General features: G+C 42.1%; 5 protein-coding genes across 6 annotated transcripts in view; 3 read left to right on the top strand and 2 right to left on the bottom strand.

The window, feature by feature from the left end:
* The window catches only part of LOC139660673 (diacylglycerol kinase zeta-like), a 59,725-nt gene extending 59,621 nt beyond the window's left edge, over positions 1-104 (bottom strand). The window contains exon 1 of the mRNA XM_071538881.1: positions 1-104. This exon is cut by the window's left edge and continues 853 nt beyond it. The gene's annotated coding sequence lies outside the window, so the exon portion shown is untranslated.
* A 23,835-nt stretch (positions 105-23,939) lies between these two features.
* Positions 23,940-42,230, top strand: phf21ab (PHD finger protein 21Ab). Its single transcript, XM_071538869.1, has 18 exons — positions 23,940-23,973; positions 24,668-24,719; positions 25,092-25,181; positions 26,502-26,534; positions 27,275-27,340; positions 31,609-31,761; positions 33,278-33,514; positions 34,092-34,184; positions 35,077-35,418; positions 35,763-35,876; positions 35,993-36,044; positions 36,300-36,379; positions 38,287-38,347; positions 39,531-39,637; positions 40,083-40,238; positions 40,595-40,670; positions 40,777-40,880; positions 41,094-42,230. The coding sequence occupies exons 2-18, from the start codon at positions 24,678-24,680 to the stop codon at positions 42,228-42,230; spliced, it is 2,943 nt and encodes a 980-aa protein (XP_071394970.1). The 5' UTR covers positions 23,940-23,973; positions 24,668-24,677.
* Positions 42,231-47,634: 5,404 nt separating this feature from the next.
* Positions 47,635-58,054, top strand: prdm11 (PR domain containing 11). Of its 2 annotated transcripts, none has more exons than XM_071538927.1 (7): positions 47,635-47,754; positions 48,754-48,816; positions 50,067-50,326; positions 50,529-50,596; positions 50,934-51,121; positions 52,313-52,846; positions 53,184-58,054. In XM_071538927.1, the coding sequence occupies exons 2-7, from the start codon at positions 48,792-48,794 to the stop codon at positions 55,343-55,345; spliced, it is 3,237 nt and encodes a 1,078-aa protein (XP_071395028.1). In that variant the 5' UTR covers positions 47,635-47,754; positions 48,754-48,791; the 3' UTR covers positions 55,346-58,054. The 2 variants fall into 2 exon arrangements, with proteins under 2 accessions (XP_071395028.1, XP_071395020.1); XM_071538919.1 differs by having other exon boundaries at positions 47,701-48,123.
* A 5,968-nt stretch (positions 58,055-64,022) lies between these two features.
* Positions 64,023-67,697, top strand: cd59b (CD59 molecule (CD59 blood group) b). Its single transcript, XM_071538996.1, has 3 exons — positions 64,023-64,122; positions 67,263-67,364; positions 67,498-67,697. Exons 1-3 carry the CDS (start codon positions 64,068-64,070, stop codon positions 67,695-67,697), a joined length of 357 nt encoding a protein of 118 aa, XP_071395097.1. The 5' UTR covers positions 64,023-64,067.
* Positions 67,698-69,750: 2,053 nt separating this feature from the next.
* Positions 69,751-70,896, bottom strand: part of kcnj11l (potassium inwardly rectifying channel subfamily J member 11, like) — a 5,804-nt gene continuing 4,658 nt past the window's right edge. Inside the window, exon 5 of the mRNA XM_071538909.1 lies at positions 69,751-70,175. Within this exon, the coding sequence (XP_071395010.1) occupies positions 69,751-70,175 (425 nt within the window). The remainder of the gene's footprint in view (positions 70,176-70,896) is intronic.

The raw sequence follows: 70,896 nt of genomic DNA, 5'->3' as shown, positions 1-70,896 counted from the left end.
GCTGCAGCCGTCTCTCCCTCCGCTTCCCTCTGCCCCTACCTGTTGCTTCTCGTCTTCATACTTCTCCTTTCTCGTCTCGGAGTCATCTGTCTCTCCTCTCACTCTCTTCTCTTTACTTTTATCTCCCACTCATCTGTGTAGCTCTCTCCCTCTCTTTTTCTTCGTCCCGCCCACCCTCGGCTCTGCTCGCTCTCATTGGCCGGGAGCCGGTTGTGAATGCATTGCCACCTACTGGTGCGTCACAAATTCAGCAGCTGTTGAGCAGTCTAAAAAAAGAGAAGGAAATGAACTAATTTTCTCCTCTCCAGAGCTGAAGCGGCGGCAGCTAAGGACATACCAGAGTGAAGTGAACCAAGCCGCCCGGTTTCTTCACCAAAACAACTCTGCTGAGCGTCGGTGCCAAACAAGAACCTGACAGATTTGGGAAGAGGGTCACAGGCTTTATGTCAAACACATCAACAGAATTAACTCATTCTGAACATGAGCCCATTTCTGGCTGCTGTGTTTCAGCCTGCCTCTCACTTGGATCACATTTCTAAAGCCCTACTCTGCAATGTGCTCCCCTCCCACATAGGCTTTACATAAAGATGGTGAACCAGCCCACATCAAGAGAGAGAGAGAGAGAGAGAGAGAGAGAGAGAGAGAGGAGCGTGCTGCAGTAAAAGCAGAGGTCGCACGGCCGCAGAGACCCACGCAGAGTTCTTCTCGGTGCACGTGGCGGCTTCATCCCCTGGGTTCCCGCACTGAGGTGGAGTTGAAGGATGAGCCACAGTTATTTTTGACAGCCAATTAAAAACGGAGGTGCAGCGGGCAGCGGATGGGCGCTGTGATCGAGTCCTCTCTCTCGAAAAAAGAAAAAAAAAAAAAATCAACCCCCGAGCTTCTGTAGTCGGATGGGGGATGGAAGGGGGAAGGGGGAAGGGGGAAGGGGGGGCGGGCAACGATGGGACAGGAACTCCAGAGGTGGTGACGATGACGCTGCCCCACTTCCTGTCTGATTACGTGTTGTCATGGCAGCCAAGCTGGCCCAGAGTAACAAAGGCCTCAGGCATCCAGTCAGATGGAGATGAGAGAAGATGCTGAGGTTTAAATTAGCCGAGCCTCGGCGGCCCGGCCTGCACGACCAGACAGCCACACACACACTCTCTCTGCTCCCGCTGGCTTTATCTCACCATCAATCCTCTCATTTACTAATCGGTTAGGGCCGCCGTGTCGGACACCAACCAGAAAGTTTCCATATCAACCACCTTCAGTACAAAGCTCTCTTTCTGAGGAAGCAGGACAAACAGAAAAAGCTCGGTGTTTACGGCAGGAACCCGTCTGAACCGAGGACCAGCTCTAACTCACCTGCAGCCGGCAGACAGCAGACAGAAGAGCTCGTGTCCTCCTCTCTCTTTACTCCCGTTCTCTCACGCTCACTTCTCTGTAAGCATTGGAGTGGAAGGACACTGATGCGTCTGCTCAGCCTGAAATGTTTTTAACCTTTATTTCTCCAGGGAAAAGTGTGCTGAGCTCCGGGCTTTTCCCTGCTTCACATCCACACACACTGGGTGGGAGCTGTACTGGAGCAGCTTGGGTGGGGTGGGGGGTGGGGGGGTTAGGTGGGGACTCATTTTTCATTCATTTTCACCGCTGGTCTGGAGATTTGAACTGGAAAGTTTCTGGTCACGAGTCTGCTGCTCTAGCCTCTGGGCTGCAGCCGCTCCTGCCTGCACTGAACTGAAGGAAAGATCCACCCTCAAACACTTTAATTCTGTTTAACACTCACAGAGAGAGGATATCTGACAGTGTAGGAGGATCTGAGGGTGGATGTTTCCTTTAACATAGTTAACACAGTCAAACATGGTTTAATAGTTTAATACAGTTAAACGCAGTCTAACGTAGCAGTTGGACATAGTTTAATAGAGTTAAATGTACTTGAATCTGTTCAACAAGTGGGATGGATTCCAGGAAGGACAGATATTTCCACATCCAGCCCAGACCGAAGGCTCCTGAGGGCTTTGGGCTCCATCTAGTGAAGGCTCAGCAGAATTAGATTATGAAGGAAGGCCCTGCCTCTGCACCTGCACCTCGTTTCTTTCTGCATACTCAACTTAAACTTCATATATAGACGACCGCATATACAGACGAATTCAGAACCATGGGGTGAAAAAAACGCCGTTGGACAGGAAGCGCTTGACATTTTCTGCTTGTGTGAAACAACACAGTCGCTCTCTGTTTCTATTCCAGGTGTGTGTGTGTGTGTGTGTGTGTGTGTGTGTGTCGGGGGCTTTAGAGACACATTACACCTCAGTGCTTTGTTCATCATAGACAAAGTACAGTATGTACAGTATGTGCATGTATGTGTATGGGTATGTATGCATGTATAGGTTTATATGCATGTATGTATGTATATCTGTGAGCATGTATGTAGGATGTATGTGTATATACTTTTGTAAATGTGCATGTATACTTATTGTTACTTGTGTATATTTTACTCTTTTATTTAGCTTTTATTCTGTGCTTTCTCTCTTGTACAGCACTTTGTAACTACAGTTTTGAAAGGTGCTATATGAATAAAGATTTACTTACTTACTTACAAAGTAAATGTAAGGAGGTTTTAGATGTTTCCAATACTTTTCAAGCAGAAGACTCAAACTGCCAAGATATTATACTTACTGCTACTTACTGAGTATTCATCTGTATAATACAATTAACAAGTAATTCTACTGCATCAATATTACAACAGCCGGTGCAGTTTTGCAAACAGTCAGAATTAGGAAGCTGAGAGTTATGCAAAATGATTTCTTTGTTCGAGCTGAAAAGGCCCGGTAGCATTTCTTAGCATTTCTTTGACTAATGAGTCACAGTTACCAGCCAAACCTGTCCAACTCCATTTTGAACAAACAGCTGTCAGAATCAGTACTATTAATATTCCCTCAACTGGTCAGACTCTTCAAACCTTCCCCCTTATTTCCCAGCAGTATTCCAGCTCCTCCGACCCCGCTCTGATTAAACACCGGGCGGATCGGGTTTCTGCCGGTGTGCTGGACTGGAATCCCTGGTCCGGCTGGTTGATGTGACAAAAGGCAAGAGGAAGGGGGGGGGGATCCTTTGGTGATAAAAAAGCCTGTCGGTTCACTTTACCTCTCAGCACATGGTCCAACCAACCGGGTGCCTTTTAAATCCAGCAGCTGAAGCCATGCAGCAGCAGCCCAGAAATGAAAGAGCACAAACACACACAGACACACGTTATCTTTATCACTGCTTCTATAAATAGATGTGGTTGAGTTCAATCATGTTCGTTGAGCTGAAGTGTTCACTGAAGCAGGCTTGAGGTGACAGTCATAGGAAACAAGAGGAATTAACTTAAGATGAGGGCAAAGGACCTTTGTCTTTGGCTTAGTTGTTTTTCGGGCTTTTTGCCTTCATCGTGATTGTGTACAGTAGAGCAGTGGTTCTCAACGTGGGGTCCGGGGACCACCAGGGGTCCTTGAGGGGGTTCCAGGGGGTCCCCAGCAAATTGATTAATTGTTAAACTTCAGCATTATTTCATTTACAAGAAATGAACACAATTAGAGAATGTAGAAGAAGAATGACTATTTTGATCCTAGTTTCACTGTTATCTCTCTACCGACAATACAGATAATACAGAGAATTCTGGACAAAATCATATCTGACGATAAAAATATTCTCAGATTTGGGTTTGAGAGACAAAATCTCATCAAATGCAGTCTGGGGCCCAAATGTGTTCTACATTAGGGGTCCTTGATATGAAAAAGGTTGAGAACCACTGCAGTAGAGATAGACAGAAAGGATCGGAGAGAGAGACGGGGATGACATGTGACCAAGGTCCTGGGCTGGATTCAAACCCCGGAGGTTGTATTTATGTGGTACACACCTTAGACCACTAAGCCACCAGGACGCCCCCAGTAAGGTACTTTGTGAACTCCATAGTACGCTCTGAAAAAAAAAAACCCTCAGAAGCTTCGTCTCCATTTGGAAGCTAACTGAGCAGAGAGAGGTTAAGGTAAGGGTAAGGGGTTCCCACTCACCAAATGGATTAAAGCAGTGGTGGAAAGTAACTAAGTACATTTACTCAAGTACTGTACTTAACTACAATTCTGAGATACTTGTACTTTACTTGAGTATTTCCATTTGATGCTACTTTATACTTCCACTCCACTACATTTCAGAGGGAAATATTGTACTTTCTACTCCACAACATTTATTTGACAGCTTTAGTTACTTTTCAGATGGAGATTTGACACAATGGATAATATAACAAGCTTTTAAAATTGTTAAAGATTAAACCAGTGGTTTCCAACCTTTTTGGCTTTTGACATCTTACATAAAGCAGTGTGTAGTCGGGTCACATTTCAGATGTCTATGAGTTGTTAACAGCTCCACCAAATAGTGATTTTTCCCTCTAAACCTCACATGGTTTCATTTCAATAAATGTTCAAATGATCCAATATTTCAGCAAAAATCAAAGATTAGAGAAAAAGTCAAAAAACTGAAAACAGATTTGTGTATCAGAACTTTGTTTTTTCTTCTTTCCTCTCCCATTAATCATCTCATGACCCCTCAGATTTATCTGGTGACCCTTTGGAGGGGCCCGACCCCTAGGCTGGGAACCACTGGACTAAACTAGCTAACTGTATATAAAGTAGTTCAAACTAGCTCCACCTCCAGCAGCTACAACAGTAACATGCTGCTTACACACTGATGCTTCAGTATTAATAATCTAATGATGTCATATATAATAAAATATCAGTCAGAGGGACCAAACCACTACTTTTACTTTAATACTTTAACTACATTTTGCTGCTAATACTTATGTACTTTTACTTAAGTAGGATTTTTCATGCAGGACTTTTACTTGTAATGGAGTAGGAGGAGTAGAGGAGTAGAAGGCACATCCAAGAGGTAAGCATGCAGCTAGTATTTAATGGTGACCTAATGCTGTACCAGTAGGCAGAAATAAAAACTCTCCAACCAATAAAACCATTACAGATTTTTGACCCTAACTGGTATCTGATTGGTTCACACTCCCTGCGTTACGCCCCGCCCCGATATCCTGTTTCAAGAGGAAATGTGTCCCATTAAGGAAAGGAAGCGAGATGCTTTCAAAATGTCGTTTCACTATGACTTTAAGATCCTCTAAATCCCAATCCTGCAACAAGAGGTGCAGTTTAAATCAGACGGCCCGTGCCTCACCGGTAAATTCTCCATTCAACTTCACTGTGGATTACAGAGCCATCGGATTTATTCTGACAAATTTGAAGGGGATTACCTCGAATTATAATGAGGTACATGAAGTTTTATGAATCTTTTTATTTAATTAGGGTGCATTTGTGAGAATCCTGACCTTAATTCACCCATAATCTGAGGCTTCAGAGATTCATTACTTACTACTTCTTTGGTCCTGGTGTTCTGGGATGATGTTTGGTTTAGTCAAGAGCCCAGAGGTTTCCTGATAGATTAATCGATCAGTAACTAATCAATATGATGTACAGCTTCTCCTCCAGGACAGCCTGGGTTCATTCTGCATAATCACATGAGCCTGGTTGTTTTCAGGCTGACAGCCTCTCTGGCCTGCTGCTGCTGCCTGCTGCTGCCTGTCTGCTGGTTGTTAGTGGCTTTAATAATTGGCCTGGAGCTACTCACACACACACACACACACACACACACACACACACACTCTCACACACACACACACACACACACACAGTACTGTTCTACTGCCCCTCCTGCTGCTACTTTAGACTTACTGGTTTCTCACCATGAATGAATGACTAAATCTGCATTTTTGTTTTTGTGTCTGCAGTTTTCTACTTTAGCGTCTTGCGGATCATTCAGTTTCCCTCCTGCCTGTCTGACTGCGCCTGTCAGGTGTCATGGAGAAGAACTGGACCCCCTCCTCCTCCTCCTCCTCCTCCTCCTCCTCTCTCTGCACGGCGCTCGGTCCTGTCATCACGTCCCACATCGTCTGCCCACCACCTCAAACTCAGGTACAGGACTGAGATGCTCGTTCTGTCTGGAAGATCGAGCTGCAGACTTGAAGTAGAGCTCTCCATCTCTACTGACCGGAGCACAGTGACGAGAATATCGGTGGACAACCGACTGTCATACAAAACTGCAGCCAACCTGATCCTGCAGGCTTACAATGAATTAGAGTCTTCCTCACCAGGGACTTGCACCTTGTTCAAGCTTTATTCTCCTAATCTAACTCTAACTGTATACTCTCATTTTACTGAATCCTAAAATATGGTAAGGTATGGTAAGTCCTTGCTTAATGACATTTCCTACCAAAATGTCCAAATGTGCTTATATCCAATAAACCTGGGGAATATATTATTACTTGGTCGATGTGATAAATTCATATCAATATCATTTTAGAGGGAACATTGCTGCAGAATGCTCCCTTGATGAGATTCTTAATAAATTAAAGATATATTTCTGGCAGTTTTTGCTTGCTTTGTTCTCAGTGATAAAAACTAAAAGATCAAACTTGGACTCACTAAGCTACAGTGTGGTGAGTACACAGCTGAAGCCCATGTGGTTGTATATAGTCAAGCTATTGTTCAGCTTCATGCTACATTGTAGATCACTATTTATAATGCCTACCTTTGTTCTTACTGGCTTAGTGAACCTAACGCTGTAACATTCCTCTGACTTTAACCTTCTCTAGATCTGTTGAACAACATTAACCGTTAATCACTATTGGTTTACAATCTTATCTTCATCGAACTCTCTATCCATTTTTTTCTCTAATGTTAACCTCTAGAGGCCTATTTGCCAAAATCTTAACCACTGATCTTAACCTGAAACCTAATCCTAATACAAGTTTCAGTTTCAGTTTTTGTCAGTATTTACAAGTATTTGGTAGATTTTTGCAGCTTTTCTTATCATGTTTCATAGTTTTTTCTTTGTGATATTTGTAAAATCTGTATTTTTTGGGGGGGGCTTTACATGAAGGAGGGAACAGTTTTTCAATATGACCCGTGCCCTCCTACATGCAAGGAATATTCATTCTCACACGAATATTATCAGGGTGCTATGACCTCTGACCTCACCTCCTTACTGTTGGTTGTTTGTAATGTTGGTAATCTAGGAACTGAAGCCTGTTCTACTGTTGCACCTATTGCAAGTCACCCCAGATAAGAGAGCCAGCTAAGCACCTAAACTGTACATGTTATGTAAATGAACGTAGGGAGTGTTTTCTAACTGAGGCCCTGGTGTGATGTAATGACTCCATGAGCCGGTGTGGAGAACCTCTCTGGATGTTGGTTCTGTGGATCCAGACAGGAGTGGAGCCGCAGCAGCAGCAGCAGCAGTGGGCAGCGAGAGGCTTCTCTGTGGGCCAGCCTCCACCCCCGGACCACCGCAGCCCTGCCTCCTTACATAAAGAGCGTTACAAAACTGCGCCGACATCAACCTGCTTTGATTCACAGGAGTCGAGTCGTGAGTCACTTCCACCAAGAGGTTAAAGAAGTAATGTAGTCAAGATGGGATTACGTCATGGGAGGACAGTGTTTTACATGCGGTGGTTATCGCATGGTGGAGGGGAGAGTTTGCATGTTCTGTTTTATGACGGCATGAAGGAAAGAAGAAGGTCCACACACTGTAGCTCCCTCTAGTTCTACAATTCAACAATATGTTTATTGAGTTTTCAACATTTTATAAAAGTAAAAAAAAAAAAAAAAAAAAACATTATGTATGCATACTTTCAAATATCAAATATTATATATGTATGATATATACATAGATACATACATATTAATGAACAAATAATATTAGAATGATTAAAAATTAATTAATTAATTAACTCACATTACATACATTACATAACTGGTAAAACAATAATAGTAATAATAGTAATAATAATAGTAATGACAATAATTATAAAAAAAAAAAAAAAAAAAAACACAAAGGGGGTACATTACAATAGAAGCGCTTACAATACATAAATATTCATCACTTATATTGCACTAAATTCAACTAAAACAGTTGCTTAAATCAGTGGTTCTCAAAGTGGGGTCCTTGAGGGGGTTCCAGGGGGTCCCCAGCAAAAAGGGGAATCATTTATTTTCACTATAATTCCATCCATAAGTAAGACAATGACAGAATGTAGGACTATTCTGGTCATGAGTTTCATACACTTTCTATAATAAAACATCTGAAAGCAAAAATCTTATCAGATGGGGGACCCTGGGACAAAATCTTATCAAATGGGGGTCTGTGGTCAAATTTGTGTCAGTTTAGGGGTCCTTGACGTGAAAAGGTTTGAGAACCACTGGCTTCAATGACTTCTATTGCAGAGGCTATAATTACCCTTCCCCAGACTCGTCCAACATATGAGATAAATCCTTGTCCCTAATATAATTTATAAATGGGCCCCTGAGACCCCTTTAGTTTTTTTAATTAAACATCCCAAACAACATGTGATGTTTCGAGCTGCTGCTCTTCTTCAGACATAAACACAGTATATACAAAGACACCACCTTTAAATACACAGTAGCCTCGGGTCACATGATCATCACATGATCCCGGTGAAAAAAACACATACAACACATTTGACCCACTGCTACAAATAAGTGATGGAAAATACAAATATATGTTACAAAAACAATGTTAATAAATACGTATATACATATATTATACAACAGCACATAAGAAAATTCCATCAGGCCAGTGGCATCTAAATAGAGGCACTTCTATATTTAAACAAGGATGTCCCTAAGATATAGAGACAGGAATCTACAATATCCAGGCTAGCTCAGGAGTCCTCCCATCATAAGAGACCATAACACACATTTTAGTGGACGGCACAAGAGTCAATGTTTTATGACAGCTCATGCCTGATCCCTCCACATCGTATTGACCTCTATTACAGTATATTCATTCACCGTGTAAATATTGTGTATATTGTATATAATATGCGTCTTGTTGTATAACTGTCTCTGCATACAATGTCTATTTGTAGTCTGCCAGGCATCTTTGGGACTACAATTCCCTGGGTCACATGCTGGGATGACAGGTGTTTTGCACTGCGGGGCAATTAAGTGACTCATTCTGCAACTTTCATATTGCTCTGTTCCACTTGTTGCCTGTTTATGCCTTGAAGAGTGTCTCTCTCACTGAAAGCTCGTAATAATAAAGGATTTTTGCACAGATTTTGAGTGTGCGGATGGCCTTTTTCAAATCTATATTTCTGGTTGACTTCACATCATGTGGTGGTAATGAAACGAAACGCCCAGCCAGTCCATTTCCAACCCAGAATTAAGATAGACTCAAGTATTCAAGCGCTGAATTCTAGATTTGAAGAGCCTGATTTTAATATTTCTGTATAGTTCTGTATTAGCTATTGTGTTCCTACTCTCTTTGTTTCCCTTCTATTTTGTATGCTTTGTACGCAGTGTAAATGTACTCATGTGTGTATTGTCTGTTTGTCTGAGTGTCTGTTTATCCAGTTTTCTATGTGTGATAATAAAGATTTCCTCGACCTCTTGACCTCGATCCACGGGGCAGCAGATAACCCTGACCACTTCCTGATAAAGAACCAATCAGGGGCCAAGCCACTCTCAGATCACTCTTATGATATCCGTCATGTTATTTGTCAGGTGAGGTGTCAGTCAAAGTGCTGATGGTGGGGGATAATTGTGGCTGTTTGTGGAAAAAGTTGTAATCTTAACCTCTATATGCGTAGTTGCCTACCTGATTTGGCTTTAACCTGAATACTAATCCTAATCCAATCTAGCTTTAAGATTTTTATATATTTTATTTATATATGGCTGTCATAACACACGAGTACTTACAAATATTTGGTAGATTTTTGCAGCTTTTCTTATTATGTTTTGTAATTTTTGTTTTGTGATATTTGTAAAAAAACAAACTATTTTTTTTTATTTGTGGCTCAATCTTTACTGTATATTTTTTAGATGACCTGTGTCTGCCCTCCTTCATGCAATGAATACTCATTGTCATGTTATCAGGGTGCTGTGACCTCTGACCCCTGACCCTACACAGTTTTCTGTCCTTTCTACTTCTATTTCCTAGTTGACAAAAGTCTTGTGGAATCTCTTTGTGATATCTGTCGTCTGTGTTTTTAAATCTGATATCAGCTCTGAGAGGGTTAGTGAAGAGAAGTGTGTGTTCCTCCTGTCCTGTCCTCCGTCACACACACACTGCAGGAACACACCGCTCGTTCTCATCTTCATATCTCTCAACACACTCCCAGTCTCACCGGGGAGCTCGGCTCTGTCTAAACATTATCCAGCACATCCTGAGAGTTGACCCTGTTCACAGTTCATAGTCCTTCACAGAGGATTTGCAGAGTACTGACTGGCTGCAGCTGCTTCATTACTACCAGCGGTTATTTGAGAGCGCGCCCTCTTTCCTATAAAATGGCCGGTATTGGTGTCATATAATACTTTGAAAAATACTTTAGACTGCTGTTATTGTCCAAGACCTCATCTTTTACAGTCCATAAAGTGCTTTGGATTCAGAGCTGTCAGTGGGCGCTGCTGTCTGTCTGTTAATGACAGAAAAGCACATCAGGCTTCAGCAGGGCGTAGCTCTCATTTCAGCTTTTCATTTCAGCGGTATAAATCAAAATATGAAACATGGCAGGCTAATTTGTTGGAGGAATGTCTTTTAAGGCATTAAAACTAAGGGAAGGGCTCCATTTTCTTGAGACTGAAGCCAATCACAACTCAACTGTGCTTCTACCACAGAGTGAGTAAAACTGTAGTATGTTTTTCAGGGAGAAATAGTTGGTGGGGACAATTCATCCTTCTATCTCTGAGTACTAATACTGTAATACCTCTAATACTGTCTCCCCCCAGATCTACACCTGTGGGTCTCTGAGGGCAACAAAACAAAATAGTATGATTGTGCATTAGGATTAGCCGACGATGTCTCTGGACTGTGGGAGGAAACTCCACACAGAAAGGCCCGGGAATCGAACCCACAACCCCCCTGGCTGTGAGGCCGCAGTGCTGAACCCTGAGACCCTGAAGCTGGGTGGGAAAACTCTCCTCACATTTCTGGGAATACTTTTAAAGTGAAAGGAGAAACTCAGAAGGCTGTTTAAACAGTGGCAGCTGTTCTACGTCTTTATAAAACATGGCAAACCTCAAATAAATGTCCTAAGCTTTGTAATTTTCCACTATTTCTCATCTGTACCTGTACATTTACATCTCAAATATGGCACAGGTATCAGAAAGTAACTGAAAGTAATCAGAATCCATTACTTTGGTGGGTAATCCCAATTATGTTTATTATCATTTTGATGAGGTCTCTACTGTAGCAACTGTAATGAAGTATATTTTCAAAGTGACCTATCCAACCCTGCATCTAATGAGCTTGTTGATTCACCTGCAGGACTGAAGCTGTGGAGGAGAGACGAGGGAATCAGCTCACTGGCGTATGGAGGACTTGGAGCCACAAGGGTCTAACTGGCATTTTGGGTGAAATTAGATTTATATAGCAAGTAGAAGCTCTTGAGGAGATCTGTTTGGAAATGTAAGTATCTCTGTATTTGTGTGTTTATGTGATGGCGTTATCATTATCAAATGATTTTTATTTTTTTATTAATGATTTTTATTTGATAAAAGTTGGGTCTACTTTTTGTTTTGGCTGTAAAGTTTTCAAAAACCTAATTGCGCCCTACCGGTTCCAAACCCTCAGTACGGCCTTTACTCCACACCAGGCTATGTTGTGTGTGTCTTGGTTGGTTGTGTGTGTGTGTGTGGGCGTGCGTGTGTGTGTGTGCGTGGATGTTAGTTGTGTATGTGAGTGTGTCTTGTGACAACTTAAAGGATAAGGCTGGTGTTTTTTAATGCATTGCTTATCGTCAACAAATCCTATGAAAATAACAAAATCAACAATGCCTTTGCTCTACTCCCATTACTTTCTGACTTCCCACATACCGTTTTTAGCCGTCATTGGCTAACTGTTACCACGAAAAATCAGGCTGTTGTAGTTATTACCAAATCAAATTCAAATATTTTCTGTGTTACGGAACTACTTTCCTGAGATCGACAATGTGTTTACAGCCGGCTTATTAAGTTATTTGAGGAAAAAGTCGGCCGGCCCGGTGTTTTTAATCGTTTTTTTAAGACAATGGAGTTCTATGGCTGCTGGGACATGGCTTCATTGGGCACCGGCTACATGGACGAGACTTGTTGGCAAAACAAATTCATTGCTGATTTTGATATTTTCATAGGCTTTGTTGACGGTAAGCAATGCATTAAAAAACACCAGCTTTATCCTTTAAGAGGGCAGCTAAACCAGATCTTAGCATGTATTTCTTTTCCTTTTACTTTGAAGTTTCCCCAGGTTGTCGTCTCTGCCTCTCAGCAGTCCCACCTCCAGCAGGACAAACCCCAGTCTGGACCAGGAGGATCAGACGGGTTCCTGTCAGCCTCCTCCGCCAGACACACTGCTCACGGCAACATGAAAGGCTCGCTGATTGGTTTAATGTGTTTAAATTCAGATCTGATCTGAGATCTGAGAAGAAGCTCCTGAGTTTAAAAGCCAGAGCTGCTTTTCAAAGGAGAGCAGACGCAGCTGGAAAACTAATCAACACACAGAGCTAAAGAGAGCACAGGGCCTTTAATGTCGTTACAAGGCTCTAATGAGGCCAGGAAGTTATTATGAAGCCGGGAGATGATGGATTCGCTGCTTTCTGATTGGGTTAAAAGACCAGGACACACGGCCCGCCGCGCCGCGCTGTCAGTCACAGGACGGAGCGAGCTGATTGGTCCAGCAGCAGCTCCCTCCCCCGGCACAGGTCCGCCCGGAGGAGGCCCCTTATGGAAAACAGCTTGTTCAATCTGTCATCCCAAAAAATTAAATTACATGTGAAATGACATGACTGATTGACCCCATTCTGCCAAGTTTCTACCAGCAACTTTGTCTGTTCAACAAACCAACTGTTTACCTCAAACACAAACATTTACACCAGATCAGAAATGGAAACTGAAGATGTTTTCCAGTCGCTGGTTCAGTTCACCTGGAGGAGAGCCACCACCCTACAGGTCCTTATAGGAATATCATGGGAATATTACAGTGATACCATAAGAGATAAAAGAAAAAAAAAAAAAAGAAATACCATAAAGTAGGCTACCATAAACTCATTAATGAGTACCACACATTATAATTTCCTATAGGAATATTCTAGGATTATTATAAAAATAAAAAAAATAATTCTAGGATTATTATAAAAATAATATCCTACCATAGGATATAAAGCAGTGGTTCTCAACGTGGGGTCCGGGGATCACCAGGGGTCCTTGAGGGGGTCCCCAACAAATTGATGAATTGTTAAACTTCACCGTTATTTCATTTACAAGAAGTAAACTCAATTAGAGAATGTAGCAGAGTGACTATTTTGATCACTGTTATCTCTCTACCTACAATACAGATAGTCATGGGATTCTGGACAAAATCATATCTAACAATAAAAAATATTCTCAGATTTGGGTCCGAGAGATAAAATCCCAAAGCAAATCAAATGGGGGTCTGTGGCCCTAATGTGGACTAAATTATGGCCCTTGATATGAAAAAGGTTGAGAATCACCGCCATAAAGGACAATATGGTTCCTATAAACTCACTACTGAGTACCACAGACACATTTTAAGTCCCTGTAGGAATATTATAGGATTATTATGAAACTATTGGGAGAGCGATAGAGTGATATCGTACATAAAAATACCATGAAGTACGATTTGGTCCCTATAAACATGCAATTGAGCACCACTGACACACTATAAGTCCCTATAGGAATATTATAGTGATATTATAGGGATTTGTACAGTGACAAGAGGAAGAGAAACGAAGTGAAAGTGTTGACAGAGAAGCCAGGATGAGTTTTGGAGATGATGCACTCATCTGTGCTGTAGCGCCCTCCAGTGGTTTGTTCCAGTCATTAGCTCTACCTGCAGGGCAGTAGCCAACAGACCAGGAAAACTACAGGCAGAATAGAATAGAATAGAATAGAATAGAACTTTGTGCAAAAATAAAATAATCCCATCAAATTCTGCCAACTTTAAAGCTGCAATATGCAAGTTTTTTTTACATTAAAATACCAATTAATAAATAGGATATATTAAACATTATTACATGCCTATACCCTGTTTGCCTGAAACTGGCTTTTCACAATATTCAGGATGTTTTTAGGGGGCGTGTCCTACTCACTGTGGGCGTGGCCAGCAGGGATTTTAATTTCCCACTATACAGGATTTGATATTGCAATTCTTTGTGTCATAATCCAAGGTGAGCGTTCATGCAGACGGCTGATTCAGATGTCCAAATGATGATGGACACCCACAGATGGTGACTGTAGAGGACATCAGGCTCTGCCGTCATAAATCTACAGCAGTGGTTCTCAACCTGGGGGTCGGGACCCCCCAGAGGGTCGCATCATCATGGTAATATTGGGGGGTCGCGAGATGATTTATGGGATAGGACAAGAACAGAGTTCCACTACATAAATTTAATATCATGTCTATGTTTTCTGATTTTTCTCTAATTTTTGCTTTTTCCTTGTGAGATACTGAATAGCTTTCAGCCTCTAAGCCTCCTCTGATAATCAAATGAAAAATGAAACGGGAAAATCATTGTTTGGTTGAATTGTTCACCACTCTGCATGCAGCCTGTGACGGGGGGACGGAGAGGGGTTTCTTTGTTTTAAGGGGTCATGATGAGCCAAAAAGGTTGAGAGCCACTGATCTCCAGGAGCTTCAGACGGGCGGCACCATTCACCAGACACCTGGGGCCGGATTCACAAAACCCTCTTAAGAAAATAAATCTTCTCAAGTGCCATTTTTTTCTTAACTTTAGTCTTAAGAAAAAAAATATGAACAAATTATATTCTCAGAAACAGTTCTTATATATTTTCTTAACTTTCTTCTTATATTTCTTCCTAAGAAAAAACTTACGAATAAATGGTATTCTTGAAATGAAAGTTCTCAAATTTGTTCTTGATTTTTTTCTTAACTTTAACACGGCCCTTCACCTGTCTTAAAACTCCTACAGTGAAAAGATAAGCCTCTAATATCATATATTTAAACACATTTTAGACAAGTAGGTTATAGTTCAAAGTCTTCATAGGTTCCCCTACACCTAACATTAAGATGAACATTTATTGTAAAGCTTTATTTGGTGTAGGGCCATGTAAATTTATATAGCCATAGCAAATTTTACAGTTACCAACAGTTCCCTAAATAGGTTTTTCCCCAATTGTTTTGTAGATGGAAGCACTTTGGGTTGCCTCCTAGCCTTGTCTCCTAGCCTCCTAGCCTTGTCTCCTTGCCTCAATGGCAGTAAGCCTAAAGTTTATTAACCAGAATTAATTCAGGCCCTATTTTGAGAAGTTCTTAAGTAGGAAAATTAAAGAAATTTGTAAGAAATGAGACTGTTGCACTTAAGAGCCTTCTTAAGAACTTCCTAAAATTTCCTCTTATGTCATTTCTTAAGATCTATCTTAAGAACACATTGGTGAATCCGGCCCCTGATCTGAGTGTTACAGAGTTAGGTGTGTGAATGTGGGTTTGCCACTGAGGTTATCGAGCAGAAGTGGAAGTCACAGCAGCAACAACAACAATGGAGGAAAGCAGTAAGAAACTGAAGAAGCTAAGCTAACAGTGAAGCTAAGCGAGCAGCAGACAGGAGCGTTCAGAAACACAGTGAAGGCTTTACACCGCCGCTTCCCTCAGCCTCAGTCTGGATGACAGCTTGTCAAGATGACTGACAGGTGTTGGGATGGGAACTTGACCAACTGAGGGGGAGGAGGGCGGGGCTAACATCACCACATACTGTAAATAGGAGCTGCTACTGACTGGGACAAACCGTTCATGTCAGTGATAATTACAAATAGGGCATGTGGGAATTTTTTGTCTCTGATATCGAAGTGTGAGGAGGCAAAAACGTGGCAGCGAATCCACCGATGTCGGCAGTCTAAGATAATAAAAAATCTAAATTATCAGTTACATTCACACTAAAACAATCAACTCTGTGTATGAAAACAAGCGATATCAGTTTGTTTTTGGTTGATTTTAAATTCAGAAATAAAAATTTTGGATGGGGGCGTTCCAAAGAGATAAAAAACGTGAACGTTTCCAAGCTGCTGCAACAGGATGACGTTTCTGTTCTTCTGCTTCTCCTGATGGGACTTGAACGCACCACAACTAAACTACACTCAAGGTGAAAAGTTGCTTATTTTACCTTTAAACAGGTTTGTACACAGTTTATAAAGCAAATCCTGATGTTCGAGTTGTAGGGAGCTGTGTGTGTGTGTGTGTGTGTGTGCGTGCGTGTGTGTGTGTGTGTGTGTGTGTGTGTGTGTATGTGTGTGTGTGTGGAGCAGGATGGGATGCTATACTCTTTCACTCTCTACCACAAGAATAAATCCCTTTCTATTTCTTTTTTTTTTCTGTGGGTTTTTTTTGCTTCATGAGTCCCTGGCTGGATTCAAACCCACGAAGCTGCCGTCTCCATCAGTAAACACGCATCACACTCTGAACACGCCCATCATGTGTTACAGCAGGGGCGACATTTTGGCAAAACATGTCAAGTGATTCACCATGTTACCCTTTTTTTAGATATGTTTAATAAATATTGTGAGAAAGCCTTGATTAGGATATTTTTGGTGCTGAATATTTGATAGCAGCCCGTGTCTGGTCTGTAGTATGATTTTGTAGATATCAGAGAAATTCACCAGCTGGCCATACATTCAAATGCAGTCTAGTTAGAATAGAATAGAATAGAATAGAATAGATAACATTACTTTACTGTCCATACAATGTGGAAATTTGGCCCCATTCATGATGCAAAGCAGACATGTTGACAACTTCTTCATGTCATTGCCTAAACATTTGAGAGCTAAACTGCTGATGGTTTTGGACTTTACACGTCTTACAAAGTCACCGCAAATCAGATTTTGAGGTTTCGCTGACTTAGCTACTCAATCTATTTTGCAGCAGAAATATTAAAAAACGTTGTTAGACATATCAACATTTCTTTTGTCTTGAAGATATAAAACAATCAAATGCAACTCTGAATCAAAATAAAACAAAAAAGAACAGATCAGCAAAGGAGTGTCCAAACCTCTCCTTATATAGGCTATCTGGCTAATTTGTAGGCTCCCTGCACCAAGGCAGTGAACGGCTGGTAATGTGATGTAAGTGGGATATTATCAGATTATGTTACAACATTTTCCTTTCTTTCTTTTCCTTGTTGGCTATAAAAAAAAATCCAATCAAGGTTGTTGAAACATTTCTTTATTTAGGCTAACTGAATGTTCCACAGCAGCCATGTCTGGAGCCATCATGGAGGCCAGTGAAGAACTGGCTGCACACAAATAAAGTCTAAATGTCTACCAAGCAGCTAGAAACAGAGAGCAGCTTGTTGTGGTGTGGCTGTAGATCCATTCAGTAACGTTCTCAGTAAAAGTGAATAGTGTGATAAGGTGGATTTGTTTCCAAATGTAGGTTACTGTGACACAGTAAACTGTCTTGTCTTTAGCCCTAGTCTCTACTCCAAAACACTCTGAGTTGTAGCTTGAGAAGAGTCAGCTCAGTTAACCTGAACAAACTGTTAGCTAGCTAACTAGCCAGCAAACATGTGAGCATGAGCCTGTGGCTTCTGTTCCTCAGTCATGTGGATTTGCCCTGTACAGCATCAGGAAGATCAGACCCTACCTGTCTGAACATGCAGCACAACTCCTGGTACAGGCTCTTGTAATATCACGCCTTGACTACTGCAACTCCTTACTGGCAGGGCTCCCGGCCTGTACCTTCAAACCTCTGCAGATGATCCAGAACACGGCGGCTCGTCTGGTCTTCAACCGGGCCAAAACAGCACATGTCACTCTGCTGTTCATCTCCCTCCACTGGCTCCCAGTTGCTGCCCGCATCAAGTTCAAGTCCTTGATGCTCGCCTACAAAGCGGCAACCAAAACGGCTCCGACCGACCTGAACTCCCTCATTCAGGTCTACGCTCCCTCCCGCTCACTACGCTCTGCCAAGGAGCGGCGCCTGGTGCTGCCACCACAACAAGGCCCTAAGTCTCTAGCCAGACTCTTCTTCTGTGGTTCCTCGGTGGTGGAACGAGTTAGACTACCAAACTCCATTCGATCCGCAGAGTCACTCTCAATCTTTAAGAAAAGGATAAAGACCCAGCTCTTTAGTGAACACCTGATGGACTGTGTAACCAAAAAAAAAAAAAAAAAAACCTCTTTATCTGCCTCTATGCTCTGCATCGTAGCACCTATGTCCTGTCAGACCAGAACTTAGCTTTATAGCACTTACTCACGTTCTCTTCTAGATCCTTGCTTGTGTTGTATTAAAATCTCATGTGTACGTCGCTTTGGATAAAAGCATCTGCCAAATGGTAAATTGTAATTGTAACTGTAAACACACTGATGTTAATGTTACCATGCTAATGCTAGCTGCTACTAGATATATTAGCTAGTGTGCTAATCTAATCAGATGAGTTAACAAGAAGACAGTGATGGTTAGCTGACCAGATGCTATGGTTAGCTAGCTAACAAGCTAACATTATCTAAACACTAAATCAATCAGATGGATCAGTGATGAAATGATCAGTTCAGTCGAAAACAGACAGAAATTAACTGTCTGTTCAATTCTGTTACGATGGACAAGAAACACAACCAGCTGTTCATACTGTTGTCTGAGCTGTGGACCTCCAATATGGCCGCCAGACGGTGTGTGATGTCAGCTTACTTTACATTTTTCTAGGTGTTTCTTGAAGAGACTGAACTGCTGCTAAAGGTCGTGACCTCTTCCTCCAGTCTCCAGACGATGGGTAAAAAAGAAAACACAGTATGGGCCGGAGAGTGAGTTGTGAAAGCCAGAAATCTGAGCACCTGCCCAAGTAATCACTGAGTCATTGGCATTGATCAATAACCCTATCAATCCCCACAGATATATTATGGTCTGTTTGTGCTGTGGGACAGTCAAAAACCTTACTAATGCACCTTTAAAATATGCAATCTAGAAAAGCAGAAATTAAACTATAATATTCTAGATATCACCTAATGAAGCAGAAATCATATACAAACCATAGTTTATATAATAATACAATAAAAACATAATGTAAAATAATCCAATCTAATAAAAGCTAATAAAATTGCATTTAACAAGGCCTTGTCTTGTTAGACTGGGTGCAATGGTCTAAGTGGGTCAATATTTAGTTTTTTTAGTTTATTATGATTCAGACTAGGATGCTGATCTTTCCAGTTGTTTCTACAGTTATGAACATGAATACAGTGCAGTTAGCCGGAGGTGAATCTGCTGCTGCATCCGGCTGCAGCCACACACTCAAATAAAACTTCATACTGGACAATCGCACTTTTGTGTTTTCCTTCTGAAAATCTTTCTCATGTTGTCTTTGCTTTCTGCCCGCGACTAAAGCTTCACATCATGTAGACAAAAGTTACTGAATTTCATGCATGAGGTTTCATAACATGATTTGATCAATAAACAAGGTAAAAATCCCTCTGTATTCATCCCTCTGTAAAACATATGGGTTCACTCACAATGTGCATCTAAAAGTGGGAGTATTTGTTGTGTTTGTTGTGTTCTTTTATCTTTCGATTTTACTCGATTTGATTCTTTTAATGCAATATATGAATTTTATCTTTTTCACTTTGTCTCAATGCTTTCAATGTTTTATGTAAAGCACTTTGAATTGCCTTGCTGCTGAAATGTGCTATATAAATAAACTTGCCTTGCCTTGCCTCGCCTATTATAACAACAGCATATGGACCAGGGTCGGGTCAATTCATGAATAAACTCATCAATTCCAATTCAAGTGAGGAATTGGAATTGGAAATTGAAAAAATCTGTAGGAAACAGAATTGGAATTGAATTGGAATTTCATGGGGTTTTTTTTTACCACATATCTGAGATTCCATATAGTGTTATATATTATCAATACTGAATATGATAGAATGTTAAAGGTTTCAGGTGGTATTTGATGCAGAACATGTAATGGTAATACACACATTATGATTGAATGTATTTGATTTGTTGACCTGTCTTTTATTTGATTCATAATGTTTTGATTTATAATGTTTAGCGAGTCGAGACAAACTCGTCTTAGAAGTGGAACTTCATGGAATTCAATTCTGTTTCCTGTCATTTCAATTCAGTTCACATTCTGTTTCTTTACAGCTGGGAGACTTTCACATTCACACTCATTCGCACATACAACTCTGGAATTTACCATGCATTCTCACTTTAGTTCATGAAAGGCCCGACCCTGATTCAGACAGTTTTTTTCTCATTTGCGACATTTTCTTTTTCACAAATCAGGTTGTACAGTATTTTTTTCTCAGTATAATAAATTCCACCCTGCCTTCACCCATGCAGTAATTCTGGTGGAAAACATGGAGCAGGATGAAAGGCCCTGCCACCTGTCTTCCTCCAGCATCAGAAGTAGTGTGCAACAGTCCAACAGCACACTGATCAAATGAACATGGAGTCAAAACACTGACAGACTGGACAGGCAGCAGAGAGGGAGAGGAAGGTGGAGGGAGGAGCGTTTCCACAACCATACAATAACCATAAAATAACCATAGAGGCTGCAGCAGAGACAGCAATACAAAAAAACAAAAAACAAACTGCTCCGTTCCTCTGCTGAGTTGCATGGTGTGTGTGTGTACGTGTGTGTATGTGTGTGTGTGTGTGTATGTGTGTGTGTGTGTGTGTTGACTTTCTCTCCATAGAGTTTCACTGAGTTTACATCCGGGTTTTTTCCCTAGGCAATGGGAGACGCAGCACCGCCGTTCCTTAGGCAAAGTGAAATAAATTCGCTGCACCGACACAAAAATTAGTTCGCTTTTCGAACACATTTTCTTTTCACCTTGCGACGCTAATCGATTCAATTTAACGAACTTTAACAATGACATAAAAAAATATCGAACGATTTATCGTAGAAAAATAAGCATTAGCTGGATTTGTAAGTAGTTTTTGTCCCCCTTCCTCCAGCTCCGGAGCGCAGGGATCTGTGCTGTGCTGAGGCTGAGCTGAATGAGATTGAAGAAGAGTTCTTCTTGTTTTGTAGCTTCAGTTTCTCTGTTTTTACACAAATTTATTAAAACTAAATATAAAATACAGCAACAAAATACAGTTCTGCGGGAAGGAGTCAGCTGGACTGTTTCTATGCTGTTATTCCATCGTGGATCGGCTTCTTATAGATATATATTTAATTAATCTAGAGGAGGACTGCTGCTGAGTAAGTGCACATTGGGCTTTTTAATTTCATAACTTTAATTTTCTCTGTTTTCAAACTTTACCTGTCTTCTGCTCTTTACCTTTATCCATCTGTTGTCCAGTGTTTGTTTCCAGGTGTCTGAGGCGGAAGGCTGCTTCTGGCTGTATTCTTCTGTATTTCAGTGTATTTCTATGTATTTAGCTGGTGTGTTTCTTATTCTAGGAGTTGATATTCTGGAGGACAAGGGGCCGATATAACTTAGACCCACCAACGCCTGCTTGGTGTCATAATTTTGAAAAATGGCGTCTTTTGGGACTATTCTTTCACGAATTTCTTTATTTCCATTTTCTTTTATTTTCTATTACCGCCAACGGCATTATTATTTATCTTTGATGTAAGTTATCAGTCTGGCTGATAGCGTTAGCCAGTGAAGCTAACAGGATGGTTAGCATTAGCGGCTAGCTAACATTATCCACTTGTTCTCTTTAACATTTTACAGCCTCCGACGGAGCAATGTCGGATATGTGAGGGTTGATTTTAATGATTTTACCAACAGTGAAAAACAGTTAAGACCGCGATAATCCCCCGAAACATGATATTTTACCGTGCTGTAAGTATGTAATGAGGCAGGTCCGATGAATTTATTTGGGAGAGATTGCACATCCAGACGGCCATAGTGGTTTAATAAGAAGGTTATAAAACATTTATTTCGCCACGGAAACAAAAAACACTTTTCAGTATTTGAACTCCTGCAGCAGAAGCACTTATGGCTTTCATCTTGAATCCCACCATTTTAGCTTCATTTCTTCCTTTTCCAGGCCCTGCAACGGCATGTGATGCTGATGGAAGTTTATTCAGACAACTTCATGTCCCACCCAGGGAGCAATTACTTCAATTAGCTGGCAACCTTACATGATGCTACTACTGAAATAAAAACATCACAAGGGCCTTTAGCTGAGCTATTTAAAAATGTAGATTCATATTTGACAACCAAATCAGGTCTGTGTAGAAAAAATCCATCCATTCCAGTGGATTTATCAGTGACACATGGAGTTAGTCATACAGCTCATGATATAACCTGGCTATATTTCACACGCCTTCTCACTACCTTCTCCTGGTGTGTATGGATGCCTGTACTTGTAGTTATTTCTGTATGTGTGTATTTGTATTTGTTTGTGTGTGTGTGTGTGTGTGTGTGTAGGCCCGTTAGGTCAGTCTTAAGGCGCTGGCTGTAGAAATGAGCTGAAGCTGGGAAAACTAAGATAGGTGAGGATGTTGATGAGGGGACATAGTGGTTTCTGTCTGTTTCTGTCACCTTGGCAGGTGAATTATAGCCAACTGTGGCCTCCAGCTCTTTCTGTCTCACATCCCACCTGTCTGTCTGCTTCTGATAACATATGAGGTTGAAACGCCTTGAAAAGCCAACTATTAATGAAGTGACTTGCTATGGAATTGACTGGTGTAGAGGTCTGACTGGTCTTATCTTCTCTGGCCTGGTTGTTTGGGAGCATAGAATCAGACTTAATAGAAAAAAAACTGGTTTAGTTGGTAGGTAGGGTAGAATCAGACTTTACAGAGAGAAAACTAGTTGTTTAGTTGATCGGTACAGCAGAATCCGAGTTTATAGAAAGAAAACTAGTGGTTTAGTTTATAGGTAACATAGAATCAGATTTTACAGAGAGAAAACTAGTTGTTTAGTTGATGGGTACAGCAGAATCAGAGTCTATAGAAAGAAAACTAGTGGTTTAGTTGATAGGTAACATAGAATCAGACTTTACAGAAAGAAAACTTGTGGATTTATAGAAAAGAGAGACATGCTTCAGTCGGTAGGTAGTGTAGAATCAGACTTTATAAAACAAAAGTTTAGCTGATAGGTAGCATAGAATCAGAGTTTAGAGAAAGAAAACTAGTGGTTCAGTTGATGGGTAACAGAATCAGACTTTACAGAAAGAAAACGTGGGGATTAGTTGATATGTAGTATAGAGACATGCTTCAGTTGGTAGGTAATATAGAATCAGACTTTATAAAAGAAAAACTAGGCTAGTTGTTTGGTTGGTAGGTAGTGTAGAATCAGACTTTATAGAGAGAAAATTAGTGATTTACTTGATAGGTAGTGTAGAATCAGACTTTATAGTGAGAAAACTAGTGGTTTACTTGATAGGTAGCGTAAAATCAGACTTTATAGAAAGAGAGCTAGTTGTTTAGTTGATAGATGGTGTAGAATCAGAATTTATAGAAAGAAAATGACTGCTTTAGTTGATAGGTAGCGTAAAATCAGACTTTATAGAAAGAACTAGTTGTTTAGTTGATTGGTAGTGTAGAATCAGACTTTATAGAGAGAAAACGAGTGTGTTAGTTGATAGGTAACAAAGAATTAGACTTTTTAGAAAGAAAACAAGTGGTATAGTTGATTGGTAGTGTAGAATCAGACTTTATAGAGAGAAAACTAGTGGTTTAGTTGATGGGTAGTGTAGAGTCAAACTTTATAGAAAGAAGATTAGTGGATTACTTGATAGTGTTGAATCAGACTTCATAGAAAAGACTTGCGTTAGTAGACCTTACCTTCTGGTTTGTCGTTTTGTGTTCTGTATAAAAACAAGCTTCTGGCTTCTGAAATGTGTTTCTGGGTGTTGGGATGGTTTGACTTGGTTCTCCCAGGCTGGGTTTCTAACAGGCCTGTGTGATGTGTGTTGGTTGTGTTGTGCAGGGCGGCGCAGAGGGGTGGAGTCCAGTCCTACGGCCAGGTGGTGAGTCCCGCTACTGTTGGATCGAGAGTGTGCTTTGAAAGACGAAGTAAAGTTACATACAACCTGTTTTAGTCTGACAGTGAATTTAAGTTACATACAACCTGGTTTAGTTTAGTAATAATAAAGTTACATACAACCTATAATAATAAAATACAGTTACATACAACCTGGTTTTGTTTAATAATAATGGAGCAAAGTTACTACATACAACCTGGTTTAGTCTGATAGTGAATTTAAGTTACATACAACCTGGTTTAGTTTAGTAATAATAAAGTTACATACAACCTATAATAATAAAGTAAAGTTACATACAACCTTGTTTAGTTTAATAATAATGGAGCAAAGTTACATACAACCTGTTTTATTTCAATAATACTGAAATAGTTACATAGAACCTATTTTAGTTTAGTAATAACAAAGAAAGGTTACATATAATCTGTTTTAGTTATCATATCATAATAAAGTAAGTTACATATGACCTGTTTTACTTTAATAATAATAAAGTTACATGTAGCCTGTTTTAGTATAATAATAATGAAGTAAAGTTAGTTACATATGACCTGTTTTAGATTAATAATAAAGTAAGGTTACATGTAACCTGTTTTACTTTAATAATAATGAAGTAGTTACATGTAATATAAATGCCACTGAAGTAAAGTTGCATGTGACCTGTTGTGTTTTGTTTTGCTTCCAGCGGCACTTTAATGCTTCAGTTGGATGGTTTTCCCACTGGAGACGGTGTTAAGGTAAAGTCATGGTCATATTATCTACATTATAGTATAATATTTACTGTGTCTATAATATTAAGGAGAATTGGATGTTGTGGTGAATGAGACCGAAGGTTAAGTGATAGTGTGTTTCCAGACTGTGTGGCAGTAATGATGCTTTGACCTCGTTTGACCGAGTCAGGAAGGTACTGAGGTCAGCATCACACAGGAAGTTCATATATGTCGAGATGGTTGACACAATTTGTAAACAGTGTTGCTACGACAACAGCCATGATCCCAGCCCGATACTGCTGATTACTGTTGAACTAGCTGTTTAGACCTTTCTCCTTCTCCTGTGTGTCTGTCTTTGTGTGTGTGTGTGTGTGTGTGTGTGTGTGTGTGTGTGTGCAGGCTGATCGATCGGCTGGCAGACTGACTGGATCCATGATGGAATTACAGACGTTACAGGAGGCTCTGAAAGTGGAGATCCAGATCCATCAGGTAGACTCGGTTACTAAGTTACCAGGTTAGGAGGTTAGGAGGGTTGGTTTGGTTTGGTTTGGTTTGGTTTGGTTAGGAAATAGGGCGATAATTCAACATTATCATTTATGGTCTTTCAGTGGAATCATATGGTGATGATATGGTGATTTTGGGATATCATGACACACAATTCTGCTGTCTGAACTGATGATAACAAGCACATTTTATCTAAAAACTCTGACAAAATGAGGTATGAAACATTTTAAGGAATATTATTTGAACATTTCAGTTGACATCACACCTAACATTACCATTCGGTTCAATGGGATGAACATTAAGATTTTCTAATATGTGATTTTGCATACATGAGCCATATTGTGATATATATTGATATCGAAAAAATCCTTATTGTGATATTGATATCAACGATATCGCCCGGCCCTATTAGGAAGGTTAGTTGGGTTGGGAGGTGGGAGGGTTAGTTTGGTTAAAAAGATTTGTCAGTAAGGAGGGTTAATTGGGTTACGTGAGTAAGGTTTTTTTTTTAGTTAGGAGTTTTTAGTTGGGTTAGTTTGGTTTAAAAGCTTTAGTTGGGTTACTTGAGTTAGGAGGGTTAGCTGGTTTAGTTTGGTTTAAAGGGATTAGGAGGGTTAGTCAGTTAGGAGAGTTAGTTTGGCTGCTGGTTGTAGTTTTGGTCTTCGGGCTATGGCTCTGTGCTGCCAGACAGTGTGTGTTAATCTGAGTTAACTAGTGTTTCTGAGACTTGGTAGACTGGCTCAGGTCGTTCAGCCAGCCAGCGACTCCTGGTGGACTAGCACCTCTAAAGTCCCATTAGCCAGATTTGGCACAGTGGCCAGTCATGTCCTCTCAGAGCGGTCAGCCACTCTGCTGTCACTGGCTATTGGATTGTTTTCAGATCTCTAAATGTCAAAGAATCTGTGTTTTTGGTTCTGATTGGATAGCCGAGCTACTAAACTGTCGTCTGACTTCATGGGACAGCAACTAACCAGCCAGAAGAAATGTTTAGGTTAAGACGAGATGGATCCTGCCGCTCTGATACAAGCCTGCTTTTATTCTCTTTGATCTGACTAACATATATGTATAATTCTGAATTGTTGTGTTTTCTAACTTATATAATACATTTATTAATTCTAATTTTAAATAAGTTTCTCAGTTACATATGTTTGTTATTTGAAAATGATATTGCCCATCAGAGGAATGGTGTTGTACATCCACATCCTGACTGAACAGGGTCCAGTTATCTGGCTGTAGTTCCCAGTCTTGACCACTAGGTGTCGCTGTGGACCGTGGTTTTCTGACTGTCTCCTGTCTTGTTTGTAGAAACTGGTCGCCCAGATGAAGCAGGACCCCCAGGTAAACAAACCAGATGTTTAATTTTAGTGCCGGCGCAACAGAACGGCCTTTTTTGGGATAGGGCTCCTTGTCAAAAAGTAGTCAGATCTGCATGAAAAATCCCACATAGTGAGGATGGACGGACACCACAATCTTCCCTTTTAATACATAATGCTCACTTTGTTGTGCTTTGACATTAAACTAAACCATGTTTAGACACAATGCTATTAAAGTGAGCATTTTCTGCTAAAAGGGTGGCGGTCCATTCTTGTGAGTTGTTGTCTTCTTCACTATGTGGGATTTTTCATGCAAATCAGTGTTTGGTTTGACTCAGGCTGCACTAACATTACTAATAATGGAATTAATGACTGATAGCACACTGCCTGTCTGTCTGCATGTGTGTCTGTCTGTCTGTGTGTCTACCTGTCTGTCTAGCTAGGGATCTTAGTAAATGTGTTGTTTCATCACCAGTGTGTGTTGTGTGCTTCAGAACATGAAACACCAGACTGGGTTTACACCAGTTTACAAACACCAGACTGGGTTTACACCAGTTTAACAAACCCTAGACCGGGTTTACACCAGTTTGCAAACACCACACTGGGTTTATACCAGTTTACAAACACCAGACTGGGTTTACACCAGTTTGCACCAGATAATCATTCTAGTTATCTAGAGGGAAATTCTGATCCATTAATTAGGTTCAGTTTTGAAAGTCTTACATGAACTTGGTTTGGAACCAACTAACACGATCTCATTTTCAGAACGCAGATCTGAAGAAGCAGCTCCACGAACTTCAAGCAAAGATCACAGCACTCAGCGAGAAGCAGGTACTTCGCCATCCAACACACACACACACACACACACACACATGCGGCTTGTCAGACACGGGGAGCTGGTCTTTAGAGTGGATCTTGTCAAATCGACTGTTAATGAGGAGCTCGGCAGATATGAAGTGCCGTCTGTCTGCAGGAGGGTAAAGAGTTTTCTAAGCTGAAATAGGGAATGACTGTGCAGGGTTTGAGAAGCGCTGAGCTAACCAGTTAACCAGGAGTGTGTGTTGGCATCCTGACAATCCTGCCTGACGCACTTAGACTCACCAGCATCTTTTATATCACTCCTCAAGAGTCTTTCATGTTACTGGTTTTGATTCTGCACACTTTTTAATCTTTTGTTGTTCCCCATGTTGTTTTTTTTGTGTGTTTTTTGTGTGTTTATTTTTAACCACGTTTTTTAATGAGTTTCCTATTTTTATCTCCTCCCTACATATGTTACTATTCTTGTTTTTATGCCTTCCTGTAAAGCACTTTGTAAACTCTGCTTTTAGATAAGCGCTACAGGTTCATCATTATTGTTATTATTATTATTATTAGCATTATTGTTGTTGTTCAAAGCTATTTTGATAAGACTAACAGGTCTCATAAGGTGCCATAAGGTGTCAGGTGTGTAAATGCCAGAAGTGGATGTCTCTGAACGTAGAGTAAAGATAAATTAGGGGAACTATTAGTAAAAATAGAAAGTTGGGTTTTTCTTTCTTAATGTGGACCAATTACATAATGTCCTAAAACTCCAGGTGGTTTCAGAAAATCACAGCAAAATTTTGTCTCCATGTCCAGACTTCAGCATGCAACATTCACACCAAATTACCCAGGGAGCGCTATGACTTCATTTTTGGTGATGCTAATATAAAAAATGGGATGCATGTAATCCTTCAGTTGAAGTGAAAACATGAAAATCACCAAAATCAGAGTGACAAAGCTTTCACACAACAACAGCGATGTGTTTATGGTTTTATGAGGGAAAATGCTCTAACTCCAGTGTTAGCTTTCACTTTCCTAGGAGATAGAAGCAGCACAAAATTATACGGCTACAACCCAGAATTATGGAGGGTTGACAACAAGTTCAGGGTGAAAATTCGTCTACCTTGTTAACTAAAAGTGATTTTAATGATGGTTCCTGGTTGCCTGTGTAGCCCACACAGAGACAGAGCTTTAGCAGACAGATTAAGTTCCCTTGTTGCAAAAGAATAAAGCTTTTGACACTACCAACCAGTAGTTTAATTTTGTAATCTTTAACATCTATTCTTAAGTTTCTAGAATGTGGGATGACGCATCTGAGTTAATATTACTTTTACTTTACATGGCAGTTTAACCAGCAGCCAGAAATGGCTTAGCTGTTGGCCTGTTGTTGCTGCAATCATTAGATTAGTCATAATGAAACCAAAACCAGAGTGTTGTGTTTTTGGCATCCCGTTACACTCCTGTGCACACTGACTGTACCTACACCATCAAATCCCCATTGAGTTATATTGGAGTGACTATTAGCTTTACGAGCAGGAAAGACACATCACGTTGAAAGCAAAAGCCTGTTGATAAACCCTTTGATGCAGTCTGAGCAACATCAACCAGATCAAGTGAGTGCATCTTGTTCCCATGAGCAAATACAGTTGAAGTGAAGCCCGTTGTAGCTCTGCACACTGTGCAAAAGGTCAAGAGGGCTGAATACTTTCTGAATGACTTGCACAGACCGGCTGTTTGTAATGATGTAAATGAGGCCTGGAAGGTGCTGCTCTGGTCTGTAGACAAGTTCCAACTGGCCACATACCTGCAGACTGTTTTACTGAAACAGCTCCTGTTGAGGAACATGCCTTCTTCTACTCAGCTGTTGTCAGACGACACTTTTAATTCTGTGAATGAAGACAGGATTTTCTAAGCTCTCAACTTTTAGCCCTGGACTCTGGCTTCTATGATTCTGCTCATTTCTTCAAATGAAATTGTCAAGTTGTTTAACTATTTCTTTTTGATCGGGGTCTTTTTATTGTAATTTTTCACATTATATCACAGGTCCAAACAGGTCCAACAGAAAAAGAAAAGGAAACTTAATCGAATCACCCCCAAATACCAGACATACACATATAAACACTGTACATAGCCAGACATCCATGAAAGGAAAATAAATAACACAACTAGAATGAAATGACAGAAAATTGGTTACATTATTTGTTTAACTATTTCTGAATGCAATATACTGGTGCAGTAAGTGATAGAGATACAGAGACCCTAGGGTTGTTGTTTCATTAGGTGGTAATTCAATTCTAACTGTCCGTGAGGGAAATTTGGCTTGCAGACAGGGTTTGCAGTTAGAACTCAAAATAAAGACATAACAAACCATAACAAACCGTACGGGTAAACATTAGTTGATAGGACCAGCCAGGGAGTCAACAGCCCAAGATTGAGCAATAAAAAGTCACTTATCAGTTATCAGCATGTTAAGTTCTTGTACAGCAGTAAGACATGATATGATTTCATGTGCTCAGACGGCCCTCTGAGGGGTTAACCAGGCAGACTCCAGTTGGCTGTGCTCACACCAGTAACCTTAGTGGTATTTTTCCCCAAACTCCCATACTGTTTTTCTTGGTAGGCCTCTTTAAGATGGTACTGTATGTGACTGCATTAAGTTTCTGCTTGAGAATCAACTGTTGCTAAGCAACAGATAGGCTTGATCTTTTGATTCTGAATTCATACGTCAACACCAGCTTTGTGTGTGTGTGTGTGTGTGTGTGTGTGTGTGTGTGCGTGCATTGACGTCTGCATTACTTTGTGGCCTGAATTATAGCGTACATTACTACGTTAACATGTGTATTATGTTCTGTTGGTACAGTTAGTGTTGGCAGATATTTGTAGGATGTGTTTGAGCTTTTCTCATCTCTTCTAGATTCACATAATGAGTATTTTAGCAGTGCTGCAACCATTATTCAACAGTATTGACAATATCGACAATAAAAAAATAATTGATTAGTATTTCCTGCTGTTGATTCGTTGTCAGATACTCGAGCCTGTTTCCCCCTCACTTCTCGTTGAAAATGGCTGATGCAGCAGCTGTGAGAATGACGAGTTGTCATGCAGCCTTCAAAATAAAGACTGAAGTGCAGCAAAGTATGGGAGTGTAGTAACATGATAGACTTGATGATGACAGCAGCACAACAAGCTTGCTCAACCTGTGTCAAACCAGCCAAAATAAAAAAAAAATGGATATCCAGTCTGAATTTTAAAAATAAAACAATAATGAGGAATGACGTACGTTGCAGCGATTTACAAAATGAAAATGAAGTATCGTCTAAGGAGGAATCGGTGCTAAATGAAAATGCAATTGCTAATCTCTTACTCAATCATTAAACATACCAGGCAACTTTGAGTTTATTATTGTGTAGTATAAGTATATTTTAATCTATAGCTATGGCAGAACTGTTACTAAAAGCTGTAGAATGGGAGCTCTGGTACTGTAAGTGTCTAATATTCATTTTGAAGGCAAATTAGCTTACTTCCAGTGCTATTTTGACTATCTCTGGTTGGTTTGATTGTTCTGCTTTAGCATATGAAAATAAAATATGTCTGTGTGGAAGAAGGCAGAGCATCTTCACAGTAAGTGTAAATCTGTTAGGTTACTGTAGCGTTAGTATCGGTGGTTGGGGCTTTAGAGGCAATATTTTAATTATGACAAGTTAATAAAACATACGTAATGTTTAAGCCAAAGATTTGTGCACTGCAGAGCTCTGAACAAGTACTACTGCAGTCAGCTATCTGAAGCTCATGTAGTATCAGCAGTAGTTGTAGTAGCGAGTAATAGTAATAGATATATTAACGTTACTTCAGACCCAATGGCATTGATTAATCACCATAATCATCAGAATAATCATCAGAATAAATGTTTGGTGAAGCTCTAATGTGGATGCTACTTTTCCATATCTTCTTTTGTGAGAACTCGGCCTGGTGTGGAGGCAAAAGGTCAAAGGTCAGAGTTGGCTCAGATTTGACATCTGAAAAAGAAGACGAGCGCCACACAGGACTGGAAACCAGTGATACCAGAGACATTTCACTTCCTCCTCTATGTAGACTGAAAATCTTTGTTTAAAAAAAAAAAAAAACGTTTCTGCCATTTATTCCCGGCTCTTATGTCTTTCCTAGCACTTCTCTGTCATCTGTGATCATTCTAGGGTTATAGGAATATCATCTGGGTGTTGTGACCTCTGACCCTCCTCTCGTCTCCTCTCCTCTTCCTCCTCTTCCTCCTTCTCCTCCTCTCCTCTCCTCCTCTTCAGAAAAAGGTGGTGGAGCAGCTGAGGAAGGAGCTGTTAGTGAAGCAGGAGCCAGAGGCGAAGCTGCAGCTGCAGGTCCAGACTCCTCCAGTAGGAGGCGACACCAAGCCGACCAACCTGCTGCAGAGCCAGCCCATACCTGCAGGACTGCAGCAGGTAACACACACACACACACACACACACACACACACACACACACACACGACTCATATGATCACAGAGGAAATTGCACAGTACACTCAATTAAACAGAATAGGGATTCAATTTAAAAAAACAAAACAATCTTCCTTTATTAATTGTAATGACTCAAGGGCTGCCAAGACTAAATTGAGTCTTTAATAATGTTTTATTGCATTGAACTTTGTCATATGTTACAGCTTATATAACATCTATTCCAACAAACTGTTCTGGTACATTTCATGCAGCTAATTATTTATGAGAAATAATTTTATCTTTGTAAATGTGAAACTGAATGAGGAATGCCTCAGGAACAGACGGAGCCAGCGTTGGTTTTCATTTCTCCAGCCCATTTTCAAGACTTTCTGAAAACCATGCTCTCTGCTCAGACAGCATCACTCTCTGATTGGATAAAAAGGATGTAAAGTCCTGCATCCCCATTGGCTGAATTGGTTTGATTGACTGTGTCCTCAATGCTGAGTCAGACTCCTGGGTTAACTTGCCCTTCTGCTCTGTCTCATGGGTTAAAGGAATAGTTCAACCTAAAGCATTTAAATACTGTTTAAACAACAGCTGTTGGTGGTGTACTTTGCATTCCTGGGTCCATTTAGTTGTTTGGTGTATTTTTCTACTTAATGGATAACTGGCCAATCGTAGACAAGGTGACGTCACCTCCAGATATTTCCAGCAGCTACAAGTTTGATATGGATGTAGTAGGGCTGGGCAATATATCAATATTATATCCATATCGTGATATGAGACTAGATATCGTCTTAGATTTTGGATATCGTAATATCGTGATCTGGCATAAGTGTTGTCTTTTCCTGGTGTTAAAGGCTGCATTACAGTAAAGTGATGTCATTTTCTGAACTTACCAGACTGTTCTAGCTGTTCTATTATTTGCCTTTACCCACTTAGTCATTATATCCACATTACTGATGATTATTTATCAAAAATCTCATTGTGTAAATATTTTGTGAAAGCACCAATAGTCATCCCTACAATATTGTCGCAATATCGATATCGAGGTATTTGGTCAAAAATATTGTGATATTTGATTTTGTCCATATCGCCCAGCCCTAGGATGTAGTTCGATATCAGAAAATGTTTCAGCGATCTAAAACATCAACGTAAACGTCATGTTTTGGTTTTGCACCGTCGTTCAACAATCATACAGGGAGAAATCCATCGTAGAAGTGGAGCGAGACCAATTTCTGCACCTACATGTATAACTCACACTCACAGTTGAATGCAACAAGTTCACAACCCATTCTCTTGTCGAAAGGCATTCTGGGAAACGCAGGAAATCAGTAACTGAAGTAAACGAGGCAGGTTGAGGGAAAGTGGGTTCACTAAAAAAGTTAATTACAACTCTTCATCACAAAATAACTCCTGGAATGCATTAAATATCACAGATAAATGATATATCACAGTGTAAGATCGTTCCTGTAACCCGTCCCTCTGCTCTGTCTCTGGTGTCCTCGGCCCTCAGCAGACCCTGACCGTCACGCCGGTCCTCACCACTAAGACTCTACCTCTGGTGCTGAAAGCTGCCGCCACGCCCGCCCTGCCCGCCTCAGTCCTGCCACAACGCCCACCCACTGTTGCTATGGTAACCACAGCTATCACCAAACCCGACTCGCAGAACGCTCCCATCAACCTCCAGGTGGCCAGCAAGCTGACCAATCAGAGCTCAGAGCCTGTGCGACTGGTGTCCAAGAACGCCATGGTGGTAAGACCCTCCGGTTCCTTTTTCGCTGTCCGATCATCTGCTATCGACTTTTTGCAAAATATGTCTTCACATCTATAGAGCCGAGCAGAGTTAATGAATTTAGATGATAACTTTGACAACTTTCTGCAGACCCGTCAGGTTAAAACAGTGTTTAGAGGGGTTTCTACAACGGGACGTGTCCCTGCTCTAAGTGAAGGATGTTTCTCTGTTCACATGGAAAGTGCAAGAGCAGGCTGTGGTGTGAGTGGTGGCCTTTTAGCAGCCAGACTGACAGTACCAGTAACAGTCCTCTGACCAGTAGGGCTGTCAAACCAACACCAGTAACAATCCTCTACAGTGGAGATGTTATCTAACAGCAGTGGACATATCAGTCTAACAGCAGTGGACATATCAGTCTAACAGCAGTGGACATGTCAGTCTAACAGCAGTGGACATGTCAGTCTAACAGCAGTGGACATGTCAGTCTAACAGCAGTGGACATGTCAATCTAACAGCAGTGGACATGTCAATCTAACAGCAGTGGACATGTCAATCTAACAGCAGTACAGATCCACAATCTGCTGTGGTTTTGTCTCAGGTGCAGGCCACCACCACCACCGCCCAGCCAATCAAAGTTCCTCAGTTTGTCCCTCCTCCTAGACTGACGCCTCGACCCACCTTTCAGCCACAGGTGCGTCCCTGTAAGACCCGCCTCCAAACCCTAATCCCCCACCAATCAGTGTGTGTGGCCCACATGAGGCGACTTGCTCTCTTCTGCAGCAGAGGGCAGCAGTGCACCAAAGCAAACGCTCATGCCTTGCTCCATGGCACTAAAACATTGTTTGCTCTGTGCTGCCTCTACTCATCTCTTCTCCTCTTGTTGTGCTTTTTTAATTTTCCAACTGAACTGTGAATAAGCTCTGTGTTGTTGAAGGTTTCCTGCCTGGTTTTGTGTGTGTGTGTGTGTGTGTGCGTGTGTGTGCGTGTGTGTGTATGTTTGCGTTTGTGGTGAGAGCTTGTTTTCCTGCAGCTTCTTGGTGTTTTGTGTTCCTGGCTGTTGGTGTGTTTTAACCCTGAGTGGAACAGTGTCGGTGATGTTTCCCTGTGGGGAGTAATGCCACTGGGAGCTCTGCCTGGCTGGCTAGTAGTAGTGGGATCGTAGTAGTAGTAGTAGTAGTAGTAGTGGCAGCAATAATAGCAGTAGTTGTAGTATTTTAGTAGTAGTGGTAGAAATAGTAGTAGTAGAAGTAGTAGTAGCAGTAGCACTAGTAGTAGTAGTAGTAGTAGTAGTAGCAGCTGTGGCAGTATTAGTAACAGTAAAAGCAGTAGTAATAGTCGTAGCAGTAGTAGTAGTAGTAGTAGTAGCAGCTGTGGCAGTATTAGTAATAGTCGTAGCAGTAGTAGTAGTAGTAACAGCAGTAGTAGTAGTAGTAGTAGTACTAGTATCAGTCAGCCCTATACAGTAGGAGGAGAGCAGTCAGACTCAGGCAGAGCTCCACACTGGCATTACCTAGCAGTGTCTTCAGTCTGAAGAGTCTGGTGGTTTTGGTGGTTTTCTCTGAGTGGCTGTCTGTTGTCATCAGGTCAGGCCCAAACCTGCCGCACCCACCAACGTCCCTATCGCCCCGGCCCCGCCCCCTCCCATGATGGCGGCCCCCCAGCTGCTCCAGAGGCCCGTGATGTTGGCCACCAAGCTGTCGTCCTCGTTGCCCTCGGCGGCTCCCATTCACCAGGTCCGCATCGTTAACGGACAGCCCTGCGGCAAGACCGGCTCCACCCCGCTAACGGGCATCGTCATCACCACGCCTGTCTCTGCCGCCCCCACCCGCCTCGCCAGCCCGGCCCATGCACCCAACCCCACCCCTAGCCCCGCCCCCATTCCCGCCCAGCCAATCCAGATCAGCAGCCTGACCTCTGACCCCAAGGTGAGTGTGCAGACTGAGGAGGCAAATCCTCTTTCCCAGGGCTTTAAATACTTGGTAGTTAACAGGAAACTATCAGACAGTTCAACAAACAGAAGTTTTTCTCCCCTGACTAATATCAAATAAATGCATATGGGAGATTGTTGTTGTTGTTGAAATAGTTGTTACTACACACCACACAGTGCTGAGAGGTCAATGTTAGAGTTGGACGGCCTCTTTCATTCATCAGTTTGAATCATCTAAACATACAAGTTCCTCCATAATCAGAGCTGTTGTCGTCTCCTCCCTCCCTTCCTGTCTTCCTCCTCCTCCTCCTCTTATCTCCTGCTCCCTTCTCCTCTCAGCAGACTGTTAAAGGAGGTGGGGGAGCAGAGCAGAAGGTCTTAGTCAGCCTCCCGTCCTCCTCCTCCACTCCTCCTTTGTCTCCGCCTCCCAGACCCAAGAAAGAGGAGAACCCACAGGTGATTGACAGATTGAGTGTATGGTGATTGACAGATGCCGGGGTTTGGTGAGTGTGTGGTGATTGACATAATGTGTGTGGCACATGATGATAAAACGGTTATGTTTTTCCTTCTAGAAACTGGCCTTCATGGTGTCCCTGGGACTTGTAACACATGACCATTTGGAGGGTAAGTGATTGGTTGGATGGCTAGAGGCTCCTCCCCTTATGTCCTTATGTAGTTGTCAGTCATATGGAGGCTCCTCCCCTTATGTCCTCATCTTGCTGTCAGTCACATGGAGGCTCCTCCCCTTATGTCCTCAAGCAGCTGTCAGTCATGTGTAGGCTCCTCCCCTTATGTCCTCAAGCAGCTGTCAGTCATGTATAGGCTCCTCCCCTTATGTCCTGTGTTTTCTGCATTAAAAGCCTGTTGTCTTTATTGCAGAAATCCAGAGCAAGCGGCAGGAGCGGAAGCGGAGAACAACGGCCAACCCAGTGTACAGCGGCGCTGTGTTTGAACCTGAGGTACACACACCTTCACATGTGACTCAAGTCATTTGGTCCAAGTCTCAAGCAATTCAAGCAAGTCATTTTTTCTTGGGCAAGTGAAGTCAAGTCAAGTCACAGGTTATGTCAAGTCGAGTCGAGTCCTTAGTTAAGGCAAGTCAAGTCCCAAGTCAAGTCACTTTTTTTTCCCCCCAAGATACTGCAGTCTTACCTGCAGTATCCGGTCTTTATAAAGAGAAAAGACAAGGCAATAGTACCTGTCTTATAATGATATTATTGGTTGGTTATTGATTGTATCTGGCTAACGTTAGCTAACATCAGGCCTCACAGACACTTACCGATCCGAATGAGTCTTCAACTGACAAACTAAGTTTGATGTTGTAGTCTGGCTGTCAGAAATCTTTGATGAGCAGGTCTGGCATTCAGCAGTTCACCTTTTTCCTTCACATGTGAAATTTTTGAATCCGAAAGCGACGACTCTTGGCACAGTCGCGGCCGCCATGATGACGATGATCTGATCTGATCCATAGACCGTATAAAGATCTGATCATACTGTGTGTGTGTAACCACCAGAAATACAAAATAGTCTAGAGCGGGAGGGTGTAACGACTAACGAGTGCTTCTCATTGAAAAAAACGTCAGGTAGTGAGAAGCTTGACTGACAGGGTCGTCATCCAATCAGGACAATGCCATTCCCAGTGTGCGCGGGTAACGTTACACACTACAGACACTTGTAATGTGAACATTGACAACGTTGAACATTTTAATATTTAATATTTAAAATGAAAACATAGAATAAACACAAACAAGTCATTCGAGTCTCAAGTCAAGTTAAGTCACGAGTCTTTAACTTCCAAGTCCAAGTCAAGTCTCAAGTCATTTATTTTCTGTCAAGTTGCAAGTCATCAAAACAGCGACTCGAGTCCAAGTCACAATGACTCGAGTCCACATCTCTGCCTTCAGCGTCACTGAACTACATCAGCTAGTCTCTGTTCACTCAGCAAGAAATCACCTCAGAATCTGCTCACATCAGTCCCAAGTCTGTTTGCATTTGCAGTACTTGGCAAAAAGAATATTGATGTGAGGTTTTGTCCGTACGGTGCGCTCAGGTTTTTTAGACCTTAACAAATGACCAGGCAGTTTTCTTGGATTTCCTTAAGGAACCAAACTCCCACTGGGTTCCAAACATTTTACACTGCCCTCTCTTAGCCAACAAACATACTTTAAGGAATGGGGCAAAAAGACAAATTGATCCTGCATCCATATTTTAAGCAATTTAAATGACATTTACATACATACACAAATCAGGGTTTCCCCCAGGAAAGTAGTTAGTGGAGGTGCTAAGTGTCTCAGAGGGACGGGGCGAGAAGCTGCGTAAATAATTATCACAACACAGTGGTTTTGCTAAGTCAAGCAAGGCTGGGTAATTGGTGTGATGTGCAGTTTAATATTTTATAAGCCAGTAGAGGCATCTAAAGCCACTATTGATGGTGGCTTTGCTTTGCACATGCTGCATGGAATCATTAAAACACACACACACACACACGCACACACACACACACGTATTATTGCTGACTGTTTGCTAAATTTCACTCTGGAGAGTGTATATTTAACAGTTTCCAGAAAAATAAAACAAGGCCTCAAAAGGAATTATTCATCATTGAAAATGAATGAATGGTCTTGGAAGTACATGATTTTCTTCTTAAATAAACACCCAAATAGATCAAGGCCTGAGTCTGAGGTTTTATTGGAAAAAAAAATTATATTATTTTTCTGATGTTATTGGAGGTGCTCAGGAATGCAGCAGGGCACCTCTACAAACATTTGGGGAAAAACTGTAAATGAGAGACAGACTTGGACTGATATCTTAAATCACATTAACATTTCATTAACCCGTTATTTATTTTTTCTACTTTGTGTTGCAGAGGAAAAAGAGTGCAGTGAGTTACCTGAACAGCCCTCTCCATCAGGGGACCAGGAAGAGAGGTCCGTATGAAATACTGGTCTACTGGTCAGAGACCACTGTGGACTGGTGGAGACAGACTAGAGACTGGTAGAGATACAGAACAGAGAATGGTAGAGTTACAGGGCAATAGAGACTGGTAGAGATGCAGTAGAACAGAGACCAGCAGATACGGTAGAATAGAGACTAGTATTGACAGTAGAGATACAGTAGAATAGAGACTGTTAAAGATTTTGTTGAATAGAAACTGGTAGAGATACGCTAGAACAGACTAGTGGAGATACTGGTAGAGACAGCAGGAACTTGTAGAGATACACTAGAATAGAAACTAGTGTATATATAGTAGGATAGTGACTGATGTGTTGCTCAGTAAAATGCTGTAAAACAAATCTTCCCTCCTTCCCCTGCTTGCTGAATCCTGTCGCTTCAGTGAGGTTTGATGTCTAACCAAAGACCATCGAGGTTTTATGTCTAATGTCTAACTTAATACCAGTGAGGTTTAATGTCTAACTTAATAACAACAAGGTTAAATGTCTTAACTCAATACCAGCGAGGTTTAATGTCTAACGTAATAACAGTGAGGTTTAATATCTAACTTTATACCAATGAGGTTTAATGTATTTAAGACCAGTGAGAGGTTTAATGCTAACATGTTTGAATTGTTCTCAGGAGGTTTTCAGTAGAAAGTAGAAAGTTTGAAATCAAGTGTAACTCACTGTGTCAGATTTTATCATATCATTAGCCTCATATGAAGTGGAGCAACTGGAAATTTAAGTTTGTATTTGTGTATTTTAGTGAAACATGGGCAGCAGGGAGGCAAGTTTGATCCCTAGAACAGCCTACAACAAATTGAGTGTGGATAAGTTACTGAGATATAAAATGTCATGAAAATGAGATGAGTTGTACTGAGGTATGTTAACATCTGACACACATCCATCTGCCAGCCCCTTCATAGACAGCTGCAGTAGGTTCTAGTAATGCTTGGCTTTGGCTTGCATGGAGCCATTCTCCTGCACTAACACTGCTGTCTGTGCTTCTGACTCCTCCTCCTCTTCCTCCTCTTCCTCCCTACCGCTCCCCTGTCTCATGCTAGCCAACGAAGACTCCCTTTCCAAGGTATGTCATACAGACTGTTGTTTTTTCCCCCCTCTCCATCTTTCTTTTTTCTTTGTTTTCCGTCTTTGTTGTCTGTCTCATTTCACCCAGGTCGCCCACCCAAATACAGCAGCGTCCCGGAGCTGGGCAGCCTCACCCCGACCTCCCCCTCCAGCCCCGTCCATCCCCTCCCCCTGCCCAGCCCCAGCTCTGGGGATGTAAGTAACATGGGGGAGACGGACAAATCAGAGGGTTGGAACCCCATCACACACAGTCCTATTGGCCCAGTAACTCTTTCAATCATCTTGCACCCCAAGACCTCCACAAACACATCCATTTGGTTTGTCGTCTCCATTGGATAATCATCAGTCATCAGTTGATTTTTCAGTTTGATTCAGCCTTACAAAGTGAACAGTGTCCTGTAGCCCAGAGCATCCATTAATATCTACTAGTCGGAACACATTCTAACTTCTAAATGTCAAGTGTCTTTTGAAATGGGCCAGATGGCTAATTGAATTAACACACCATAACCATTAGACTTCAAAAGATGGCCAACCTTAAACCAAACCAAACCATGGTACCTCCCCCTGCCTTGCCTCTCCACAGATGATTGGTGGGGCCCAGATGGGCAGGGAAACTGATTGGTCCAATTCTTCCTCACAGGGAGACATCCATGAGGATTTCTGCACTGTGTGCAGACGCAGTGGCCAGTTGCTCATGTGCGACACGTGTTCACGTGTTTATCATCTGGACTGCCTGGATCCACCCCTGAAAACCATTCCTAAAGGCATGTGGATCTGTCCAAAATGTCAAGATCAGGTAACCGCAGCAGCCCTACGTACGGACTGATCCTGAGACAGGGGGAAGGGGGTAGAGCAGTCCAGAGAAGGTCAGGGCCAATAGCTGTATTTGACTGTAGAATTGCTTCTTCTGATCAGCCTTCTGCCACAATGTCCTGAACTTAGGACTGTTCAATCCTTTGTAAGCGTATACATGATGCAGTATTGTTTTTTGTGCTTCTGTCCCATTCATTCTGTTAGTGAAGATTGACATCTCACATCCATCCACTCCATTGCCTGTTCTTCCTGGCCTCACCACAGGGTGGCGGCTAGATTGTCCTCCTCAGACCTTTCTATGTCCCAGCTACCATGACAACTCCAAGCTTTTCTCTCCAGATTCTGAAAAAAGAAGAAGCCATTCCATGGCCTGGTACCCTGGCTATTGTTCACTCCTACATTGCTTACAAAGAAGGTGACATTAGTATCTCTTCTTTACTCTAACTTCTAGTTGAATAAATGTGGACATTGCAATGGAGAGATTAACAGTTTACTTTGTGTTTTGTTGTGCTCTGCTGCAGCTAAAGAAGAGGAGAAACAGAAGCTGATGAAATGGAGTTCTGAACTGAAACTGGAGCGGGAGCAGCTTGAACAGAGAGTCAAACAGCTCAGTAACTCCATAACGGTAAGAATCACAGTCAAACAGCTCAGCAACACCATACCAGTAAGATACCACAGGTCTCCCAAAAAACAGAGCTGGTATCTGGTGATTACATTGAGTGCTAGTAATATTAAAAATTGGAATAAATCCAGGAGCATAGGAACTCAGATAAATTCTTTCCAAAATAACATGTAGTGTCTTGTATCAAATCCAAGCCTGCTTTCCTCCTTCCATTAGAAATGCATGGACACCAAAAACACCATCCTGGCTCGTCAGAAAGAGATGCAGCTTTCCCTGGAGAAAGTGAAACACCTGATTCGCCTCATCCAAGCCTTCAACTTCAACCAGGCTCTAGTAGAGACAGAAGGGACAGATGCTAGTGCCAGAGTGCCAGAAGGTGTGATCAGCTCTGAACCTGCACCAGAAGTTAACTCTGTGGAGAAAGTGAAGGCTGGGAGCTCCTCAGCCAGCAGCAACGCTGATGGAACCAGGAAACAGGAAGAGCATGGAGCTGCTGGGAGCAACCAGACTGGAGCAGCACCAGGAGCAGCACCAGGAGGAACACCCGGAGGAGCACCCGGAGGAGCACCCGGAGGAGCACCAGGAGGAGCACCAGGAGGAGCACCAGGAGGAGCACCAGGAGGAACACCAGGAGGAGCACCAGGAGGAGCACCAGGAGGAGCACCAGGAGGAACACCAGGAGGAGCACCAGGAGGAGACACCGATGGCCAGCCTGTCCTAGAGGACAGCGCCGTTATAGCAGCTAACAGCCCTGCTGGGGCTGGGCCTGGCGCAGGGGGTAAGACAGGGCCTGGGGTTGGGGCAGGAGCAGGGAGTAAGACAGGGCCTGGGGTTGGGGCAGGAGCAGGGAGTAAGACAGGGCCTGGGGTTGGGGCAGGAGCAGGGAGTAAGACAGGGCCTGGGGTTGGGGCAGGGGCAGGGAGTAAGACAGGGCCTGGGGTTGGGGCAGGGGCAGGGGCAGGGAGTAAGACAGGGCCTGGGGTTGGGGCAGGGGTAGGGGTTGGGGGTAAGACAGGGGCTGGTCTCCAGGCTGAGGAGGAGGCCAAGGCAGAGACTGAGGCAGCTCCGGTGGTTGACATTGCCAGTTCCTCAGTGGTTGCGACTGTTGCCACTACCAACGGCACCGCAGAGCCGGCCTGCCCTGACCGCAGCCCAGCAGGAAGCTGCACTACCAACGCTACCACCAACTCTGAGAACAAGATGGCTGCCGTTAACAGTCCAGAGACAGCGGTGGAGAAGAAACAGGAAGAGGTCACTGACAGTGACGGCAGCAACACCAACAACAGCAAAACCTCAGAACCTTCCCAGCATTCTTTGCCAGCTCTTGTCAGCAGTTTGGACAATAAAAAGTAATGCTATGTCTCTTGAGTTGCGGGAATTCAAACATATATATTAAAAAAAAGACTTTTGCTTGCACCTTACGGTGCCCTGAAGTTGCCAATCTGTATAAATGTTGTTTGTTTGCATTGTATTGTCAGACTGTGTCAATGGTAGATATACAGCCCAAGTCACATGGCCCTGGGAAGATGTAGGCTATTCCACCCACAGAGATGGGGTAAAGGGAGGCTTATGTACCAGTGTCATCATGCCAATTAGTGATAGAAGTCAGTGGTGGGAATGCTCAAAGGGAGATTTAATTCATCATCACACCAGTGTGTGCCTGTTATAGTGGCCCCCATGTTCTCTGATAGGGTGGGGAGACAGGCTCTGATGGGGTAGGGAGACGGGTTCAGTCGGGTAGGGAGACGGGTTCAGATGGGTAGGGAGACGGGTTCAGTTGGGTAGGGAGACGGGCTCTAATGGAATGGGGAGAGGTTCATTTCAACATGGAACCAAACGTCTGTCAGAGGGTTCTGGTCTAAGCGGCAACGTTGTTCATCCCCTCTCTTCTCAGCCAACATAATGTGACCAACACCCTAATATGACTAAACTCCCCTATCATCCAACAACCCTAACATTCCCATCAACCATTGTCCCCAACTTACCTTCTCAACCAACAGCCCTAACCTCCCGTATCAACCAACAGCCCTAACCTCCCCTATCAACCAACAGCCCTAACCTCCCCTATCAACCAACAGCCCTAACCTCCCCTATCAACCAACAGCCCTAACCTTCTCCATCATCCAACAACCCTAACCTCCATCATCACCCAACAAACCTAACTTCCCCTATCATCCAACAACCCTCACCTTCCCATCAACCATTATCCCAAACTTATCTTCTCAACCAACAGCCCTATCTTCCTCTATGAACCAACAGCCCTGACCCCCCTATCAACCAACAGCCCTGACCCCCCCCCTATCAACCAACAGCCCTGACCCCCCCTATCAACCAACAGCCCTGACCCCCCCCCTATCAACCAACAGCCCTGACCTCCCCTATCACTTTCCAACCTGTATCCCTGAGCTCAGGCAGAACAGACGCTGAGCACCATGTTCAGCATGGACCAGGTACCGAGGATGAGGTTGAACAGGCGTGGTAGCCTAACAGATGTTTTCAGTGGTGTCGGTCAAGTGTAGTGATTGAGTTTCATTTGTGAGTCAAGTGTGTCAACTGTGAGCACTAAATGTGAAATTGCAATATTGCAATGTCAACACACAAAACTATCTATATCTGGGCTGTGTTTCTTTTTTATAGGAAAAGATATTCAGGTCTTCCTAGTCTTCAGAATAAGTGCTTTCTGTTCCTGAACCTGTTGGACTGGCATTATTAACACAAAGGAATCCTCTTTTTGAAGTGGTGATCTTTGCATTATGTACATTTCTGTTGAATTCTGAACTGCCAAAATGCTATTGTATCCAAATTCAGCAGGGACAAGTCCACTTACTGTATTGAAAGATCAAGTCATTGGCAATCGTGAATTATAGATACTACCATTTCAGAAATTGGAACTCCCCAGATAGAGGCAGGAGAGCTTATTAAACAATAACATTAAAGGAACTTTTTTCCTTGAAATGGGAGGATTTGTTGTATGAACCTGTTCCTTCAGACGGATCTCAAAGGAAAATACCACAAATCCTGAAATTAAAGCACAAGCTTGCTGCATTACAAAGAAGTGCTGAAGAGCTTTTTGTATGTTAATATGGAACTAAACAGAGTATGCATCTCGTTGTTGTGATGTGACTTATCCCCACATTGCCAATATTTTTCTAGGAGGAAATCTAAACCTCTCTCTGACATTAAGGCTCAAGTTTAGTTCATATTTTCAGAAGGAATGCCTGGGCTTCTGTCTTAGAAACCCCTTCATCCCCTCATAAGTAGATTAGTACATCTCTTTTCTTTCTGGAGCATGTCTGGGCTGAAATGTGATGCTGTATTAGTTGGCTTGGTGGCTGTCAGTTTGGGTCTCTCTGTCAGCTGAATTGATCATGACTTCTGGCTACTTGTTGGGTTTGGGGCGTTAACAAACTCTGATCTGTTCATTAACGTGCCTCGGGTTGAGCTGGACTCTGGAATGATGTTTTCTTTGTGCTACATTGGAACATTTTGCTTAATTTCACTATACAGTCACTCAAAAAGGTATTCACCCCTGAATACCCTCGAAGGTTTTCAAGGTGTTCCAGGGCAACAACCCCGACCTTTCACATCTTTGGTTTTGATAGAAAATTATCTCAAAACACATTTATTTTGGATTACTTGTCTACTATCATAAGTGAAAAGGGAATTATGGATTTTCATGTGATAGTATAAAATTCTGAAAACAAACATCTAGTGATGCAACTTCAATGAAATGAGGAGGGTGAATACTCAAACTGGACTTTCCAGTTTAATTTTTAACGTAAATTTTTAACGTAGACTTAACGTAAATTTCTTGGCAAGGTTAGATAGAGCTACCTTGCATAGATCGCCAATGAGATTCTTTAATAGCACAACTAATGTGCAAATAGTTGAGGGGGTGAATATATTGTTGGGTGACTAAAAGAAGCAGTTATAGTTGTCTCCTTCCATATCATGTGGACTTTGTGACTATATCAACATATCATACACCACATTTAATTTTCTGACATCAGATGTACAAACTGCCTTCAGTCAGAAGCAGGGGATCCCAGAAAAAATTATTACAGAAAGTTCTGTAACATTTCTATATTTTTGGCCATAGTATGTTCCGTTGACTGATAAATGTAATCTGTTATGTCCATTATTAAGAATTTAGCCAGTTGAACATGGAAGGAAAAGACTGTTTGGCCAAGAGATGCAATTCTAATATGTTTCGCAAATCCTTGTGAATTCCATTCATTGTTGTGTATTTTGTTCTAGTAGTTTCTTGGCTTGCTCGGGTGGATGTTAACTTCTCAATGAAACACAACCTTATTTCCTTCAACATGTTTAGCCTGTGTTCACACATGGATAGAGCAGAGTAGTCGTCCAGTCTCTTCACTCAACAAGTTTCTTTGAAAGAGCCTGAACTTGTGTTCCAGACAAACTGGACGTTTCCCTCTGTACAGTAGGTACCTAGAGTGCCTTTCTTCAAACAGCAGATAATATTTGTCTCTTGACTTGCACTGTGACTTGTGAACCCTCCAGATAATCCTCCCACCCCGGTCTGTCCTACCGAGCTCTCCAAACTCCGGCTAACCTAACGGAGCACAACTCCAAACCCAGTCCCTTCACCTCAGGCTGCCAGTAGTCAATGCAAGTTGAAACTGCATTTCACATTACGCTGTTTAGATTGACCAGATAGTGTTTTGTTGTTGTTTTATATAGGAGTTGCCTTAAATGTGTTTTTTTTTTCCTTTTTAAAGTGATGAATTCAGTTTTCTACATTTAAAAATCCCTGCAGACGTTGGCTAACGTCAGAGGTTGGTTTGTGAAAATCTGCCACCCAGCGGTTGTCATGGTCACTAAAACTGCTCCAATGAGGAATTGATGAGATTTTGATTGGGATATTGATCAGGTGTGACAGCCATTTGTTTTGTGATGCACTTTTGGTTTGACCAGTATTATTGTCCGAGTGTAAAATGGGGTCCGTCAGCGACATGAATCATAATTCTGGATCAGACTCCAGATTGAGTTCTAGAGGCATTTTACTGAAGTTCAGTCCACACACAGGATGCCGCTAGCTGGAGTCCAAGCACATTTCATTTCCTTTGAATCGTTCATCATTCCCTCTGTGTTGTGATTGTTCTTCTGTTCTGTTTTGGAGGAGGGATGAGTTTGCTAAATCAGGTCATGTGAGCCGGAGCCTGTGTGCATTTGGAATGAACAAACTAACCTGCACCCTGATTGGGCAGACTTACACCCAATTAGCGACATCTGTCCACTCAGTCCAGTGGAAAGCATGCCTTCTTATGCAAATTTTTATACAAGATTTGTCAAACCTTTTTAATATGCATTTGCTTTGGGTTTCTTTTTTAAAAGTTTTTACGTGAAATTCAAGTCACCTTTTTTTTTTAACATCCTGGCATCCTGATGCCAAAAATGTGCAGTTAGAGTTAAACAGTGCAGTAGCCATCCATGTCAGTAGAACCGAAGCATTTCTTCCTAACACCATGTTCTATGGACTGAGCTGGGAACGTCTTGGCTCCATAGCGTAGATTGACTTTGACCTTGGCTAATGCACCATGCTGAATGTTGGGATCCCAGCAGAGCTGTGGGGGGGCTCGAACAGTCTTATGTCAAATTGTGTGTGCATCGTCGTATTCTAGAGAAAAGTCCTAGGTTTCTATAGTCAAGCTCTAAAACTGATATATCCAAAGAATACTGCAAATGTGCATTTCTATTTGGAAGCCTTTATGTATTTGATGCATATCATTTGGATATTAATTTCTGAGTCAGCATTGTGTGCATTCACCAAGCTGGAAAAGGACCATTTGTTGGCAGCTGAGAGCCATTCAGATTGTCTGTATTGGAAATAGAGGAAGTAAAAGTCTTTTATGCATTAAAATGTTCATCTCCAGTTCCTTCCATAGTGGATTGTTCCGGAAGCATCCTGTAAAGTAGTTCACACTGACTAGTCTTGAGTTTTTAGTTCAAATGATCCAAGTCATGATTGTGGCCTTCTAGTATTGTTGATACATGACATAATCCATTTTAATGCTCACCATCCATCCTGTCCTGATCCTACACCTAAAGCTTCTTACCTCATCCACAGCTAATTCCATTGGGGGTGTGTTGAGTGCAAAAAAAAGTCTTTTTTTATCTTCCATTTGGTGAGATGCATTGTAGCGATATGAATAAAGAAAAAGTTCACCTGGTGTGCTGAATAATGTGTAAATTGTTAATTACACAATCTGAATATTTGTATAATTGTTTGTATTTTTTCATAATGATTTTGGAAAGGAATGTGTTTATTTTTTTGACTTTTCTTCTGTTCCAGATGTGTCTTCTGTTGGCCTGACATTGTGACTGGTCTGGTGGGATTCTTACCTCTGTATTGAGCCTCTTCTGTGATGAATTCTTTGTATGCAGTGTTTAGGAAATACTGTAGGGAACATGGGGAGGAGTTGATATTAGGAGCATTTGATCAATTTGTATTTATTTATTTTATCATTTTGTTAATAAATTGTGAAAAGCAACGTGTCTCATCTGTGTGACTTTGCTTTTTATTCATTTAGAGAAAAGGGGGGAGAAGTCCTGCGCTGTCATGGCTGCTGGAAACTGTTTTATTGGTCTTATTAGAACAAGACCAGGCAGAAATTGGCACAGTAACTTTATTTTTTGTGCAATTGCTTTCTTCCGTTTTCCATGTCATTTCCTGTGATAAAAAATGGTGGTCAAAGCTCGGGGAGGCGACTGACTCGTTGCAAAAATTGACGAAAAACTTTGCATCGGCGGGCAGCCGCGGAGCCAGCCGCCGGGGGTCGGTGCTCGGTGGTCGGGGGGAGACTCGGGAAAGACCCGGGGGAGAGTCGGGGTCCCTGCTGCGTTTTTGCACAAGGTGAGTCTGTCTTAGTAGCCAATGTGGCCACTGAAAATGGCTTCCGAAAACAGTAGGCAGATTGCCAGTTGCCTGCAGACGGAAACCGATCAGAAAGCGTTGCGCAGATCACGACTAGCTGCGGTTTGTCCACAAATCCACACATTGCCGGATTTTCTAATGATATTAATGTGAAAACTTGAAGGCAACTTTTGTTTTCAGTCTTTTCTGGTCCGTCTGCCCTCTGAGCGACAGGATCCACATCCAGCCAACACTTAAGATTCCGGGCGAATGCAGAAATTTGGAGTTTTTCTCTTTGTCTGGGATCTTTTTTACCTTTGCTGCTCATCTCCAGCTGGTTTTAGATGCGGAAATGTTCAAGTCCAGGCGGTAAGGAGCGAGAATGTTCAGATGAGTAGCAAATCTGTCAGCTATAGAAGTATCATCAGTAGTATCATGTACACACAGTGCTGAGTAGCTCTCCAAACAGTTGACATGGTCAGAATCTTGCCAGTTACTGCCTGGGGGTCTGCTGATCTGGAACCAGTAGACCTGCTGGTTTTAGGGTTTCCACCTATTCTGGAACCAGTAGACCTGATGGTTTTACTGTCTCTGCGGATATGGAACCAGTAAACCTGCAGGTTTCAGGGTCTCAGCTGATCTGGAACCAGTAGACCTGCTGTTTTTTTTGTCTCTGCTGATATGGAACTAGTAGACCTGCTGGTTTTGGGGTCTCACTTGATACAGAACCGGTAGACCTGCTGGTTTTGGGGTCACTGCTGTTCTGGAACGAGAAGCTCTGCTGGTTTCAGGGTCTCAGCTGATCTGGAACCAGTGGACCTGCTGGTTTTAGGATCTCTGCTGATCTGCGACCTGCTGGTTTCAGGGTCTCTGCTCATAGTTGACATCCCGGGATACTGGACTAAAAATCTCTCAGCACTCAGAAATACTAGGCAGTTAGAAACAGATGAGGTCAGTAGAATGGTAAAAAGTGACATTTTCTGGTCTGGGCCTCCACAGAGTGTCGTGAAGTGGATTTCCGCCAACATGGTTCCACCATGAGCGAGACGCTGGACCTCTGGTGTAAGTCTCGTCTTCAATTCAACTATTTAACTTTTAGGCTTTTACATTATCCCAGTGTTCCTGTCGTTTCATCACTGTCATTTTTATTGTTTAGCTGATTGGGTTTTATACTGAACAAAAATATAAACGCAACACTTTTGGTTTTGCTCCCATTTTTCATGAGTTGAAATAAAAGATCTAAGACATTTCTATGCACACAAAAGGCTTATTTCTCTCAAATTTTGTTCACAAATTTGTTTAAATCCATGTTAGTGAGCACTTCTCCTTTGCCAAGATAATCCATCCACCTGACAGGTGTGGCATATCAAGATGCTGATTAAACAGCATGATTATTGCACAGGTGTGCCTTGGGCTGGTCACAATAAAAGGCCACTGTAAAATGTGCAGTTTTATCACACAACACAAAGCCACAGATGTCGCAAGTTTTGACTGCAGGAATGTCCACCAGAGCTCATGGTGCAGCATGATAATGCACGGTCCCATGTTGCAAGGATCTGTACACAATTCCTGGAAGCTGAAAACATCCCAGTTCTTGCATGGCCTGCATCACCAGACATGTCACCCACTGAGCATGTTTGGGATGCTCTGGATCGGCGTGTACGACAGCGTGTTCCACTTCCTGCCGATATCCAGCAGCTTCACACAGCCATTGAAGAGGAGTGGACCAACACTCCACAGCCCACAATCAACAACCTGATCAACTCTATGCGAAGGAGATGTGTCGCACTGCATGAGGAAAATGGTGGTCACACCAGATACTGACTGGTTTTCAAAAAATGCGTATCTGTAGCCCTAGTCATGTGAGATCCATAGTTCAGTGCCTAATAAATGTCTTTTTTCAAGATAAAACTGCACATTTTAGAGTGACCTTTTATTGTGACCAGCCCAAGGCACACCTGTGCAATAATCATGCTGTTTAATCAGCATCTTGATATGCCACACCTGTCAGGTGGATGGATTATCTTGGCAAAGGAGAAGTGCTCACTAACATGGATTTAAACAAATTTGAGAACAAAGCCTTTTGTGTGCATAGAAAAAGTCTTAGATTTTTTATTTCAACTCATGAAAAATTGGAGCAAAACCAAAAGTGTTGCATTTATATTTTTGTTCAGTATATATTATATTGTTATTCCTAAAGCACTTAATAAGTATGTAAGTATGGTGCTTAATCTGAAGAAATCCGAAAGTATTGAATTTTAGGTCAATACCAGTGTAAAGTATGAACGAGCAGCTGGTGTGTTTGCCTGCAGTCTGTGAGGACTGCCAGGACTATTTTCAGAAGGAGTGTCCTTCCCACGGACCCCCGCTGTTTGTCCCTGATACTCCTGTGGCCCTGGGGTCGGCCAACAGGGCGGCGCTCACGGTCCCGTCGGGCGTGGAGGTCTTCACCGAGGGAGAGGAGGTCGACGTACGCTGCGTGGATGCAAACATCCCCAGGGGGGTGCTCTTTGGTCCGTACGAGGGGGACCTGGTGTCCAAGGACAAATCCTCTGGCTTTTACTCCTGGATAGTAAGTACAACCACTTCAAGACCAGTTTAGAACCAGTCTAGAACCATTCCAGCCCAGTTTAGAACCAGTCTAGAAACATTCCAGGATCAGTCCAGGACCTATCATGGGACAGTTTGGAGCCAATCTAGAACCAGTTTTGTTTGCCTTGTCTACCTGTCTTTCTGTCTGTTTTGTTAATGTCTTTCTAATGTTACTTCTCCAGATCGTTGATTTTAACAATGCATATCGTTCCATCGATGGCAGCGATGAGACCAAAGCCAACTGGATGAGGTAGCGTTCATTACTTTGAATATTTAATGAGTGAGTCTTAAAGGAAAAATCCACCCTGAAACACTCTCTGTTAAAATACCAGCTGTTGGTGATGTACTTTGCATTCCTGGGTCCATTTAGTTGTTTGGTGTATTTTGATCAACCTTTCAGAAATTGAGAAAAACAATCTGATTTCCCCACTGATGTCAAAGGGTTTTTCTCTACTCTACTATACATTCCAGTGGTTTAGTTTGCTCCTACGACCCTGAAGAGTGTGAAGGACAATATCATCTGTCACAGGTAACAACAGGACTAATGGTGAAATCCACGGTTTGTGGGTGATGTTTCTGACCCGCAGGTTTGTCCGAACCTCGTCGGATGAGAGCGACAGGAACCTGACGGCGTTTCAACACGGTAAAAACATCTATTTCAGAGTCCGCCGGCAGCTGGTGGCGGGAGAGAGGCTGAGGGTGTGGTACAGCGACGAGTACATCCAGCGACTCCACAGCGTCTCTCAGGACAGCATCGACCGCAACCTGGACACAGGTGAGGTGGACAGGTGGTCGCTGCCTTATAAGGCCAATGGCTACAGTTTCACATGTTTCAGTGAAACTTTTGGGATGTTGGCTACAGGTTCAGAAGGCCGTTGCTGTCGGATCTTCCAAACCAATCATGGACGTGGTTAGTCCTGCACTGTGACCAGACTTCATAGGTGGACACTATTGATAGGATGAATAAAGAAATCCAACCACAGTAATAGCATTACAGACATTTGGATGCTCATCGATGTCATAAAGTCAGATCTTTCTGGTGATATCCTTGGTCTTATTAAACTCTCATTTGATGTCCACCAAATATATAATTGTGTTGTATTTCTAGTGTTTTGTCATTACTGTCAGCTGTCAATTATCATCAAACCAATCAGAGGAAATATTTGGTGTGAATTATTTGCCTTACAGTGGTTATTTTCAGTCAAAATGATATTTGATCACCATATAGCTTCACTTGGATAGATGGTGATGTGATAGGACAAATAATTTAAAAAGATAAAACTGAATTATGGATTCTAAAACCGTTATTAAAGACTAAACTGCTCTTTATACTTAAAAATGTAAGCCTTTGCAGTGTGAAGAGAATTCATAATAGTATTCATATGTCATCCAAGTATCCCTGTATCCAGGTATCCCAGTGCATCCCAATATGATGCACTGGGACTCAAACTAAATTCTCCAGTAGATGGTGCTGTTGTTACACTGGTCTGTTGAGCTCCATGATGTCAGATTTGTTCTTTAAAACACAATCAGTTTATTGCCTCTACAGGTTTCAAAGTTTTCATAGTGGTTACCTCTTACTGATATTTTTACTTTGGGATTGTTGGTAGTTGGGGACAGTGTCAGTTCTGTTGTACTGGCGGGTTTAGAGTCAGTTCCTCCCAGAGATAAACCAGAACCACTGAGACTGCCTAGGTTACTGTCAAATAAATTCAGTTTGTTGGAACATTGCCATCTTTAACTCCACTTGAAGAGAATAGAAAAAGCCCCATAACTTTCCTCTGCAGGTAAGCAAAGCAGATTATCTTATGTTTGACAGGTCTCTTGTATTTACTTTGTTGGACATGACCGTCGTTGACTGCTGTCTCTTTGAGACATTTAGTGTTTTGAGAGTGTAATGCTATTTGTCTTCATAGCACTGTAGCTTCATGTAGCTAAGTGAACATGTTGCACTGTTGTGTTCCAGGCTCTGGGAATCCAGCTGTCCTGCCCAGGCTCGATAAGGACATTAAAGCTCACTGTCTGCAGTCAGCTCTGCAGTGCAAGCCCAGCCTCAGTAAGCAACCAGGCGAAGAGGCAGACGGCCAACCTCCTGCCAAGAAGAAGAAGATTGACCTCATCTTCAAAGACGTTCTCGAAGCTTCTCTGGAGGCCTCCGGCAGGTCCAGGGCCAATCCGGCCGGACATTCTTCCTTTCCCAGAGAGTGTAAAGTCACGGTGCTGGGGCTCGGCTTTGACTCCTCTGACGCCGACTTTAACCTTCCTCCTCTGAAGGTGGAGGAGAAAGAGGAGGAGACCCAGAGCAACGAGGAGCCCTCCACCTCCTTCTGCCCCAACTGTGTCAAACTGAAGAGGAGGATCCTGGAGCTGGAGGCGGAGCTGTCGCGTGTCAGAGGAGAGCAGGGGGACACAGGGGCCCCGGCCATCTCCGAACAGGCTGCACCTAAACACGAACAGGCCCCGCCCCACCCTGAGCAGGGTCCCATCGAAGATTTTCAAGGTAGGTTCCAGAACTGTGACAGAGGCGCTGTTCTTCTGCTAGAACCGAGAGAAGACGTCTGTTGAGTTTTCACAGAATAAATGAGAATAGTTTTTCTCTGATTAAATTGCCTGGAATTGAATTTGCCTGGAACTGTTTTATGATGTTGAGTTAATATCCTTTGCTTTGTTGTGATATGAATCATTATCCACAGTGGGTCTATTATGATTTTAAAAGATATGATTATATTTCATCTTGATCATAATATGATACAGTCATATCATTTTTTTTTTCAATTACTCGACCTCTGATAAAGCTGTCAGCAGAATGTGTTGAATGTGTTTATTTGTCCTTGCAGGGATGGAGCCTCTGACCCCCATTCAGGTGGTTCTGGATGAAGATGATCAGGATGTGGACTCGGCTGATGAGTCGATTGTTGCCGACCTTATAATTTCTCCCGATGACTCGTCCAAGCTCTCCTCTGGACCAGGACGACGGATCCGCCGCTTCAAGCAGGAGTGGCTGAAAAAGTTCTGGTTCCTTCGCTACTCACCGACCCTCAATGAGATGTGGTGCCACGTCTGCCGCCAGTACACAGTCCAGTCGTCCCGCACCTCGGCCTTCATCATCGGCTCCAAGCAGTTTAAGATCCACACCATCAAGCTCCACAGCCAGAGCAACCTCCATAAAAAGTGTCTGCAGCTGTACAAGCTGCGCATGCACCCAGAGAAGACGGAGGAGATGTGTAAGAACATGATGCTGCTGTTCAATGCAGCGTACCACCTGGCCCTGGAGGGACGGCCCTTCTCTGACCTCCGTCCGCTGGCAGAGCTGCTGAAGAAGTGTGAGCTCAAAGTGGTGGACCAGTACATGAATGAAGGTGACTGTCAGATCCTCATCCACCACATCTCCCGGGCTTTAAAAGAAGACCTGGCTGAGAAGATGCGTCTGTCTCCTTTCCTAAGCGTCATCATGGATGCCCAGAATGACGACCTTTTCTCAGACACTGTGGCGGTCTATATCCAGTTCACTACCAGTGAGGGCTCCCCCAACACAGAGTTCCTGTCCTTGCAGAGACTGAGCATGGCCAGTGTGGATGGCTATCTCCAGGCCATGGATCGGGCCTTCGGGGTCCTGGGACTCAGGTTCCAGGACATGCTGGTGGTGGGTCTGGGTGTGGATGGCACCAACATCTCTTCAGGAATGAGAGCCAACCTGTACATCGCTGTCCAAAAGACTTTTCCCTGGATCCTCTGCCTTCCCATCATGATCCACCGGCCTCATCTGGAGGTGCTGGATGCCATCAGCGGGAAGGAGCTGTCCTGCCTGGAGGACCTGGAAAACAACCTGAAGCAGCTCCTCAGTTTCTACCGCTACTCCCCTCGCATGATGGCCGAGCTCCGATCCTCAGCTCCGACGCTGTCAGAGGAGACGGAGTTCCTAGGAGACATCAGGGCCGTGCGATGGATCATAGGAGAACCGAATGTCCTTAATGCGCTCATCAAAGATTACCTGGAGGTGGTCGCCCATCTGAAGGAGATCAGCAGCCAGACGCAGAGGGCTGATGCTTCAGCCATCGCTCTCACCCTCCTCCAGTTCCTCCTGGACTACCAATCAGTAAAGCTTATCTATTTCCTCCTGGACATCATAGCTGTTCTCTCACGCTTAGCCTTCATCTTCCAGGGAGACTACCTGCTGGTGTCTCAGGTTGACACTAGAATAGAGGAGGCCATTCAGGAGATCGGCCAGCTGGTGGACTGTCCTGGAGAGTATCTGCAGGAGTTTGAGGAAAATTTCCGTGAAAGTTTCAATGGTGTTGCCTTGAAGAACCTGCGTGTTGCCGAGTCCAAGTTTCAGTCCATCCGAGAAAAGATCTGCCACAGGAGCCAGGGCATCCTGTCTCAGAGGCTGGACCTGCAGAGCCGCTCTGTCACCAAGGCCTGCAAGGTCTTGGACCTGTCCACCTGGCCTCGCAACCGGGAGGACCTGCAGGCCTACGGGGAGGAGGAAATCCTGCTGATATTTGATCATCTGGAGACTATTCCCTCGGCAGCTCAGGAGGGCTTCCAGGCCAGGACGGAGGCTAGGGGCAGCCTGGTGGTGGAGTGGAGGGATCTGAAGGCAGACTACTACAGCATGAACGGCTTCAAAGAGGTCGTCAGTCACATCTGCAGGTACAAGCAGCGCTTTCCTCTGCTAAATCGGATCGTGCAGATTGTCAGGGTCCTGCCCAGTTCCACGGCCTGCTGCGATAAAGGCCGAGGATCTCTGCAGAAGATGTGCAAGAACAATCGTTCCCGGCTGACCCTGGAGCAGATGAACGACCTGCTGACCCTGGCTGTAAACGGGCCGCCCATCGCTAACTTTGAGGCGAAGCGAGCACTGGACAGCTGGTTTGAGGAGAAGTCTGGCAGCAGTTACTCGCTTTCCGCCGAGGTGTTGAACAGGATGTCGGCCACTGATCAGAAATCTGTCTTGCACAGCGTTGACGTCAACACGGAGTTCTACCCCGACATCTAGCAGGAAAACCTCTCTCTAAAAGCCATCCGCAATCAGCTGGACCTCCAAGTAGAAATCTTCCCTGATTGGGAATTCTGGTCTAGAATCAGTTTTTTCCATTCAGGTTACTACGACGACTGACTGACTGACTGACTGACTGACTGACTAACTGACTGACTTTTTCCATTGATCCCAGATAAGCATTCTCAAACTGAGGGCTACCGAATGAATTGCCATAGCAGTCCAGTGGCTCTGCTGGAATAAAGCGCTTGTTGTTGCCAGAATGGCAGCCAATTTTACACCGGGAACAGTCAGTTAGTGTTTTAAAAGTGTTAAAGTCTGTGCTGTTGAGCTGCTCTCTGCTTTAACTGTCTTGCCATTGGGAGAAGTCATTTAGTGCCTGGCAGAAATGACAAAGCTAGACTAAGACATACTGTATATGTCTCTAAGAATGATCCAAGGCTATATATTTCTATTAGAAATGCATAGAAACCTGCTGTATATACTGTATAAACTGTATATATTGTACATGCATTTGAGCCTGTTTTTAAGGGAAGTATTTTTCTCTGAATTTGATGATTGTGCCATAATGATCAAATGCAAGAACTGAAAGAAAAAGGTGCTACCATGCTATGCCACATGTTGCCGTATGGGACATTGTCTAGATGTTTACTGCAGCAACTGATATTTATGTAGTTCCTTTTAAATATCTATGGAATTGGAAATAATGTATGATTTCCCTGCTACTTTTCACTGATGCATTGGCTTCATGTTTGGATGTTTCCAGTGTGGTAGCTGTCATCTAGGCCAAAGCTAAGGCTTCAAAGCATTTTCAAGACTAAAATATGTAAGTTAAAACTGCATGCTGGTATTCAACTGTTTTTGCTTTTAGCATATACTTAAGTAGTATCATAAAATTATTAAGATGTCTATTGATATATTATGCTGACATAAATAAACTTAGTATGGTGGCAATCTAAGAGACAGGCGGAGCTCAGCAGGCATACGCTCACTTCCGCTTTATTTTTATACAAAGTTTTGGTTGAATTTGCTTTATGCCCTTCAGTTAATGATTGTTATATCATTTCTTACAACTTATTGACAATTTTACTTTTCATACCACTGAAAGATGACAATGTTGAGAAAAGAAATTCAACCCTGTATTAATGCCTTTATTCTTATTATTCTTAGCACATTCTGCATGTCTTTATTGTATGCATGTGATGATTATTGTAAGACCAACATGTTTTGAAACCATAATGATGTTATGCAGGATGCTGTCTGAGCTGTTAATGGATTCTGGTTGGATGTAATGAGAGCAAGATGATGACATGAATGTGTTCCTACATGATTCATCTATAAACTCAGTCTGCTGAGCAGCCGTGCGGTGGGGGGCTGGAGGGGGGAGAGACTGTTGGTTCAATCACATTTCAGTTTTACTGCTGCGGTCACAATCCAAAAATATTTGACTTATGAATGCTAATATTTTATGCTATGCCTTATATGTGTTTTTATCGGCTGGTCGTCTTTATACCGATCTTTGGCTGATTGTAATCTGACTTGAGAGCTGAGTGCAGTCGGCTTTATGTTCTTAATGTTTGTGTTGTTTCCTGAACTGTGAGAATTTTCAGTGCTGGAGCTGGTTGTGAATTCTGGTTACAGATGAACCAAAAGCAATTTGTGGCTACATGATTTCTCTGTTCATTTCATATGCTTAAAAAAAATACATTTTAAAGTACATTTCATCTGATGTAGTTTTGTCGGCCATTTCCAGTTCTGGGCAGTTTGTCCTTATGCTGCTGTTTATCGAGTATTGGAGTATTAATATTGTTTCATTGTGTTGGCTGAGTGTGATCTTGACTTCCAAAGAGTGATGCATTATATTTCACCTTTCTATTTTTGTGGAGAGTAAAGTAATATGTAGAGGATGCATCCCTCCTTAAGACTCAAAAGTAATTGGTGTGTTTAAACAGTGACATCACAATATATGTCACGGGTTCAAGTCCGGCCCATGACCTTTGTTGTATGTCATCCCCCTCCATCTCCCACCTTCCCTGCCTCTACTGTGAACTGTCAAATCAAAAAGTGCCAAAAAATAATATTACAAAAATCAACTAAGCTGCTGAAAACAGAAGCACCGATTTTTTTTGAAGAAACGCATTCCTTGGCAAAGTAATCATAGACAATCTAATCATAGAAGGTGTCAAACATAATGGCTTCTAACACTTGGTTCCTCATGGATATCATCAGAGTGAATCATGTCCCAAACAGACACAAGGAGAGTTTTACAGTCTCTCTATAGTGTACATGGGGAATCTTTCAACTCATAGAAATTAAAGGTTAAATAAAAATGTTGTGGTTTTGGTGTAAACCAAGGTTTACACGTGTTTCTTCATATTTGGAATAATTTTGTTTTTTTAAAAATGAGATTCATCAGATGTTTATGCCCTTTTGAGTTGATCTTTACTAATTCAATTGACTTTGAAGTGATAATTGATTCCACGCACCTCTACACTTTGCAGAATGTTTGTTACTTGTGATGGCGGACATTTTTGAAAAGCATAATCTGAATAGCTGTCAGTCAGCCTGCTCTCCTTTGCGGTTGGAGCCGAGCAGCATGAAACCCACTGGAACAGATCAGAGCTTCAGACTGGAAGCCTCTCACATCACCGTGTTACACTCTGAAACATTGTAACTATATATATGGAATATCATTGCTGAATAAAATATTTTCCATGGTATTCCAAGTCGTCATTTGTTTTTGTATGGGTTTTTCTTCATGATTAGCACTTCATTAGGTTTTAGAATACACAGACATTGAAGCACAATACAAGACCAAAAAGGACAAAACACAACGCACAGATGGGGGGGGAAATGAAACTCAAAAATAAGTAAAAGATTAAATTACTGTCTCTGCCACATGCAACTTTATTTTATTTATGTATTTACTTATCCTTTATTTAACCAGGAAGGTCCAATTGAGATACAATATCTCTTCTGTCGGGGAGTCCTGGTCAAGATGGGCAGCAAAATGAGATAAAAAAAAAAGAAAAAAAAAAAGGTTTCATATAAAAATACAAACGGGGACAGGTTACACCACAAAAACATACCAAAACACAACAAACAGGCACAAAACATACAGGGATCAGAGGCTAAAAAGAATCATGGGAAATAATGGCACATGTTAAAAGCAGTGACGTTGTTCTGTAAGGCTGTGATTTTAAAATATTTTTAAACATGTCAAGAGAGGGTAAAGATTCCAAGTTATTCCAAGTATGCCTTGCAGCTCATTCCAAGTTTGCGGTGCATGAAAGGAAAAGGCAGATTTACCCGGCTCTGTTCGGGTGGTTGGGACCATGAGGAGAATTTTTTCTGATGATCTAGTGTTATAGCTACTGTGGCAAAATGTCAGCAAACTAGATGCGGTATGTACTGCGATAATTTACCCAGTAAAGCTTTTGACCCAGTAAAGCTTTTATGAGTATGTTGTCATTGGTTTAAAGAAAAAAGAAAGATGGGAGCTTGAACTGCTGTAGTATCTACTGACTGCTGGCACCATCTGGGTATCTCAGTGTACCGCAGGAGCCCAGTTACAACTTAGTAGATTTAGCAGATGTCTTACAGTTAGTGCAACAGTATAAGAGAAGATTCCTCCAGCATCAACAGGGTGAGCAGCCATAAAATTCAGAGTGCCAAAAAAACATTAAACAAGAAAAACAAAGTAAAAACATAATTCCTGTCAGCAGTGAAGTCAATAAGCAAGTGTAAGTATAATAATTTAATACCATAACGGCTAAGTGCCTAATAGTGCCTAGTAATGTGTGTGTGTGTGTGTGTGTGTGTGCGTGTGTGGAATACAAACCCTGGCTCGGGTAAGGGGAACCAAGCAGGGGGTGAAGGAGGCAGGATGTGAACCCTGGCTGGGGTCAAGGGTCAGGGTTGAGGGGGGAAGCGCGGGGGCGGGGGGGGGGGGGGGGGGGGGTATGGACCCCAGCTCTCATTTAATGAGGAATGTTTCCAATTAACACTTTTTACGCGTTAAAGAAAAACACAGCTTCTCCCATGCCGCAATTTTGCCAAGAAGGATGTGCCGCTGTCCAACAGCCGGAGTGTGAAAAGATTTCCACAGCAGAACGTCTTCCCATGCCAAGCTGAGCAGCCGCTTGGATCCAGGCTGCATGAAAGGAAGGAAGGAATGTTTTCTGCTGCAGCGGAGGGTCACCTAGCAAAAAAATAGGCGAGAGCTGTAAGGGTATGAATGTATTGAGAGCATTATGGGGCTGTGAAATACCCATAATGCTCTCAATACATTGTAACTCCTTTTCAAATTGTTTTTTTTACAGCTATCTTAAGTAATCCACGCCCCACGGCCAATGCACATTAGCCCAAACCATTTTAAAGAGTTGAATTGGCTCCCTGTTGAAGGCAGAATTCAACAGTTAAAACTTATTATGGTCTATAAGATTTTACAAGGTCTATGTCCAAATTATTTTACCGGGTGTTTTCAGTATGTTCGGGACTCTCATGGGCTGAATACGAGGGCTAGTGTATCTAACCTGAAGCAACCCAATCTAAAAAGCAAAGTAGGGAGAAGTACATTTCTCTACACAGGGGGGGAGGAGTGGAATAAAATCCCAAACGAAATTAAATCTGCCTGTTGCCTCTGACTAGTTTTAAAAAAACAACTGAAAAATGGATGCTGAGTAAGTTAGTATAGTGAAACATCTTTTCTAGGACAGTTCTAAGTTTGGACTGGTTTCTGAACTTGTGTGTTTTTTTTATTATTTTCATGATTGTATAATATTGATGTTTTTATTACCTGTTTTAGTGTAAAAATGGGAAATTAGTAGCATATACATGTCACTCCCTTTTCCTGCCTGCCTCCTAGCCTAGACCTCAGGACTGCAATGGAAATAAGTCATGTGACTTTATTGTGATATCCTGATGAATTTTAGTACTGTATGTACATTTGTACATTGTATTTTAATTTATCTAATAGAGTCAATCAATCAATCAATCTTCTCACGACTAGACTACAGTAACTCCCTCCTTTCTGGCATCAATCAAAAGTCACTCTCCCGCCTCCAACTAGTTCAGAACGCAGCAGCTCGGCTTCTTACTGGTTCTAACAGACGACATCACATCAGCCCAATCCTGGCTTCTCTCCACTGGCTCCCTGTTCGGTTTAGAATCGATTTTAAGATTTTACTGATCACTTTTAAAGCACGTTTGGGTCTGGCTCCAAGCTACATCACAGATATGTTGACCCCATATGAGCCAGTGCCTTAGATCCTCAGGCCCTTCTGGCCGTTCCAAAGTCTAGACTTAAAACTAAAGGTGACCGTGTTTTTTCCATCAGGGTTTTCCCCTCGGCTCTGAACCACCTGCCTGAGGAGAGAAGGCTGCAGAATCAGTGACTTCTTTTAAATCACTTCTTAAAACCCATTTTTATAGACTTTCTTTTATGTGATGTCGTCTTTTTTATCTTTTATCAGATTTTTATTGTCTTTTTACGTCTTTTATCTTTTATCTTAACTCTATCTTAATTTTATCTTACTTTTATTCTATTATTTTATTTATCTTGGTTTTCATCCTACGATTATACCACTATTTACTTGAATGTTTGCTCTTTTCCACCTCTTTTCTCCTATGAATTTAATCCCCGTTTATTATTGTTTTATTGCCTTTTAAATTCATAATTTGAGTATTCTGCTTTTATTTTGTCTGTCAAAGCACTTTGTAAACTCTGTTTTTAAAGGTGCTATATAAATAAAGTTATTATTATTATTATGATCTTCTGACCTCATCTTCTTCGACTGCTGTCAGTATCTGTCAGAAAGTGAATGGACCCTGGCTGATGCTGTGACTGTGGCTCTTTGTCAGCCTGCTCACTGTTAACAAGGCAGAATAAAATCATCTTTGTCCGCAGGCGTCTGGTCACTTCTTGTGGAGCAGAGCCTGCAGCTGCCTGCTGGCTGACATCACCTGCTGCAGCAACACTGACACTTAAAGAGAAAATCTAATTCTCCTCTGTTTATACACATATATGATCAAATATGTTTACAGTGGACATTGTTAGAATTTGATTTTGTTTGAGTGGCTACATTTAAAGTTGTTGCATTTTCAGAAACCCATCTGTTTTCCCAGGCCGTTTCAGATTAACTCCAGGAAACGCATCACTACTGGACTCATCCGTAACCCATAATTCACGGCGTCTGGAGGGGGAGCTCGGAGCTTCGTGTCTATTCTGTCTTTGTTCATTAAGATGGTGGAGAGGACAGGAGGAAGGAAGTCTGCAAAGAGCTTGGCACTTTTATTTTATTTATTTATTTAAGCTTGACTCAATCAGACGAGTCAATCAAGGACAAATTCTATTTTACAATGACGGCCTGGTAAGAGGCAAAGGGCCTCTTGATGGACAATTGAGGGAAATGGGAGAAAATCAACTATGGTGTCAATTTCTGTTAATAGTCCTCTGGTCTTTATCTATCAAACTAATTCCCCACTGTTGCTCCAGTGTAAGTGAAGCAGTTTAAATGGAAAACTGTTCCCAGCTGACGTGAGGACAAGCGCTCCATGCAGATGTGGAGCGCAGCTGGAAGCGGAGACAGTCGCTGCTCTGTCTGCCGCCGCTGACTGGCTGTCTGTCACACGCTGGGACTGACACACGACAGACAAGACGCCCAGCTACCGGCCGGACAGAACCTTTGTACAGTCAGGCCTGCAGCACTTGGAGTCGCTGGCTTTCTGCTCTGCTGTGTGACGCTGCTGTCGGCTGAAAACCTCCCATCTCCAAAGTGTCAGGAACTAAGAAGAACAGCCTTGTTTTCAGATTGACCGCCATGCATTTCTGAGTTTCTCCAATCGGTTTTGAAAGGATTTCATATAAGTCCACAAGGGTTGTAGGATTTTCTCAACCCATAGAGGAGCATGAAATCCTTCAGCTGAAGTTAAAACATGAAAATCACAATTAGAACCACAATCAGAATTGAAAAAACGCATTAAGAAACGCACCAACGTTGGTGGGTTTTTCAATTCTTGCCATGCATCAGCCACATTAATAAAGGCAAGGCAAGGGAAGACAGCTTTATTTGTATAGCACATTTTATACACTGAGGCAATTCAAAGTGCTTTACAGAGTAATAAAAATACAGTAAAGGTACAAAATGTACAATTAAAAAGTGCAAACGTACAGACAAGAGATCCACAAGATAAAAGACTTAAAAAGTAAACTAGTGCAGTTCAAATCAAGTGAAATCGAAAAATAAAAGAAAAGACAGTGCAAGAGGATTAGAAAAGTGGAAAGTGCATTAAAATCACATTTAAAAGAAAATAAAAAAGATATAAATAAATAAATGAAACAGTGCAGATGAGTGTTGCCCTAGATTTCTTCCTGATTTAAAAGATTGTAAAGTGGAGGCAGACCTCAGATGTTCTGGAAGTTTGTTCCAGGCATGAGGAGCATAAAGACTAAAAGCTGCTTCTCCATGCTTTGTTCTGACCCTGGAACAGTAAGCAGACCAGCACCTGAAGACCTGAGGGGTCTGAGGCGTTCATAACATTGAAGAAGATCAGAAATGTATTTTGGTCCTAAACCGTTAAGTGCTTTATAAACATGCAACAGAATTTTAAACTCAATAAAGGCTTTTTCATTTTTGTGTGCCATGGAATTTATTGTGTATCCCGTTTTCCAACCAGCACCTCTCTATTGTTACATCCACAAGCCAAAGTCTTTTTGGACTCTATGAAAATCACTATTATTTGGGCATCTTGGTGGCTCAGAGGTCTAAGGTACACACCATGTCACTGCAATGTCCTGGGTTGCAATCCAGGACCAGGTCCAGGTCACATGTCATCCCCCTGTCTCTCCCAATCTTTCCTTTCTCTCTCTACTGTCAAATAAAGTCCAAAAATCACCAGGGTTTACGAGGTTTTCACCCGACAGCAGCTTATGAGGCTCCAGAGTGACCGACCGGCCCTCTTCCAGTCCTGTGGGAGAGACTGGCGTTGGATTGGCATTTGTTGTTGCTGTTGTTGCTGGAGCCGCGTGGCTTCAAAGGCATGTGGCCTACTGACGCATGGGGAAGGTCAGGGGGAAGATGACTGTCACCAAAACCCTCAACTTTCAACTCGGTGACTTGTACTGTACGTCTGCAGTGCCAGCATGTCTACATGTCTGTGTGCTGTGAACTCTTCATGTCTGTTCCTGTTTTCCATTGTTTCCCAGATTCCTGTATGACTGTTCATTAGTGTTTCCATGTGCAGACTTTGAAAGCATTTCATCTCGTAAGACTGTAAAGGTCTAAAACTACAGTTAGAGTTACCCAGGTCAGAGACATGATGAACATGATGGAGTAAAATAACATTTCTGTCACAGGAAAGTCAGTATGCACATCACTATATAGTAGAGATACAATGGGAAACCAATCGAATCACTCTGCTGTGTGAAAGAGCTTTAAATAGCTGAAGAGAACTGTATGAAAACAGAGTACGATGGCCATAGTGAAATCCTTGGTGAGGCTGTGGCCAAGTGATTGTTGGTGGGGGGGGGAGGAGGGGGCGGTGTTTGGCCGGACAGCGAGTCTTTGTGGTTCAGTGGACAAAGAGCGTCTGTCCGCTCCGTCCCTGCCGTCTGCCTGGCTCAGTGTGGGGAAGACGGCCGGTCAGTGTGCTGCTCTGTACCTGCTCCTCCGCCTCACACACACACGCCTAGCTGCTTTCCATTCAGTCTACTTGAGACGAAATGAAGCGCTCCCTCGGATTATGCCTGCTGGTTTGTTTGGGGATGCTTGATTTGGGTGAGTGGACCAGGACAGATGACTGGAGTTCCTCTGCTCCTCCAGAGAGGAAGACAGACAGACTGAAGAGTACAAGACTACTAACTGTTGATGCTGCTCATGAACTTCCATCAGGCCAGTTCAGGTTTAGAGAGCTGAACTACTGGGACAAACACTTTGTTCAGATAGTCCAATGTTGATACACAACTTACTACCAAGTGACTGTAATGTGTCACTAAAACATCTGAAACATCACCTGAGCTTCAGGTGATGTTTTTACTTTACAACAATGTAAAGATACTCCATTACAAGTAAAAGTCCTGCATTCAAAATCTTACTTAGTAAAAGTACATAAGTATTGGCAGCAAAATGTACTTAGAGTATCAAAGTAAACGTACTCATTATGCAAACTGTCCCCATTTAGAGAGTTATATTTTTCATAAATTATTGGAATATTAATACTGATTCATTGACATACATGTACATGTAAGCAGCATTTTAAAGTTGTCAACGTGAAGCTAATCTTAACAATTTAGCTATACTTTTGGATAGTCTAATCTATAACAATGCTATTTTATAGTTATTTTTATAAAGATGATCAAAGTTTTAAATATAAAATATTGATCTGAAAAGTAACTAGTAACTATAGCTGTGAAATAAATGTAATGGAGTAAAAAGTACAATATTTCCCTCTAAAATGTAGTGGAGTATAAGTACAAAGTAGCATAAAATGGAAATACTCAAGTAAAGTACAAGTACTTCAAAATTGTACTTAAGTACAGTACTTGAGTAAATGTACTTAGTTACTTTCCACCACTGTTGTCAGTGTTAATTTAACTCTGAAACTGTTAAAATCAACACTGCCAGTGGTTATATGAGTCCAATTATTAACACTTCAAAATTTGCTGCTTGTCTTTATACTGTATATAGATAAGCAGTGTCTGGGTTAGAGTTTATCCTAGGGTTAGGGTCAGAAATAGGTTTACATCGTCTGTACAGATGCAGTAAATACATTTTGTGACACTGTTGAAAATCTACTTTTTCACATTTCAAGAGTCTAGACCGGGTCTCAGACAGCCAACGCTCCGGCTGAGTATTATGATGAGTATTTACATCAATACTCTTGCATGCAGGTTATGATACTGCATCATAATTTCAGCGTCCGTGGCTGATGTGACAATTTGGCAATGAGCAAACTGTAAGTTATAAAGTGTTCTGCTTAACTCTGTGATTGCCTTCTGTCATGTACTGATCTCTATCACATGTCCAATTGCATTTTACCAAAAAGCCTACGTAATGTTTGTTCTTTGTGTCGAAACGTTAGCAGAGACACTGAGTCCTCACTCTGACCGCAGACAGCTACAGTCACGGTCCTGAACTGGACTCATTGTTCTGGTCTCAGGTTGGGGTTAGCTGACTCGGCCTCGCCCCCCCCTCAAAGTCTCGGTCTTGCCTCGGTCTTGATCGGCTCTGGCCTCTGTCTTGTCTCGACCCAAGAGGATTAGGACCACATGTGAAAAATGTATTTGAGTTCAGAACGTTCTTTATCCGTTCATGAGCCTCCTCTGTGATTCTTTTCTGGGACCAAAGGTTCATTAAACATTGTGTTAAACCTGGATCTGCAGAAACTTCTGTGGTCTGAACTATCTGTTTAAAAAAGCTGTCAAACAGTAATTATTTCACAATCATCATGTTTATTGAGGTGATCATACTGCTGTCTCTTTTTTGGTATAACTAATTACTTCATGTTAACTAATCTTTTCCTTTTTTTTTTGTTGTTTTCTCTCTTTATCCCTTTACTCCGCTTTTCCTTCTCTTTTCTTTTCGGTTTCTTTTAATATTCTTTTACTTATTTTTTTTCTTTTCCCCCTATTTATTTAACAGTATTACTTTACCTATTGATTTGTTCATATTGTTTTGTTCTTTCTAAACTTTTTTGGGGTTTTATTACACTATATTGTAACTATGTAAGCCCCTCTGGGTTTCTTTGGTCTTCCTTGCACATGCTCTTTATGATGTGGGTGTACATTATGGATATTTTGTTTGAATTACTCTTTTGTGCTAAATTAAAAAAAAACTAGTTTATCACCAAATCTCTAGTCAAAAGTGCTGCTACTATACTACACAGCACTGTAAATAGCTATTGGGAAACATTAAATATCACTGTAACTGCTGAGAACTGTGGAGAATAAAAGTAGCTGTACACATAACTGAATCGGCCCCAGCTGGCAGTACATTGGGACTGAGTTGTTATTGGATTAAAAGACTGACTTTCGTAATTAATTAATCTGAATCTTTCCACTGCAGCAGCAACACTGTTTTAACTGATTCTGTGATTACGCCAGAGGTGGAAAGTAACTAAGTACATTTACTCGAATACTGTACTTAAGTACAATTTTGAGGTACTTGTACTTTACTTGAGTATTTCCATTTGATGCTACTTTATACTTCTACTCCACTACATTTCAGAGGGAAATATTGTACTTTTTACTCCACTACCTTTATTTGATAACTTAAGTTACTAGTTACTTTGCAGATTCAGATTATTAATACAAAATATAATCAACTAATAAATTGTGATGTATTATTATAGATTACTGTAAGCTACCCAGCAGTATATAAAGTAGTGGAAATCAGCCCCACCTTTTCCAGCTGCAACATTAAAGTGATGCTTACACATTAATGCATCAATAATTATAATTCAATAATATAATATATACTGTATTATTCTGAAATGGGCCATTCTGCATAATGAGCACTTTTACTTTTGTTGCTTTAAGTACATTTTGATGCTAATACTTTTGTGCTTTTACTTAAGTAACATTTTGAATGCAGTACTTTTACTTGTAACAGAGTATTTTCTATACTGTGGTATTTCTACTTCTACTTAAGTAAAAGATCTGAGTACTTCTTCCACCACTGGATTATGCTAAGAACTCAAATACATTTTTCATGTGGCCTGAATCCTCTTCCATATGACTTGGGCTTGATAAGCTCTCGTCTTGGTTTTGATTCAGACTTGATAAACTCTGGTCTCAGTCTCGACTCGTGACTTGGACTTGACTACAGCTCTGCCTGATGGTTGGATATGAACATTGCACTTGCTGAATAAAGTGTTACCAGCTGCTGCAGGTGATCAGAATCTGCCTCTTGTTGTGCAGGCGCTGGGCTTCGCTGCTACAAGTGCTCAGACTACACCGGGCGCTGCGAGAACGTGCAGGAGTGCACGTACGAAGACTCCTGCATCTCTCTCAGTGAAAGAGGTGCGTTGTTGTTGTTGTTGAGGTGGATTGTGTTGCAGATTTTGCTCTACTCTACTACTACTCTCTAGGATTTCCTCTCTTCTGTGTCAAACCCACCAGTGTGTGTGTGTGTGTGTGTGTGTTTCCTCTGCAGGAGGTAAGACCATCCGTCAGTGCATCAGGTACACAGACTGTGATAACTCCCGGCTCACCCAGATGTTTCCGGCAATCTCCGGCTTCACCTACCGATGCTGCAGCAGCAACATGTGCAACGGCGGCAGCGCTGTTACCACGGCAACACCCGTCCTGTTTCTGGCGGGGTCCCTGCTGAGCGTTTGGTGGTGTTCAGTCTGAATGCTTTGTAGCTAACTAACTTCTAGCTATTTAAGTTTTTTTTTTTTTTAGGATAATTACTGATTTTGTTTTGTAAGATTAACATGAACTAAAAGGCGTGTTGCTGTTTGTGAGTCGCCTGTGAGTCCAGCTTCTCAGGTCGGGTTTTAAAGTCACAATGAAATGAAAAATGACTTTTTCACCTTGTTAGCTAATTTTCCATGTCATAACATAAACCTATTTAACAATAAATGGCAAAAAAAATTACAAAATGTTTATTTTCTTGTATTTTTATATCAAAATCCCATTACTTTTCCTTCTCTGAAAACAGTGCCCTTCCGCCCGTCCCATCCAATAAAACTTTCTCTCTCTAACTGGTCCTATTGGTTTACACTTTTGAATGATCCCACCCCAACATCCTGTTTCAACAGGAAATACATCACATTAACATCACAGCCAGCCCTGCGTTCAGCCCTGACAAAACGTAGCAAAACGTTTATTTAAACGGAAACGGTGGTGCGTTGAACACACTTTTGTTTTACGCAAGCGTTGCACTTATGTCAGCTGAGGAGGCCAAATCTTTGCGTTCTTTAAATATGTGTTTAATACTACAAAATACGTTCAATGTTACAGTCACTGCCCTTGCCGCCCAGAATAGCAGAGAACATCCCAATGCATTGAAGGGGTTTGTGGAAACTTTGGTTCCTAATTATAGTGATCCAACATTTGCCTCATTTGCATTTCAGGATGACAAGGCAAACATTTCAGGTGAAGGATAATCCACCTCTTACCTTCGAGACTGCGTTAGGATCTATATGAGCTAATAATTTTATTATAAGTATTAGGCCTATTGCTGATCACTGATGTTGTGATATGATATTGTAATATTTACCATTATATATTTAGAGGAGTAGAGTGGAGTAGAAAAGTTTATGAAAGTGTCACTCCACAATGGTACAAACAATAGCAAAAGATACAAACATGTCTTCTAATTAGTTCAGTTGTTGCAGACACCAAGCTGCAGCGGACGCATTAGTAAAGGACTTTTGTTGGATCCATTGTGCGCACTGCCTTTTTAATGCGGCGGGGTTTATATACACACGGCACTGCTGATTGGGTAACACCTCTGACACACCCACCAAACGAGAGACAACGTACCTCAAAGCCCGTTTCACACCGTTTCGAGGAAACATGACGTTCAACCCGGAAACCGTGGCAAAACGGTGCACACCGTTTTCAGATTGAACGTGCCCCACGTCTCTTCCACACCAGGCTGGTGGAATGGAAGAGACTTCCAGCTGTGTTCCAGGTGAGAATATGTTGTTTTATCTCTGATGTATGAAGCATTCCAGTGCTGTGCTCTTCTATATTGACTTCTATAGATTGACTATATATAGAAGACAAGGCGCCATGATGTTCCTCATTAAACCTCCATTCATAAGCCTCCTCCTCAATGCTTGAAATTAGCTGTACACATAACTGAATCAGCCCTAGCTGGCAGTACATTGGGAATGAGTTGGTAACAGAATTCATAATTAATGAATCAGGATCTTTCTACATTTAACCTCAACTGCTCCCTCAGCAGAACACAGTGTAATTCAAAATACAAAAAAAATAGATTTATTAAACATCATGGCAGGATGGCTTCATAAATAACACTTTATGGACAGAGAGACAGACAGTTACATGTAAAATCATACAAACTGGAGACATTAAACAAACCCTAAAGATCACAAAGGAGCATGAACATCAACAGCTAAAGTGCCATGATCTGAGCCAGAGGGATATAATGTATAATGTAAACACTGGGATTTATGTGACTGGCATATAATGTGTAATATAAATACTGGGTTTTATCAGATGGAATATAATGTAGAATATAAACACTGGGTTTTATGTTACTGGCATATAATGTAGAATATAAACACTGTGCTTTATCAGATGGAATATAATGTATAATATAACAGGAGAAGCGCTCTCAAGGCAGAGCCACATGTCATCAGGGAAAGTCGACACTAAAATGTTCCAGCTGACAGTCTGTTTGTACTGAGAGTGTTTGAGTATTTCCTGCTTCTTAGTCGCTCATCTCTCCAAGCCCCTCCTCCTCGATCTGTCGTCCAATCACCTCCAGCTGCACCTTTTTCTTCTGCCCGTTGTTTTTCTCCGCCTCTTTCTCCGTTTGGGCGTACCAGGGCTGAGGGGCGGAGCTATCGCAGGCGCGGCCCCCCCTGCGGAAGCCCCCCCTGCCGGCCCGGACCAGGCCCCAGCCCTGGGGCAGGGGGTCGGAGGCGCCCTCCTGCACGCCGCGGGTCTGGTCCAGCTCCTTGGAGCTGAGCGACGACATCCGGACGGGAACCGTGTTCCCGAACTTGGAGTAGTCCACGGAGTAGCGCCCGTCCTCCTCCGTCATGATGGAGACGAAGCGCCGGCCCCACAGGATCTCCTCAGGAGTGTAGGAGGTCCGCGCCTGCATGGTGATCCCCGTGGTTTCCACCACACCTGCCAATCAAACTGCTGTTAGCCAAGGTTATTATTGTTTTGCATTTTTCATTAGTTTTTATTTTGATTTTGATTTGACTTTTTGTTTTCAATTTCAGTTTAGTTTTAATTCGTTTTTAAAGCGGTTTGCTAGTTTAGTTTTTATTTTTTGAAAATGCTTAGTTTTAGTTTAGTTTTTATTAGTTTCAGTGTTAGTTTTAGTCTTTTTTTGTAATATGGGTATTTGTCAGGGGCGAGATTAAAAAATTCAAAGTACTAGGCTTATGTATAAAATAAATTGACAAAGACGAAAACTAAAGACATTTTCTCTCTAATTTTAGTTCATTTTAGTTAGTTTTGTAAACACACAGTACAGTTTCAGTTAGTTATCGTTTTTTTGTAAAGCCTTGTTTTTATTTTTATTTCAGTTAACGAAAATGTTTTTTCACACCTAGTTTTCGTTATTTCGTTAGTTTTCATTAACGATAATAACCTTGCTGTTAGCTCCTCAGTGAGTGAATGAGAATTTTTGCACATCTAAAAGTCTTGAGTGACAGGTGCGTAGGACAAAACAAAATGCACTGTTTACCCTGTATATGTTTACCCTGTGTATGTTTACCCTGTGTATGTTTACCTGTGTATGTTTACCTGTGTATGTTTACCCTGTGTATGTTTACCTGTGTATGTTTACCTGTGTATGTTTACCCTGTGTATGTTTACCCTGTTCATCTTTACCTGTGTA

Source organism: Centroberyx affinis, unplaced genomic scaffold, assembly GCF_046629955.1.
Source record: "Centroberyx affinis isolate AG114_WGS23_722 - 3 ecotype Tasmania unplaced genomic scaffold, CSIRO-AGI_Caff_v1 ptg000200l_1, whole genome shotgun sequence".
NCBI classification, from domain to species: domain Eukaryota; kingdom Metazoa; phylum Chordata; class Actinopteri; order Beryciformes; family Berycidae; genus Centroberyx; species Centroberyx affinis.
The sequence above is the reverse complement of the archived record's forward strand: the minus strand, read 5'-3'. Positions and strand labels throughout refer to the sequence as shown.

Excerpts from the sequence above, each read along its gene's own strand:
- phf21ab (XM_071538869.1), top strand. The coding sequence starts at position 24,678 with ATGCTTCAGTTGGATGGTTTTCCCACTGGAGACGGTGTTAAG. Across the intron at positions 31,762-33,277 it reads TACCTGCAGGACTGCAGCAG|ACCCTGACCGTCACGCCGGT; the intron begins GTAACACACACA and ends GGCCCTCAGCAG. Across the intron at positions 40,671-40,776 it reads CTACATTGCTTACAAAGAAG|CTAAAGAAGAGGAGAAACAG; the intron begins GTGACATTAGTA and ends GCTCTGCTGCAG.
- prdm11 (XM_071538919.1), top strand. The coding sequence starts at position 48,099 with ATGCGGAAATGTTCAAGTCCAGGCG. Across the intron at positions 48,124-48,753 it reads GAAATGTTCAAGTCCAGGCG|AGTGTCGTGAAGTGGATTTC; the intron begins GTAAGGAGCGAG and ends GGGCCTCCACAG. Across the intron at positions 50,597-50,933 it reads ACCAAAGCCAACTGGATGAG|GTTTGTCCGAACCTCGTCGG; the intron begins GTAGCGTTCATT and ends TCTGACCCGCAG.
- cd59b (XM_071538996.1), top strand. The coding sequence starts at position 64,068 with ATGAAGCGCTCCCTCGGATTATGCCTGCTGGTTTGTTTGGGGATGCTT. Across the intron at positions 64,123-67,262 it reads TTTGGGGATGCTTGATTTGG|GCGCTGGGCTTCGCTGCTAC; the intron begins GTGAGTGGACCA and ends CTTGTTGTGCAG. Across the intron at positions 67,365-67,497 it reads CATCTCTCTCAGTGAAAGAG|GAGGTAAGACCATCCGTCAG; the intron begins GTGCGTTGTTGT and ends TTTCCTCTGCAG.